The 72,089-nt window shown below is 39.5% G+C and overlaps 1 protein-coding gene across 1 annotated transcript; it reads left to right on the forward strand.

Annotated features, from left to right (window-relative positions):
- On the forward strand, window positions 29,101-46,530 carry LOC109845570. Its single transcript, XM_020414836.1, has 6 exons — window positions 29,101-29,278; window positions 31,446-31,565; window positions 37,118-37,226; window positions 45,610-45,674; window positions 45,764-45,850; window positions 45,950-46,530. Exons 2-6 carry the CDS (start codon window positions 31,455-31,457, stop codon window positions 46,196-46,198), a joined length of 621 nt encoding a protein of 206 aa, XP_020270425.1. The 5' UTR covers window positions 29,101-29,278; window positions 31,446-31,454; the 3' UTR covers window positions 46,199-46,530.

Below are 72,089 nucleotides of genomic sequence, written 5' to 3' on the forward strand. Positions count from 1 at the left end.
TTCGGATCCTCGCGCGACGGAAGATGACGACAGAGCGAAAACATCAGAAGCGTCTCAAGAGCTCGAGAGGCTGGATGAAAAGCGTTTGGAGCTCAACAACACATCGAGTTTACCAAGCCAGGATGTCCAGGCTAACAAAAGAGTCCGACAGAGAAGCTTCAAGAAGGAGATCTGTCCGTCGCGGCTGCTCGCCGACAATAATTCTCACCTCCAAGAAGAAGGATAAATTCGAACCCAAATGGGAAGGCCCGTTTGTGAAGATATAGTCTACTCAAACGGCGCAATCGCCTAATTACTCCAGAGGGCGCCAGGCAATTAATTGCAATAAATGGGAAGTTCCTGAAAAAAGTATTCCCTAGTACACTTCAGAGATAACTCGTTTACCGGAAGTTCTTGAAGAATATTACACTTAATATTCTAGAGGATAACCCAAATCATCTGTCAACCACCAATCCCTCACTGATCAATTTCAATGACAGGGAGTCAACTAAAAATGTTTTTCTGGTCCTCTTATTCTCTCCATGAGCAAGAGAGCGTCACTTCAGTTCGGTCCCTTTCGATAAACGAAAAAAACTCCTTCCATTTTTCTCTTTTGTAAACTTGTTTCATGGTGTATAACCGGAGTTAAATACCACTTCGATAAACGAAGCGACCCATTTTCAGTTTAGATAAACTCATCCTATAAAAGGCAAGTTTATTAAATTTTCCAGATTCTCGGAGTGGACACCCACTTCTAGTTTTTCTTCGCTGGAAATAGATATAAATTCTTCCTTTCCAGAATCAGGGAAGATAAATATAAATTCTTCCTTCCTTGTTTGTCGGTTCGCCTTCACCCTAAAGAGACCGGGAGATAGAATATAAAAATTCTTTTCTTTCCCGCACCAACCTTTTCCAAGAATTTGTCAATCTAGGATTCATCCAGAAGTTTATCCGATTTCCTAAGCAGGATAAGTCTGCGCCTAACACGCGCTGCCGGTTTAATCTTTTTCCATACAAAAAGACACCAGAGTCCGATTCTGGGTATTTATCCTGAAACCTAAGTAAGGATAAGTCTTGCGCTTAACTCGCGCTCGCGGTTAGTTCTTACCGTTTAAAAGAATAGCGCCGTCCACATATTCAACATTGTGGCAGGTTGTTATTAAATAACACCAAAAATCCATGCCTCACACGCATGGGAATTTCATCCTGAACCCTAAGAAAGGATATGTCGACACCTAACACGTGTCGCCGGTTTAGTCTTTACCGATTGAAAAGACACCACGAGTTCGATTCGGGGTATCTCATCCGAAGCCTAAGTAGGATAAGTCAACGTCTAATACACGTTGCCGGTACCGTATTCCCGTAACAATGCGAAGCTATGTATTCACATCATAGCACAAAGTCTAAGAGAATTCACTCTCTTAGTACAACGTTACATGCGGAACGGTTCGTCAACGCCATGCTAGCCGACTCAAACGGTAGTCGGTAAAAGGTAATCAAATCGTTAAAGGCTTGGGGTTAGCCAAAAATCTAAAGTCAACGCCTAACACGCGTCGCCGGGTAGTCTATTCCCGCTGAGAAAGACGAGTCTACGTATTCGAAGTCGTAGCATCAAGTCTAAGCGGAGTTCTTCCTTTAGCATAACGTACATGCGGAACGGACTTAAGACAATCCGCAATGAAAGCCCGATCAAAGGTAATCGCATAAAAGCATGTCAAATCCGTTGAAGGCTGAGGATTTGCCAAAATCCTAAGTCAACGTGCTGATACACATTGCTGTTTAGTCTTTTCACAGAGAAAGACGAATCTACGTATTCAATATCGTAGCACTAAAAGGTTAACTCTTTTAGCGTAACGTCACATGCGGAACGCGATTTAAACAATCCGCATGCTAGCCCGACTCAAACGGTATGTCCGGTAAAGGCGCATCAAACCCGTTGATGGCTGAGGATTTGCCAAAAATCCTATAAATCGAGAGTCACTGAGCATCAGCCTTCTTTAGTTGTCTCCTGACCTGAGAACAACGACAATGACATTCAAAACCCTAAGGTCTACGCCAGACAACGCGTAACCTTAGGTCAACGCCAGTCAACGCGTTGTAAGCAAAAAAGTCAACATACGACGGTCAAAACCCCAGGGTCAACACCGGTCAACGCATAACCCTAGGTCAACGCCAGTCAACGCGTTGCGAGCAAAAATTCAACGTACGACGTTTGAAACCCTAGGGTTAACGCCGGTCAACGCGTAACCCTGGGTCAACGCCAATCAATGCGTTGCAACGAAAGAATCGCCACACTCCGAAGTATACGAGTATAAACTGCTTCTTAACACTCCGAAAAGTATACGAGTATAAACTGCTTCTTAATACTCCAATAAGGTATACGAGTATAAACTATTCCCTAATTTTTGAGAAGTTCCTGGAGAATGTTTTCTATAAATATTCTTAAGGATAACTCAAACAATAAGACGCCGGACAACGCGTTGCAGATAAAGACTCGACGCCAACAATCGATGGTCAGCTAAATCAGGAACCGACTTCAAAGTTCAAAATTCCGACAACGGTCAGACAATAAATGCAGCACCGAAACTCTTTCAGACATTCGACAAAGCACCGAATAGCCTGGAGAATTGAAGGAATCAAGAACGGAAGTCATTCCAAGATCCCATTACACCGACTGAAGGTTGGGACAAGCATATCCAAAGTATTCCAGACTCTTCTATAAAAGAACGAGACTGAAATACTTTGGAGGGGGTATCTGTAGGCATATAAAATTGCTTATAGGTCCCTTAGCTCAGCTCGGCACAAACCGACAAACCAACGAGGCAACGAGATTGACTAATCGCACGCAAGCAACGGAATACGTCCATTCGCGTGCGGGATCAAGCCAAGTGTTCGAAGAGTCAACGAGTCATCCAACCAAGAGCATACTCGGACGAACCACGATCGAATCAAGATCGGTTTCGGACTCGAACTCAGAAGTGGATTTACTGCCAAATCAGGAATCCGACTTACTGCCAAATCAGGAATCAAATCAGAGTCTGGATCAACCGAATCACGGACAGAACCCAAAGGTGGAAAACAGCAGAAAACCAAACACCCGGAGGGGCTCGGAAACCAAGTCACCGGGCCAGAGGTGGCCGACAATTCCCTTTTTGCAGCCACTGTCCTGAGAGCCTATAAATAGGCCTAGAGATGTTCATTTTCAGAGGTCGAACTTTCAAGAGCCGAAACTCTGCCGGATTGAAGAGTGAACTCGGAGCTTGAAGACCAGAAGACTTGTGCATTCAGATCTGATCCTCGGCGACCATCCACGTCAGAAAAGGCAGGATCTCGAGAGGAAGAAAGAACAGATCTGAGATCTACACGAGGCTACACTCCAGATCTAAGCTTGGTCTTAGATCTCGAGATCCGAGCGATTATTCCCTTGGTGGATTAATCCCTCCCGGCTATTATTCCCTTCGTGGAATAATACCCGCATACTCGTGTAGATCCGACCGGATCTAGATCGCGCGGTGGTCAACGGATTAACCCCGGCGCAGGCAAAGAACCCACCAAAGCGAGCGACCGCAAAACAGGAGCTCGTGATTTGTTCACAGAGGAGAGTTGTAATTTTTCTTTATTTTCTTTGATTTAGTTGTAACCGGATCTATAAAAGACCGGATCTTTTGTAACTCAAAAAGTTGTAACTCAAGATGACAATTATCTCATTAATGAAGAAAGCTACAGTTTTCCACGCGAACAGTATTGTATAGCGAACTCGTATTCCTTAATAAACTCTACCCATCGCTACTACCTCTAGTTGAGTTTTTTTTTGTGAGAAGAGATATTTTAAGTTCTGGTGATCTGTGAATAATTCAAACTATACTCCATACAAATAATGCCTCCATGCCTTCAGTGCAAAAACTACTGCTACTAGATCCAAATCGTGTGTAGGATAATTCTGCTCATGAGTTCTCAGCTACCTCAAAATATAGGCCACAACTCTCTTGGTCTACATCACAACACTTTCTAGACCCGCTAACTATGCATCCGTGTAGACGATAAATATTTTATCACTGCTTGGAATAACCATTACCGATGCTATATCTAATTTCCCCTTTAGAGTCTCAAAGGCTTCCTGGCACTCTGTGCCCCCAATCAAACTATACACCCTTATGCGTAAGGCATGTAAGTGGTGTTGCAATCTTCGAGAAGTCTTGAATGAACTTCCTGTAATAGCCGACCAAACCTAAAAAGTTACGAATCTCTGTAACTGTCTTCGGTGGGTCCCAATTAGGTATTGTTTTCACTTTAGTTGGATCCACTACAATGCCCTCCTTGCTAATAATATGGCCAAAAACCTGACATCAGAACTGATGCTCCAGCAAAGTCTACAATGCCAAACTAAGATGCTGCTTGTGCTCTACCTCTAATTTCGAATAGATAAGGATATCGTCAATAAAATAACCACAAACTAGTCCAAACATGGATGGAAAACCCGGTTCACCAAACCCATGAATACCACAGGTGCATTGGTCAGCCCAAATAGCATGACAAGAAACTCGAAAGACCCATATCGAGTGAGAAAGTTGGTTTTAGGAATATCCATTCCCCGCACTCACAACTAAAAATAACCAAAATGAAGATAATCTTCGAGAAATGCTGCGTTCCCCGCAACTAGTCGAACAAGTCATAAATCCTCGATAGTAGATACCTGATCTGGGAAGTGACCTTGTTAAACTTACGATAATTTATACATAATTGTATGCTACCATCCTTCTTCTCCATGAAAAGGACTGGTGCTCCCATGAAAATGACTCCGACAAATAAAACTCTGAGTTAACAACTCATCTTACTGAGTCTGTAGCTCTCTCATCTCAGCGGGTGCCATACAAAAGGGTGCTCAAAATATCGGTACGGTGCCTGCTGCAACTCAATGTAGGAAAATAACCTTTCTCTGTAGGAAAATAACCTTTCTCACTAGAGGAAATCTCAGTATATCTTGAAAGACATCTTGATACTCTGAGACGACTCCAGTCACACTCAAATCTGCACCCCGATCCTATATCATCACCACCTCGACGTATGCTAGAAATGACTCTGTATTCTGGTTATCCTATGAGGTTGCTACTGTAAGACCCCGTAGATTTTGATAATTTACATATGTGATTATTAATGAAAAATAATATTTATTTATGAAAAATATCTTTAGGACATGGTTGTGCATGAAAACTAGCGTTTTTAGCTTATGAGAATGTATATATGCATCAGTTATGATGTTGAGTTTGCAATTTGCAAATCATGTGCAGCAGAGTCGTAGAACCCAGTTTTTAGCTCATGAGTCGACTCATGATATCAACTCCCATTGTCATAAGTCTTTGCTGAGTCAACTCATTATCTTATGAGTCGACCCATGTGTCATGAGTCGACCCATGAGTCATGAGTCGACCCATGAGTCATGAGTCGACTCATGACAGTCATAAGTCGACTCATCGAGGGTTTTCTGGTTTTTGTGAATCGGGTTTGTTTGGGTTTCGGGTCGGGTTTTAATTGTTCATATATATTCTCCTCCACCCGAAAACACCTATTTTCATCAGTTCTCCCCAGAGAAACCCTAGCCTCCTCTCCCATTCAAAACCCTAGTTCGTTTTTGGGCGTTTTTAGGAGATTTTCGGGGGATTTCAGCAGCTCCTTGTGGTTTGCAGCAAGGGGAATCGTTCTTTAACACATCTGAGGCGGGTAGCATCTCGCCTAATCTCTCTCCCATGTTTTTATCACTTTATAAACATTTTCATGAGTTTTATTGAGCCTAAGACTTATTTTCAAGTATAAATCAATGTTCTTATTAGTGTAAATGCTAGAAATCATGTGTTTCAGGTTTTAATACCCCCACCAAAGAGTTTTTGATGAAAACCCAGATCTGGGAATTTATTTAAAGAAATGAAAATATGAGTTTTATTTGTTTAAATGCCATCTTTCATGTTTAGGGGTTAAATGTTAGATCTAACATGTAAGTGTTCGTTTCTCATGCTAGATATGAATTCTTTTTCACTGTCTTATAGTTTAGAATTGATAATTTTGGAGGTGTAAATCAGTGTAGTGGAAGTATGGAATGAGATGACGAGTTGTAGTTGTGAAATATCCAGTTTTCAGCTCGTAGGTTGACTCATAACTCATCATGAGTCGACTCATCATGAGTCGACTCATCAGGTTAAGTTGACCCATGACTGTCATGAGTCGACTCACGAAGTTAATTCCTATTATTCATAAGCGTCTGCTGAGTCGACTCGTCAGTTTATGAGTCGACTCATGAGTCATGAGTCGACTCATAGCTGATTATGAGTCGACTCATCGGAGTTTTTCCTATTTCGTTTGTGTTTCTGCTTGATCACCTAATGTGCTTATACTTTCATACAGTGTTCATATATGATCGAGGGTTCTGTTTATCTTTTGTTGAACATGAGAAGTTGCCTTGTTTATCGGGTATTAAATTGTAGTATTTATGATTTCATCTACACATATAAGATGACTTTTCTGACACAAGCTTAGATCTGTACAGCGAGGCATGTACAAGAGTAGAATATGTATACCTTTACTATTAGTATTCCATGGTTCATATACACAGTCCTAGTGTTGGACTATAATCCATTAAAGTCCTCGTGTTGGATTATAATCCATTAAAGTCCTCGTGTTGGACTATAATCCATTACAGTCTTACGATGGATAATTGCTAAACCTTGAGTATGTTTCTTAACCGAGTTTGGAACATGACATATTATATGAGGCTGGGACAGAATAGCTACCTAGGCTGGACATGACATTTATTGTAGCTTTGACATGTTTAAATTGTATCGGTAGAGATGAGTTTGTTTTCTTTTCTTTATTGTTTCTTGTGTTAAACCTCGGGTTTAGTATTTAGGGATTTAAAATTTGAGATACACGGTATATACTTGAGGGTTTCCTTGTTTGGATTATTTCGCTCGACGTACCTATGCTCGTGTTGTAATTTCCTAAGTACTAAAACCTACTATTGTTAGTACAAATGATTTTATATTTTTATGTATTAACTGTATTTTTATATACAACGAGCCCTATCCCTTGGGGTTGGTTGTGATGTTGTTCGCTAGCGCTTTGACGCTCGTTGTCCCTCCCCCTTTCAGGTAATGAGCCCGGAGCCCAGAGAGTCGCAGGTTGAGGGCGATTTTTATTACAGCCGTTTATCCTCTTATTAGATGTATTTTATTTTGTACTCCATCTGCTCCAATGGTCCAATCGGCCTTAGGCTCTTTGGAAATCTCCTCCTTACGGATTTGAATCCAAGAATCTTCCAACTGAGCTCTGACAACTCTGCCACTCCAAGATGGATGCACCGACACAGCTCCCAAAAATGCACTGGTTCAACCAACCTCAGACCTAAAATCAAACTGCCTAAGGGTTAGAAGGTCTCGATGCAACGAGCACCTCACAATCGCAACCTGATGTCGACGCTTCCTACTCAAAGTATCCGCTACGACGTTCGCCTTCCCCGGATGATACTGAATCCCCAACTCATAGTCCTTGATAAACTCAATCTCCCCGGGTGGTACTGAATCGTGAACTCCTAGTCCTTGATAAACTCAATCCACCTCCGCTGCCTCTGGTTGAGTTCCTTCTGAGAGAACAGATATTTCAGACTCTGGTGGTCTGTGAACAACTCAAACTACACTCCATACAAATAGTGCCTCCATGACTTCAGTGCAAATACCACTGCTGCTAACTCCAAGTCATGAGTAGGATAGTTCTGCTCATGCACTCTCAGCTACCGTGAGATGTAAGCTACTACTCTCCGAGTCTGCATAAGAACGCCTCCCAATCCTGCCAAAGATGCATCTGTATAGATGACGAATGTCCTGTCACTGCTCGGAATAGTCAAAAATGGTGTTGTAGTCAACTTAGCCTTCAATGTTTCAAAGGCCTCCTGGCACTCTGTGCTCCAAATAAACTGTACACCTTTCTTCGTAAGGCCTGTAATTTGTGTCGAAATCTTTAAGAAGTCCTGGATGAACTTCCTGTAATAACCTGGTAAACCCAAAAAGCTACGAATCTCCGTCACCGTCTTCGACGGTTCCCAATCAAGCACTGCTGTAACCTTAGCTGGGTCTACTGATATGCCCTCTCTGCTGATGATGTGGCCGAGAAATCTGACCTCTGAATGGCAAAACTCGCACTTGCTGAACTTGGCGTATAACTGGTGCTCCCGTAGGGTCTGCAAAGCTAATCGGAGATGCTGCTCATGATCTGCCTCCGATCTCGAATAAATGAGGATGTTGTCGATGAAAACAATCACGAACTGATCTAAGAAGGGACGGAAAACCTGGTTCATCAAGTCCATGAATACAGCGGGTGCATTGGTCAATCCGAATGGCATGACCAAGAACTCAAAAGATCCATATCGCATGAGGAAAGTGGTCTTGGGGATATCCATCTCCCGAACCCGCAACTGATGATAACCAAAACGAAGATCAATCTTTGAGAAAAACTACGCTGCCTGCAACTGGTCGAACAAGTCATTAATCTTAGGTAGTGGATACCTATTCCGGATAGTGACCTTGTTCAACTCCCGATAATCTATACACAATCTCATACTGCCGTCCTTCTTCTTCACAAAGAGGACCGGCGCGCCCCACGGAGAATGACTCCGACGAATAAAACCCTGAGCTAACAACTCGTCCAACTGGGTCTGAAGCTCCATCATCTCAGCTGGTGCCATGCGATAGGGTGCGCGGGATATCGGGGTTGTGCCCGGCTGTAACTTAATACAAAACTCAACCTCTCTCACAGGAGGTAACCCAGGTATGTCCTGAAAGACATCCAGATAATCCGAGACAACTCTAGTCTCTAATAAATCAGAACTCTGATCTCGTCACATCACCTCATCGATGAACGCCAAAAACGACTCCGCAAAACGATTGCCCTGAGAAGTGGCCACAATCATCTCGGACCCATCGGACATTCGCAATCTGACTGTCTTCGCAAAACAGTCATTACTAATATGGTAGGACGATAACCAATCCATACCAAGGATGACATCAAACTCGGACATATGCAAAACTATCAGATCGACTATGAACTCGGACTCGTCTAAACTAATGATACACCTCCTACAAATGCTCTCCAGAAGCGATACCTCTCCTAGAGGGGTGGAAACTGATAAAGGGGTGTCTAACGAATGAGGTACGAGCTGGAGTCTAACCATGAAAGCATATGAAATGAAAGAATGCGAAGCTCCCGAATCGAAAAGAATACGGGCGGGAAAGGAATTCACGAGGAACGTATCCTCCACAACTGCACCACTGGCACCATGATCACGAGGAACCACTGCATATACTCTGCCTGGTGCTGAAGACTGCTCTACCGCTGATGCTGGAAAATACGGGACAATCTGCCTCTGGGGGGCCTCCTGGACTGCTTGAACCTACCCCTCTGGCCTCTGCGCTGCTGGCGGTGCCTCAAGCCTGACCTGCTGACCCTGACCTCGGCCCTGCTGTCGCGACTGTTGCTGGTTCGGACCCCTGCCCGGCTGAGCTCCTGGTGGTGCACTACGACACTCTGATGTCTTGTATCCTACCTTGCGACAATTAAAGCATACCCCCTAAAACTTGAGCTGATGATGTGCCCTCTGATCCTGCTAGGGTCCCCTCTTATGAGGGCCCTGTTGCTGCTGCTAATATCCTGACAAGGGCCTCTTGTTATTCCCCTTGTCTCCAATCTGTCCTGTCTTAGTCTTCCCCTCCTTGTCCTTCTGAAACATAGCAGTCTCATTCTCCTGTAAGGTGGCGGCCTCAGCTACCTCCCGGACTAAATAGAACTTCCTCGAGATGAGGTATCAGCGAAGATTAGGGCGAAGCCCTGCTAGGAATATCTGAGCCTGGCGCTCTCCTGTCTGCCACATCCCCGTGAAATGCAGCAACTCCATGAACTTGCTCTCAAACTCTGCAACTGACATGTCCCCCTGAGTCAAACGGGACAACTCAAATTCCTTCCCAGTCTGTGCTGCAGAAGAAACATACTGCGCATCAAAGAAGTAAACAAAATCCTCCCAAGTGAGGATCATCCGCTGCTCTAATAGAAACTGGAAACGGTACCATCTCCCGGCATCCCCCTTCAGACTATATGATGCCAGTCTTTGCTTCTGAACTGTGTCTACATTGAGTATGTCTAGGACATTACTCACTTCCTCCTTCCACTTGTGGGCTACAAGTGGGTCTGAAGAGCCTTGGAACTCTGGTGCTCTCATCTTCAGGTACCTCTCTACCAAGCGGAGCCAAGCCTCCTGCTTCGTGGCTCTATCCGGTACCGTTGGTGGAATAGCTGCAGGTGCTACCTCTGGGTCTCTCTCTGATTGGGACGGCTGGTATCCCATGTGGTGGAACTACTGGAGGTGGTGGTGGTGTCGGTGGCGCGATATGACTCGCCACAAGCTCCTTAATCGCTGCCATCCTAGCTACGATAGGAGCCATGAGATCAATGAGGTACTGGGGAGCCTGCTGCGGCTCAAGTGGTGCCTGCTCCTGCTTAGGTGGAGCCTGCTGTGGTTCTGCCTGAGTGGCTCTACGAGTGCGAGGTCTGCCACGTCCTGCCATTTCTCTCTGGTCATAAGAAAACAAAAGTTCATGAGTCAAAGTAGACATATATACATACGTAATATATCACAATACGATTTTTACATCATATAGTATTCACGCATATACTTTAAGCAAAAATAGTTGTCATAAAAAAAATTCTCAAAATTTTGAGATATACGCATATATCGTCCTCACTCATACTAGGAACTCCTTATCGGACTCTATACATGAATCCTAAGAAACTCTAACCTAACTCCACGAATCGACACAGGATGATCCTAAGGATACTAGAACTAGAGCTCTGATACCAACTGTGACGCCCCTGGGTTCACACAAGGCTACAGTCCGAGGTGAAACTAGGAATGTCAAACCTACCATGTACCACACCGTGCAATAACATATTTCACCACTATCTTTCTAGTGGAATCAACAACAGGTGTAGGTACAAAGCAAGTAAAAGATTTTACAATAAATACATGATGAAATGATAGATCTCGGATTAATACCTCTCATCAACCAAATAAGCTGGAATACATAGTCGATGTCTGAAATGAATAATAACAATCTGGAGATCTCAACATGTCTCAAAATACAAAACATCTGATACATGAAGTAAGGCACACAACCTTTACAACTCTAGAATATAAATCTCTCACATCTAAAAAAAATGTCTCGAGTGGAATTACTTGATCAGTATGGCCTTAGGCTCTTTGGACCATTGGACCATTGGTTATGCCAGCCAGTGCAGAGCTGAAGAGGGAATTACTTGATGAGGCGCACCGTACTCGGTACACAGTACATCCAGGGACTACCAAGATGTACAAGGATCTGAAGAGACATTTCTGGTGGAGTGGCATGCGAAGAGAGATTTCAGAGTATGTGGCCAAGTGTTTTACTTGTCAGCAGGTGAAGGCAGAGCATCAGAGACCGGCATGGACACTTCAACCGTTGCCTATTCCAGAATGGAAATGGACGGATATTTCTATGGACTTTATTGTAGGGTTGCCGAAGTCGAAGAAGGGGAATGATTCGATTTGGGTGATAGTGAACCGGTTGACAAAGTCAGCACATTTTATTCCAGTGAGGACTACTTATACTGCCGAGGCGTATGCAAGGATCTTCATGCAAGAGATAGTTCGACTTCACGGGGTTCCGGACACGATCGTGTCGGATCAAGGATCAGTATTCACTTCACATTTTTGGAGGAGTTTTCAGGACTCGTTTGGCAGCAGACTATCTTATAGCAGTGTATTCCACCCACAGACGGATGGTCAGACGGAGAGGGTGAACTAGGTGTTAGAGGACATGTTGCGGGCTTGTGTCATTAACTTTCAGGGCAGCTGGGAGGAGCATATTCCACTGATAGAGTTCGCTTATAACAATAGTTATCAAGCGACAATCGGTATGGCTCTGTATGAGGAGTTGTACGGCAGACCCTGTAGATCACCGATATGTTGGGCAGAGCCGGAGGATAGTTTGATGCTTAGACCGGAGCTTGTGAGGCAGACTTCTGAGAAGGTAGCATTGATCAAGGAGTGGATTCGTCGACAGAAGAGCTATGCAGATAAGAGGCGAAGACCCCTAGAGTTTCAGATTGGGGATTTGGTTATGCTGAAGGTATCACCTATGAAAGGCGTGCAGCGATTCGGGAGGCGAGGGAAGCTTGCACCGAGATATATTGGACCATTCCAGATTTTGGAGCGTATTGGAGCTGTGTCATACAGACTAGATCTTCCAGCTTCTATGTCTAGTATACACAATGCATTCCATATCTTTATGCTCAAGAAGCACTTGCATGATGAGAAGCAGCAGCGAGTGTTGGATGCACCGGAGATTGAGCTTCAGGATGATTTGACTACTATTGAGATCCCAATGTCTATACTTGCTAGAGAAGACAAGAGACTCAGGAACAATGTGATTCCATTGGTGAAAGTTCAATGGAACCGAAGTGGAGTTGAGGAAGATTCTTGGGAGCACGAGGAAGACATGCGACACGACTACTCACACTTGTTTGAGCAGGTAAATTAATTAAAGTATTTATGATGTGAATTCTTACTTGTATATTTATATATGTACCTTGATACTTATATTTAACACTAGAATGAGGGTATTTTCACTTAGTTCCTAATCTTTCGGAACACATGGTATATACATGGGGGGTTCCTTGTTTGGATTTTTCGCCCGATGTACTAGTTCCATTAGATTAGGGGTTGAGTAAGAATATTACCATTTTAGATCGTTAAGTATGAATATCACTATATGCTTATCTAGTGATTAATATTGCGAGATGTGTATGTGTGCGGGTTGGATTTGACCCTTATCGTGCTTTTCAAGTACCATTATGAGTTAGATATGATTTCTGAATTTCGAGGACGAAATTCTTTTAAGGGGGGAAGAATGTAAGACCCCCTAGATTTTGATAATTTATATATGTGATTATTAATGAAAAATAATATTTATTTATGAAAAATATCTTTAGGACATGATTGTGCATGAAAACTAGCGTTTTGAGCTTACGAGAATGTATATATGCATCAGTTATGATGTTGAGTTTGCAATTTGCAAATCATGTGCAGCAGAGTCGTAGAACCCAGTTTTTAGCTCATGAGTCGACCCATGACTGTCATGAGTCGACTCATGATATCAACTCCCATTATCAAAAGTCTCTGCTGAGTCGACTTATTATCTTATGAGTCGACCCAAGAGTCATGAGTCGACTCATGACAGTCATGAGTCGACTCATCGAGGGTTTTCTGGTTTTTGTGAATCGGGTTTGTTTGGGTTTCGGGTCGGATTTTAACTGTTCATATATATTCTCCTCCACCTGAAAACACCTCTTTTCATCAGTTCTCCCCTGAGAAACCCTAGCCTCCTCTCCCATTCAAAACCCCTAGTTTGTTTTTGGGCGTTTTTGGGAGATTTTCGGGGGATTTCAGCAGCTCCTTGTGGTTTGCAGCGAGGGGAATCGTTCTGCAACACATCTGAGGTGAGTAGCATCTCGTCTAATCTCTCTCCCATGTTTTTATCACTTTATAAATGTTTTTCATGAGTTTTATTGAGCCTAAGACTTATTTTCAAGTATAAATCAATGTTCTTATTAGTGTAAATGCTAGAAATCATGTGTTTCAGATTTTAAAACCCCCACCAACGAGTTTTTGATGAAAACCCAGATCTGGGAATTTATTTAAAAAATGAAAATATGAGTTTTATTTGTTTAAATGGCATCTTTCATGTTTAGGGGTTAAATGTTAGATCTAACATGTAAGTGTTCGTTTCTCATGCTAGATATGAATTCATTTTCACTGTCTTATAGTTTAGAATTGATAATTTTGAAGGTGTAAATCAGTGTAGTGGAAGTATGGAATGAGATGACGAGTTGCAGTTGTGAAATATCCAGTTTTTAGCTCGTGGGTCGACTCATGACTCATCATGAGTGAGTCGACTCAAGAAGTCAATTCATATTTTTCATAAGTGTCTGCTGAGTCGACTCGTCAGTTTATGAGTCGACCCATGAGTCATGAGTCGACTCATAGCTGATTATGAGTCGACTCATCGAAGGTTTTCCTATTTCGTTTGTGTTTCTGCTTGATCACCTACTGTGCTTATACTTTCATACAGTGTTCATATATGATCAATGGTTCTGTTTATCTTTTGTTGAAAATGAGAAGTTGCCTTGTTTATCGGGTATTAAATTGTAGTATTTATGATTTCATCTACACATATAAGATGACTTTTCTGACACAAGCTTAGATCTGTACAGCGAGGCATGTACAAGAGTAGAATATGTAAAGTCCTCGTGTTGGACTATAATCCATTAAAGTCCTCGTATTGGACTATAATCCATTAAAGTCCTCGTGTTGGACTATAATCCATTAAAGTCCTCGTGTTGGACTATAATCCATTACAGTCTTATGTTGGATAATTGCTAAACCTTGAGTATGTTTCTTAACCGAGTTTGGAACATGACATATTATATGAGGCTGGGACAGAATAGCTACCTAGGCTGGACATGGCATTTATTGTAGCTTTGACATGTTTAAATTGTATCGGTAGAGATGTGTTTGTTTTCTTTTCTTTATTGTTTCTTGTGTTAAACCTCAGGTTTAGTATTTAGGGATTTACAATTTGAGATACAAGGTATATACATGAGGGTTTCCTTGTTTGGATTATTTCGCTCGACGTACCTATGCTCGTGTTGTAATTTCCTAAGTACTAAAACCTACTATTGTTAGTACAAATGATTTTATATTTTTATGTATTAACTGTATTTTTATATACAACGAGCCCTATCCCTTGGGGTTGGTTGTGATGTTGCTCGCTAGCGCTTTGACGCTCGTTGTCCCTCCCCCTTTCAGGTAACGAGCCCGGAGCCCGGAGAGTCGTAGGTTGAGGGCGATTTTTATTAGCGCCGTTTATCCTCTTATTAGATGTATTTTATTTTGTACTCCACTCGAGACATTTTTTTTAGACGTGAGAGATTTATATTCTAGAGTTGTAAAGGCTGTGTGCCTTACTTCATGTATCAGATGTTTTGTATTTTGGGACATGTTGAGATCTCCAGACTGTTATTATTCATTTCAGACATTGACTATGTATTCCAGCTTATTTGGTTGATGAGAGGTATTAATCCGAGATCTATCATTTCATCATGTATTTATTGTAAAATCTTTTACTTGCTTTGTACCTACATCTGTTGTTGATTCCACTAGAGAGATAGTAATTGTGATGGTGAAATATGTTATTGCACGGTGTGGTGCATGGCAGGTTTGATATTCCTTGTTTCACCTCGGACTGCAGCCTTGTGTGAACCCAGGGGCGTCACAGCTACTATCTATACAAACCCATTGAATACTCACAAGCTGACTGTCTCTACAAAGGAGTCTATACTAACGTGGTAGGATGATAACCAATCTATACCAAAAATAACATCAAACATCGGGCATTCGCAGGAAGATTAAATCGACCAGGGACTCAAACTCATCTAAACTGACGACACATCTCCTATAGATACTCTCTAAGAGAGACACCTTTCTCAAAGGAGTAGAAACTGATAATAGAATGCCTAAAGGTTGCGCTACAAGCTGATGTCTAATCATGACATCATGATAGATAAAAGAATGTGAAGATTTTGAATCAACAAGATTCGAGCTGAGAAGGAAATCACTAAGAAAGCTCCGCTCGCACCATGATCACGCGGTACGACTGCATAAACCTTGTCGGTGGCTAGCGATTGCTAAGCTGATGGCGGTGGAACATATAGGACTGTCCATCCCTCAGGAATCTCCTGGATAGCATGAATTTGGCCTACTGACCCCTCAATCCTCGAGACGGTTGGAGGTACCTCAAATCCTATGCTACTTACCGTAACTGTGACCCTGAGACTGCTGATTTTGACCTCTGTCATGCTGGCCTCCTGCTGTTGTACTGTGATAATTATAACATGTACGCCGAATTCTGCGCTACTATGGTGCTCTCGAATCATGTTGTAGGTTGTGCTCTCTTCTTATGCTATCCTTGTTGCTAGCGGTAAAAATCTTTACCCCGCTGCTAGAGCTCTCTAGATTCCGCAACAGGTCTCTTGCCATTGTCACTATGCTGGTCATGATTTCATAATTAACTTTAGGTATATATCCCCGCTTTAATTGGACTAGATCTACTGCTTGTCAAAGAAGCAAACAAAATTTTCTCAAATAAGTGGTATTCGTTGCTCCGGCAAAAATCTGAAGTCGGTGCTATCCTCTGGTGCTATCATTTACGCTGAATACATCTAACTCCGCTTTAGTGTTGAGTCAACGTTAAGAAATTTTTACATATTTCTTCTATTTATAGGCTACACATGAGTCTGGTGTGCCCTGAAACTATGGTGCTCTCAGTGTCTGATGTTTTTCTTATTCTTACAGAGCCAAGCCTCCTGCTTTACGGTTCTATCAATAGCTGGTTGTGATAATGGTGAAATCTTTAGTATTGCCTCTTCAACATGCATGACTGGTACAACTGGTGGTGGAACTCTAAAAAATGTAATATGGCTTGTTTCTTGCTCCTCGAGTGTTGCTAGTCTTTTTTTTTTGCGATCGGCGTTATGAAGTCGATCAGATACTATGGAGCCTATTGCGGCTCAGGCTCTGCTTGCCCAGCTCTCCGGGTACGAGTTTTATCTTTGCCGCATCCTCATTCTGATATTTATAGTATCAAGAGGAGAGCTTAATAGACATAATAAGAGAGGTCGCAAATATATATACATAACATAACGTATCACATAGTATTCATATAAATACTTTTCATTCAAAGTAAGGTAGTCATAAAAAAAATTCGTAATTTTTGAGATATATGTATTACGTCCATACTCATTCTAGGAATTCCTAGCAGACTCTATACATGAATCCTAGGAAACTCTATCCTAGCTCCACAACTCGACACAAGATGATCCTAAGGATGCGGAACTAGAGCTCTGATACCAACTGTGACGTCCCAGGGTGCACACAAGGCTGCAGTCCAAGGTGAAACCCGGATTGTTAAACCTGTTATGCACCCACACAGTGCATTAACACGTTTCACCAATCATAGTAACATTCTCTAGTGAAATCAATAAAAAGTGAAGGCACAAAACAAGCAAAATGAGGAAGTAAAAACAATAAACATGATATAGAAGGAGAGATCTCATAAATAAAAGAATCATGTCTCAACTGAAGTACATCTGATATCTAAAATAGTAAAAATGTCTTAACATGAATCAACTAAATCTCATACTAAGGCACTCTGCATTTATAAAGTGAATACAACTCTAAAATCTGAAGAATGAACGTAACTATACAATAGAGTTTTAGCTACTAAGACTGTTCGACGGCGACTATGCTAGAACTCCTTCATCCAGCGGCTCTCGAAAACTCTGAGCTGTCTGAAAGAGACAATTTAAACAAAAAGAATAACAACAAGAGCATCAAAATACTACAACAAGATCACCTCCATCCGCCCTCAGGGGAAGGGCTGCTAGATGAAGTGGATGCTCTAGCTATTAAGCATAGTCTACCTAAAATCAATTTTCTCATATATCTAATAGAATTAATATTTAGACACCTACAAACGAGACATAGTACGTCAAGTGAAATAATCCAAACAAGGAAACCCTCATGTATATACCATATGTCTCAAGTTATAGATACCTAAACATTAACACCAAACTAAAGATAAACAATCTAAAAAACCAATAATTAGAAACCCACAACACGAGAATGGTACGTCGAGCGAAATAATCCAAACAAGAAAACCCTCATGTATATACCATATGTCTCAAGTTGTGAATCGCTAATCATGATCCTAACTAAGAAGTAAAAAAGAAGCAATACATGAAAGTAGACTACAACTCCAAACCTCAAACATGATGAGCAAATGTTACAATTTCAGACTACCCCCGGGTAGTGGCGCAGTCATAAGGAAAATATCATCCAAAATAAACATACCCATAGATTATGCCATGTATGCCAAAAGTATCTGAACTGTACCCTACTCTCGAGTAATCTAACATGGGAGAAAAACTACATCTGTGTTGTGTGTGTGTGTGTGTGTGTCTATATATATATATATATATATATATATATATATATGTCTACATGAAATAACGATACTCTTGTAAGGTATAGCTTACTATCGTGTGGAAATAACATTCTTACTCAATCGTTCTGCGACAATAGGTATATCTCCCTATTCCGGATGATGCATCTAGATGATCGAACAACGGAGCGTAGGCATATCAGCCTAATCCGAAAAACCCGATCATCTTCGAGTATTGGTACAACCGCGGTCTCATTGCGGGAAAACGCCTAATACTCCTGGTGTGGTACAGCCGCGGTCTCATTGCAGAAAAACGTCCATCACCGAGCATCCACAACTAATGAATTATGCATTATCATGTGCTATACCAACACTATCAACTCTAAACATGTGATACGACTTAAACAAAACATATATTCAACACCAGCGCACGTATCTCGACGTGCGGATCCACAACTCGTGTTCACAACTAGCTCGTGTGTAAAATAATCAACAAGCAGTATATTACAATGTATGTACATCTTTTATTTTAAGCTAATCATACAACACTTGTCATAATCCCCTTCGGGATACTCATATGTGTGCTACGACACTATACGTGTGTACTCAAGGCTGTACGTGTATCATCATGCGACTCACACCTCACGATCGCATCCAAAATGCAAGCAAACAACACTCAGGAAACTCAAAAGAGGCAGAGCGGTCGACCACCCCAAAGGCACCGGTCGACCGGACCAGGGACGTGCACAAACAGAAATTTGCCGGCCGATCGCCCCTAGGGCGTCGGTTGACCGACCAGAGAAAAATCTGCTTTCTCAAGCTTTCAGGTTTTGTTGATTTACGATATCATAACTTGTTCAAAAATAAAACTTTCTTATCAGAAAACATATAATAACACTTAAGCTTTGATATTACTTACAAAAATTATCTTGAACATGATTCAAACTCTTAGGTTAATCTAATTAGGGTTTAACAACCTAATTAACAAAATTCCTCGATTAAAACATGATTTCTTAACATCTTTAACATATGCTTGCTTGTAAAAACTCATAGATCAGATATAATTTGATTTAAATTCGCTCATATTTCTTATGTTTCACAAACCTAGGTTTTAAGCATCTCTAATCAACATGTAATCTCAATTAAACATCAAATTAGGGTTTAAACATGATTAGAACATGATTAACAAGTTAAAAATGAAATTTTAAACAACCCTAATAATCATGATCATGTTACTAACATAAACAACAAGAAAACAAAATAGATCTAACATTGTTTAAGATTTAACATCAAAAATCTCATCTTTTTCGTATTAGTTTAAGCTTAAACATGTAAAACATTGATTTAAACATCTTAAATCATTTATTAAATAAGGGTGCAAGTTTGGGTCATCTTGCCTTAAAATCATGTGTAAGCCTCTGAAACAAACAGCAAGCAATCCACAAGTGCAAACAACCCGTTCTCCCTTGCCACACATCGATGATCTCACCCTCGTGTCGGTATTGTGCTTCACAAAGCTCTCAAAATTCATAAAAAAAAAGATCTAGGGTTTTTACGAGGATAGGGTGGCTGCTAAGGTTCAGAGATATGATAAAAGAGAGGAATTTTCGTGAAAAACACATGTATTTATAGAGGCAAACCCGAAGCAAACCCGTTTGATCCGAACCAGGAAATCTAGTTTGACTGGGAAAATCATCTTCGGTATTTTTAGTGTAACTTTCTCATCCGACCTCAGAATGAGGTGTTTTAAGATTTGTTGGAAAGATGTTAAAGAGGCCTACAACTCTGTTCTTATGAATTTTTCCAGATTCCAAATGTATCATTGTGTAAAACATGTATACTCTTAACTGGTCGTTTTTCTAGATTTCTTTTAGTGCATGTTTTGTGCATTTGCACTCATATATTCACAAATATACGTTGAATTGATCTCAAATCAATTCCTATCATACTCAAACATCAAAATATATTATTTTTCACCATATAACATATTTATTTTTGTTTTTCACATAATATTCAAATTATCAGGGTTTTACATTATTACTCTATAGATACTTTATGATATTTCTCTAAGTACTTTATCTAGTTTTGATGGCCGTGTTTGAGCTAAGAGCATCTACAACAGCTTCCTCATTTCCCACTTTTGGAAAATTTAGTTAGGTTTTTGGTCCAACAGATTCCCCATCTCATTCCCTAAAATAGGCATGGAGAAGAAAAAATGGGGAAGCTTCCCCAAATCTACAGCATTCTTCAAATTTTTGGAGGAAAAAATAGATTCTTTAAAATGGGGAAGCTGTTGGAGTTGGTGTAAAAATAATTTGGAGAATATGACTTTGGCTTCCCCATTTTAGAGAAAACTTTGGAGATGCCCTAAGACTTGCATTTATCTTTAAATATTGAAGTTGTCTATCTAGTGGGCTTGATATTTAGGCAGTTTGATATACTTCTTTCTTGTTTCCGCTTGATATTGTTGTGATTTTGATGTTGTTTGTGATGAGAGTTGTACTTTCATGTATATCTATATTGTCAATAATTGAAGATATATAACAAGATAGGTGACACGATATTTATAGAATACAATATTCTTGATTCTATAAATATTCTGCTTACTAGGTCATAACTCATGATCGGGGCTGTTCGCGGGAAAATTCGTGTCTTTCTTTGTTATTGATTCCATTGTCATCTTGAGTTACAACTTTTTGAGTTACAAAAGATCCGGTCTTTTTATAAGATCCGGTTACAACGAAAATCAAATAAAAATAAACAAAGATTACAACTTTTCTCCTTTTGTGTCGAACGAATCGCGAGCTCCTGTTTTGCGGTCGCTCGCTTTGTGGGTTCTTTGCCTGCGCCGGGGTTGTTTGCCGTGGACCACCGCGCGATCTAGATCCGGTCGGATCTACGCAGTACAACGGGTATTATTTCACCAAGGAAATAATAGCCGGGGAGGATTGTTTCACCAAGGAAACAATCATCCAAGTCTCGGGATCTAAGACCAAGCTTAGATCCGGAGTACGTATGCGTAGATCTGAGATCCGGTCCTCTCGAACTCCTGCCTTATTTGGCGTTGATGATCGTCGAGCACCAGATCTGGATGTGCAAGTCCTCAAAGTCCCAAAGCTTGAATCTTGTTAAGTTCTGAGTCTTGAGTTCAGCGGCCACCTCTGGGTGGCCGCGAAATGACAACTGTCGGCCACCTCTGGGTGGCCGCGAAATGACAACTGTCGGCCACCTCTGGGTGGCCGCGAAATGACAACTGTCGGCCACCTCTGGGTGGCCGCGAAATGACAACTGTCGGCCACCTCTGGGTGGCCGCGAAATGACAACTGTCGGCCACCTCTGGGTGGCCGCGAAATGACAACTGTCGGCCACCTCTGGGTGGCCGCGAAATGACAACTGTCGGCCACCTCTGGGTGGCCGCGAAATGACAACTGTCGGCCACCTCTGGGTGGCCGCGAAATGACAACTGTCGGCCACCTCTGGGTGGCCGCGAAATGACAACTGTCGGCCACCTCTGGGTGGCCGCGAAATGACAACTGTCGGCCACCTCTGGGTGGCCGCGAAATGACAACTGTCGGCCACCTCTGGGTGGCCGCGAAATGACAACTGTCGGCCACCTCTGGGTGGCCGCGAAATGACAACTGTCGGCCACCTCTGGGTGGCCGCGAAATGACAACTGTCGGCCACCTCTGGGTGGCCGCGAAATGACAACTGTCGGCCACCTCTGGGTGGCCGCGAAATGACAACTGTCGGCCACCTCTGGGTGGCCGCGAAATGACAACTGTCGGCCACCTCTGGGTGGCCGCGAAATGACAACTGTCGGCCACCTCTGGGTGGCCGCGAAATGACAACTGTCGGCCACCTCTGGGTGGCCGCGAAATGACAACTGTCGGCCACCTCTGGGTGGCCGCGAAATGACAACTGTCGGCCACCTCTGGGTGGCCGCGAAATGACAACTGTCGGCCACCTCTGGGTGGCCGCGAAATGACAACTGTCGGCCACCTCTGGGTGGCCGCGAAATGACAACTGTCGGCCACCTCTGGGTGGCCGCGAAATGACAACTGTCGGCCACCTCTGGGTGGCCGCGAAATGACAACTGTCGGCCACCTCTGGGTGGCCGCGAAATGACAACTGTCGGCCACCTCTGGGTGGCCGCGAAATGACAACTGTCGGCCACCTCTGGGTGGCCGCGAAATGACAACTGTCGGCCACCTCTGGGTGGCCGCGAAATGACAACTGTCGGCCACCTCTGGGTGGCCGCGAAATGACAACTGTCGGCCACCTCTGGGTGGCCGCGAAATGACAACTGTCGGCCACCTCTGGGTGGCCGCGAAATGACAACTGTCGGCCACCTCTGGGTGGCCGCGAAATGACAACTGTCGGCCACCTCTGGGTGGCCGCGAAATGACAACTGTCGGCCACCTCTGGGTGGCCGCGAAATGACAACTGTCGGCCACCTCTGGGTGGCCGCGAAATGACAACTGTCGGCCACCTCTGGGTGGCCGCGAAATGACAACTGTCGGCCACCTCTGGGTGGCCGCGAAATGACAACTGTCGGCCACCTCTGGGTGGCCGCGAAATGACAACTGTCGGCCACCTCTGGGTGGCCGCGAAATGACAACTGTCGGCCACCTCTGGGTGGCCGCGAAATGACAACTGTCGGCCACCTCTGGGTGGCCGCGAAATGACAACTGTCGGCCACCTCTGGGTGGCCGCGAAATGACAACTGTCGGCCACCTCTGGGTGGCCGCGAAATGACAACTGTCGGCCACCTCTGGGTGGCCGCGAAATGACAACTGTCGGCCACCTCTGGGTGGCCGCGAAATGACAACTGTCGGCCACCTCTGGGTGGCCGCGAAATGACAACTGTCGGCCACCTCTGGGTGGCCGCGAAATGACAACTGTCGGCCACCTCTGGGTGGCCGCGAAATGACAACTGTCGGCCACCTCTGGGTGGCCGCGAAATGACAACTGTCGGCCACCTCTGGGTGGCCGCGAAATGACAACTGTCGGCCACCTCTGGGTGGCCGCGAAATGACAACTGTCGGCCACCTCTGGGTGGCCGCGAAATGACAACTGTCGGCCACCTCTGGGTGGCCGCGAAATGACAACTGTCGGCCACCTCTGGGTGGCCGCGAAATGACAACTGTCGGCCACCTCTGGGTGGCCGCGAAATGACAACTGTCGGCCACCTCTGGGTGGCCGCGAAATGACAACTGTCGGCCACCTCTGGGTGGCCGCGAAATGACAACTGTCGGCCACCTCTGGGTGGCCGCGAAATGACAACTGTCGGCCACCTCTGGGTGGCCGCGAAATGACAACTGTCGGCCACCTCTGGGTGGCCGCGAAATGACAACTGTCGGCCACCTCTGGGTGGCCGCGAAATGACAACTGTCGGCCACCTCTGGGTGGCCGCGAAATGACAACTGTCGGCCACCTCTGGGTGGCCGCGAAATGACAACTGTCGGCCACCTCTGGGTGGCCGCGAAATGACAACTGTCGGCCACCTCTGGGTGGCCGCGAAATGACAACTGTCGGCCACCTCTGGGTGGCCGCGAAATGACAACTGTCGGCCACCTCTGGGTGGCCGCGAAATGACAACTGTCGGCCACCTCTGGGTGGCCGCGAAATGACAACTGTCGGCCACCTCTGGGTGGCCGCGAAATGACAACTGTCGGCCACCTCTGGGTGGCCGCGAAATGACAACTGTCGGCCACCTCTGGGTGGCCGCGAAATGACAACTGTCGGCCACCTCTGGGTGGCCGCGAAATGACAACTGTCGGCCACCTCTGGGTGGCCGCGAAATGACAACTGTCGGCCACCTCTGGGTGGCCGCGAAATGACAACTGTCGGCCACCTCTGGGTGGCCGCGAAATGACAACTGTCGGCCACCTCTGGGTGGCCGCGAAATGACAACTGTCGGCCACCTCTGGGTGGCCGCGAAATGACAACTGTCGGCCACCTCTGGGTGGCCGCGAAATGACAACTGTCGGCCACCTCTGGGTGGCCGCGAAATGACAACTGTCGGCCACCTCTGGGTGGCCGCGAAATGACAACTGTCGGCCACCTCTGGGTGGCCGCGAAATGACAACTGTCGGCCACCTCTGGGTGGCCGCGAAATGACAACTGTCGGCCACCTCTGGGTGGCCGCGAAATGACAACTGTCGGCCACCTCTGGGTGGCCGCGAAATGACAACTGTCGGCCACCTCTGGGTGGCCGCGAAATGACAACTGTCGGCCACCTCTGGGTGGCCGCGAAATGACAACTGTCGGCCACCTCTGGGTGGCCGCGAAATGACAACTGTCGGCCACCTCTGGGTGGCCGCGAAATGACAACTGTCGGCCACCTCTGGGTGGCCGCGAAATGACAACTGTCGGCCACCTCTGGGTGGCCGCGAAATGACAACTGTCGGCCACCTCTGGGTGGCCGCGAAATGACAACTGTCGGCCACCTCTGGGTGGCCGCGAAATGACAACTGTCGGCCACCTCTGGGTGGCCGCGAAATGACAACTGTCGGCCACCTCTGGGTGGCCGCGAAATGACAACTGTCGGCCACCTCTGGGTGGCCGCGAAATGACAACTGTCGGCCACCTCTGGGTGGCCGCGAAATGACAACTGTCGGCCACCTCTGGGTGGCCGCGAAATGACAACTGTCGGCCACCTCTGGGTGGCCGCGAAATGACAACTGTCGGCCACCTCTGGGTGGCCGCGAAATGACAACTGTCGGCCACCTCTGGGTGGCCGCGAAATGACAACTGTCGGCCACCTCTGGGTGGCCGCGAAATGACAACTGTCGGCCACCTCTGGGTGGCCGCGAAATGACAACTGTCGGCCACCTCTGGGTGGCCGCGAAATGACAACTGTCGGCCACCTCTGGGTGGCCGCGAAATGACAACTGTCGGCCACCTCTGGGTGGCCGCGAAATGACAACTGTCGGCCACCTCTGGGTGGCCGCGAAATGACAACTGTCGGCCACCTCTGGGTGGCCGCGAAATGACAACTGTCGGCCACCTCTGGGTGGCCGCGAAATGACAACTGTCGGCCACCTCTGGGTGGCCGCGAAATGACAACTGTCGGCCACCTCTGGGTGGCCGCGAAATGACAACTGTCGGCCACCTCTGGGTGGCCGCGAAATGACAACTGTCGGCCACCTCTGGGTGGCCGCGAAATGACAACTGTCGGCCACCTCTGGGTGGCCGCGAAATGACAACTGTCGGCCACCTCTGGGTGGCCGCGAAATGACAACTGTCGGCCACCTCTGGGTGGCCGCGAAATGACAACTGTCGGCCACCTCTGGGTGGCCGCGAAATGACAACTGTCGGCCACCTCTGGGTGGCCGCGAAATGACAACTGTCGGCCACCTCTGGGTGGCCGCGAAATGACAACTGTCGGCCACCTCTGGGTGGCCGCGAAATGACAACTGTCGGCCACCTCTGGGTGGCCGCGAAATGACAACTGTCGGCCACCTCTGGGTGGCCGCGAAATGACAACTGTCGGCCACCTCTGGGTGGCCGCGAAATGACAACTGTCGGCCACCTCTGGGTGGCCGCGAAATGACAACTGTCGGCCACCTCTGGGTGGCCGCGAAATGACAACTGTCGGCCACCTCTGGGTGGCCGCGAAATGACAACTGTCGGCCACCTCTGGGTGGCCGCGAAATGACAACTGTCGGCCACCTCTGGGTGGCCGCGAAATGACAACTGTCGGCCACCTCTGGGTGGCCGCGAAATGACAACTGTCGGCCACCTCTGGGTGGCCGCGAAATGACAACTGTCGGCCACCTCTGGGTGGCCGCGAAATGACAACTGTCGGCCACCTCTGGGTGGCCGCGAAATGACAACTGTCGGCCACCTCTGGGTGGCCGCGAAATGACAACTGTCGGCCACCTCTGGGTGGCCGCGAAATGACAACTGTCGGCCACCTCTGGGTGGCCGCGAAATGACAACTGTCGGCCACCTCTGGGTGGCCGCGAAATGACAACTGTCGGCCACCTCTGGGTGGCCGCGAAATGACAACTGTCGGCCACCTCTGGGTGGCCGCGAAATGACAACTGTCGGCCACCTCTGGGTGGCCGCGAAATGACAACTGTCGGCCACCTCTGGGTGGCCGCGAAATGACAACTGTCGGCCACCTCTGGGTGGCCGCGAAATGACAACTGTCGGCCACCTCTGGGTGGCCGCGAAATGACAACTGTCGGCCACCTCTGGGTGGCCGCGAAATGACAACTGTCGGCCACCTCTGGGTGGCCGCGAAATGACAACTGTCGGCCACCTCTGGGTGGCCGCGAAATGACAACTGTCGGCCACCTCTGGGTGGCCGCGAAATGACAACTGTCGGCCACCTCTGGGTGGCCGCGAAATGACAACTGTCGGCCACCTCTGGGTGGCCGCGAAATGACAACTGTCGGCCACCTCTGGGTGGCCGCGAAATGACAACTGTCGGCCACCTCTGGGTGGCCGCGAAATGACAACTGTCGGCCACCTCTGGGTGGCCGCGAAATGACAACTGTCGGCCACCTCTGGGTGGCCGCGAAATGACAACTGTCGGCCACCTCTGGGTGGCCGCGAAATGACAACTGTCGGCCACCTCTGGGTGGCCGCGAAATGACAACTGTCGGCCACCTCTGGGTGGCCGCGAAATGACAACTGTCGGCCACCTCTGGGTGGCCGCGAAATGACAACTGTCGGCCACCTCTGGGTGGCCGCGAAATGACAACTGTCGGCCACCTCTGGGTGGCCGCGAAATGACAACTGTCGGCCACCTCTGGGTGGCCGCGAAATGACAACTGTCGGCCACCTCTGGGTGGCCGCGAAATGACAACTGTCGGCCACCTCTGGGTGGCCGCGAAATGACAACTGTCGGCCACCTCTGGGTGGCCGCGAAATGACAACTGTCGGCCACCTCTGGGTGGCCGCGAAATGACAACTGTCGGCCACCTCTGGGTGGCCGCGAAATGACAACTGTCGGCCACCTCTGGGTGGCCGCGAAATGACAACTGTCGGCCACCTCTGGGTGGCCGCGAAATGACAACTGTCGGCCACCTCTGGGTGGCCGCGAAATGACAACTGTCGGCCACCTCTGGGTGGCCGCGAAATGACAACTGTCGGCCACCTCTGGGTGGCCGCGAAATGACAACTGTCGGCCACCTCTGGGTGGCCGCGAAATGACAACTGTCGGCCACCTCTGGGTGGCCGCGAAATGACAACTGTCGGCCACCTCTGGGTGGCCGCGAAATGACAACTGTCGGCCACCTCTGGGTGGCCGCGAAATGACAACTGTCGGCCACCTCTGGGTGGCCGCGAAATGACAACTGTCGGCCACCTCTGGGTGGCCGCGAAATGACAACTGTCGGCCACCTCTGGGTGGCCGCGAAATGACAACTGTCGGCCACCTCTGGGTGGCCGCGAAATGACAACTGTCGGCCACCTCTGGGTGGCCGCGAAATGACAACTGTCGGCCACCTCTGGGTGGCCGCGAAATGACAACTGTCGGCCACCTCTGGGTGGCCGCGAAATGACAACTGTCGGCCACCTCTGGGTGGCCGCGAAATGACAACTGTCGGCCACCTCTGGGTGGCCGCGAAATGACAACTGTCGGCCACCTCTGGGTGGCCGCGAAATGACAACTGTCGGCCACCTCTGGGTGGCCGCGAAATGACAACTGTCGGCCACCTCTGGGTGGCCGCGAAATGACAACTGTCGGCCACCTCTGGGTGGCCGCGAAATGACAACTGTCGGCCACCTCTGGGTGGCCGCGAAATGACAACTGTCGGCCACCTCTGGGTGGCCGCGAAATGACAACTGTCGGCCACCTCTGGGTGGCCGCGAAATGACAACTGTCGGCCACCTCTGGGTGGCCGCGAAATGACAACTGTCGGCCACCTCTGGGTGGCCGCGAAATGACAACTGTCGGCCACCTCTGGGTGGCCGCGAAATGACAACTGTCGGCCACCTCTGGGTGGCCGCGAAATGACAACTGTCGGCCACCTCTGGGTGGCCGCGAAATGACAACTGTCGGCCACCTCTGGGTGGCCGCGAAATGACAACTGTCGGCCACCTCTGGGTGTTGTGGTTTTTGCCGTTTTTTCCGGTCTCGTGATTCGGTTGATTTAGATCCCGATTTGGCAGTAAATCTGATTCCTGATTTGGCAGTAAATCTGGATCCTGATTAGGCAGTAAATCTGATTCCTGATTTGGCAGTAAATCTGGATCCTGATTAGGCAGTAAATCTGATTCCTGATTTGGCAGTAAATCTGGATCCTGATTAGGCAGTAAATCTGATTCCTGATTTGGCAGTAAATCTGGATCCTGATTAGGCAGTAAATCCGATTCCTGATTTGGCAGTAAATCTGGATCCTGATTAGGCAGTAAATCCGCTTCTGAGTTCGAGTCCGAAACTGATCTTGATTCGATCGTGATTCGTCCGAGTTTGTCCTTGGTTGGATCACTCGTTGACTCTTTAACACTTGGCTTGATTCCAAATGCGAACGGATGTATTCCGTTGCTTGCGTGCGATTCGTCGATCTCGTCGCCTCGTTGGTTCGTCGGTTTGTGCCGAGCTGTGCTAAGGGACCTATAAGCAATTTTATATGCCTACAGGGGCGTGACAACATTAAAAATTCAGTGTTTAAAAAAACGGCTTAGGAGGACGGTCGCCTAGGCTACCGGGGCCTTCACGTGCCTATTTTGGCCTGAGCGGCCAATCTAGGAGTTTTGGTTAGCCTAGGCAGCGCATAGGCTATGCCTACGGCTGAGTGGCCAGCTTAGTCGAGCCGCCTAGCTTTTAGAGAGAGAGAGAAGCATTAGAGCCCAATTGACCCAAACCCGCAGCCCATATGCAAACGTAGGAGAAAAAAGGTGGGTTTTTCAACTAAACCCAACCCGACCCGCTACCCTAATTCCTAAACCCGCAGCTCAAACCCTCTTTCCTCTCGCCCACCTCTCTCCCCCCGAATCCCTCTCCTTATCTCCCTAAACCCGATCGCCGACCTATCTCCGCGCGCCGCCTGGCCAGCCGCTAAACTCACCTCGACGATCTCCTGCTCTATTCATCTTTCTCGCCGGCTCCTCGACTCCTCCAAGCACACTTCCTCCACCTCTGATTCCTAACCTTATCTCAGCTGCCCTCCGTACCTCCAAGCACACTTCCTCCACCTTCGACCAAGCCCAAGGTGACAAATTTCTCTCTTTTTTTATTCGTAATTTCTTCTCTAATTTCTACTATATTCCTGATTATTAGGTTGTTTATAGTTCGATGTTCTCTTATAATTGTTTAACAGTGAACTATTAGTTATAACTTTGCTTGAGTGTTATATTATTAATCTAATTGAGAACAAAAGCCATTGAAGTGTTATACTAAATAAAGTAACACTAACAATAAAGATAGTTATTAACATATTGTTATGAAATTAAATTGAGTTAAATTAGTTAATAACAATAGCTTATTAGCATTGATCTTGCTCGCTGTCACTGTTATTTATTTTTTATTTTTTTACTTTGTTGTTTAATAGTGACTAATGAAGTTTCATTGTTTGCTCATTAGAGTGAGTTTGTTAATAGTTTTACTTTGTTGATGTGCTCTTCATTGTTTGTGGTCTTTATGACACTATTTTGGCTATTTTTATTAATTATTATAATTAAATAATAAAAAAGGAAAAGGCCTGGGCTTAGGTCTAGGCTTCTTGGCGCCACCTAGGCTTACGGCTAGGCCCTAGCTAGGCCCTAGGTGCTAGGCCTGCGGTCAACGCTTGGTCCACCTACCGCTTTTTGTAACATTGGGAAGATTTCAGAAAACCCCCTCAAGTAATCCCCAAAGTCAAATAACCTCCCCAAACATTTTAACTTGTCAATTCACCTCCCTTTTTTCTTCTTTTTAGTAAGTTCGCGCTAACAAATTACTAACAGTTAATTGCAAACATTTAATGAGTATTTTGCCCCTTGATTAATTGCACCAGAATTACTGAATGCTGAGTTAATTGCAAACATTTTTTCTCTTCTAATAATCTCTGATAAACTCCAAAAGTATCAAAGCAGAGATTCTTATCCCCAGCGACTTCTTCGAACAGACTTAATTAAGTGCTCGTGTGTGAAAGACGCCTAAGCTTGATGGTGACTTATGCTAGGACACTTGCACAACGAACAAGTCCTTGATTCTTTAATTTGCACATGCGTATCTCATCTTTTTTCGAGTATTTTAAGCATCTTTGATGTTCAGGACTCACATAATTTCAAAAACCTAGATAATATATGTCCTCAGGACCAATGACTTGCACTAATGCACATTATTCTTGTGTCTAATCAGCTAAAGTGGGAAAAAAAATGTTCGCTAAAACCTCTGTGAACAATTATGCTCAATGGAGAAATGCCTATTTACTTGCATCCTCTTTGTTACAACGTCCCAACTAACTGCTATTTTATTCTTACATTTGTGATCACCATCTCCCCAGTTTTAGACCATCTTATCACTGGTCAGTTTAAAGTTTGCTCTTGTAAAGAGAAGAAAAGGGTACTTTTGTCAATGAAATATATTTTCTCTATCCGACATAAGGGAAGTATGGATCTGATTACAAGTTGAAATTGTAGAGAGGCGAATTGATGAGTTAGAAAATTTGGGGAGGTTAGTTGACTTTATTGATTAGTTGAGGAGGGTTTTCTGAAATTAACCCTCCTAAAAATAGCAAGCCCTAAGCCCAAGCCAACTTCTTCTTCTTCCCATGTCTCTTCTTGAGCCACCGCCTGCTCTCTCATAGTTGTTCCCCACAGCAAACCCACCGCCAGCCAGCCCTGCCCTCAATTTGCTATTTCTTGACACTTTTCTGTTCTTTAATTGAAATGTGGTATTTTTTATTGATGTATCAAGCAAGGGAAGGAAAAAAATCCTAACACTCTTTTAAGTTTTGGAGACGATATTGATCTGTTTCCTTCCCTCAGGTATAAAACTCATCAATCTCTCCATTCAATTCAATTGTTTATTTCTTCAAGTTATCTATGCATCTTGTATGTTCATCTCCTGCGTATTGGTTTTATTTGTTGTTCGCCATTTCCCTTTCTATATCAACTAAAACCCTGGTTTAGCTAAAACCCTAAACCATAATTTCGTCCCTCAATGTGCTTATTACTTCATTTCCCTTTTCTCGAACTAGGCTTCAGCAGATATCGCATTTAGAACTAAAATTACGAAATAAAACCTAATCATGTGGCGTTTTATCGTGGTTTTCATTATTTCTTCTTAGATTATTTGTTAATCGTATGCAACTAGCAGCTTAACATTTTCTTTATCAAACTGAGCTGAAGTATATTTGAGAAATTGTCTTCCCTGATGTGATTTCTCTTGGTCAGGGAATAAATATGAAGAAAATCACAATGCCAGATTCCGCACCTGAAGTTATACACGATCCTTCTAATTTTTGCCATAGCTCTCGCCCTGGAGCATCAGCTATTGGAAGGAGTAATTTCAAGGTATCATGATGTGGCTTGAATTCCTTTCTTTATATAGCTAAAGGTCAATACAGTTCCTTCCCTTGCATCTGATGTTAGCAATAGAGCAAATCTGTCTAGCCTGTGACCTCTTGATACTCTAAAAATATTGTTAGTATGTTTGGGACTTAACATGCTCATTTCCTAGTAGCTTATATTTGTTTATAGTTTCAATGGAATAGCTCTGCTAGAAGATCTTAAATTTCAGCTGAACACAAGAAGTAGATATTATGCAGTCACCATGTCATTGGAGGACCTAGATATTTAAGGGATCCTCAATGTTAGAAACTTAGAAATAATTAGCTTCAGGTTAGTTTGAACTTTGAACATCTATCAGCTGAATAGCATCATGATTTGAACCAACAACATTCACCACTTAGATTATTTTTTAATTAAAAATAAAAATTGAATAACCACGTATCAGTTTTTCGTACTAATCTTTAATCTATAATCAATTCTAGGCTTGATTTTGTGGCTTAGTTTAACTTTCTTGTTCTTATTCCAGATCTTGGAAGCTGATTAGTTGGTTGGTTGTTCTATCTTCACCACTTCTCCCTACCTGTTCATTGTACATATCCCTCCATCAGATTTTTTTTTTGATTCATTGAGATTAATGGACGATGAGATTAATGGGATGTGATAAAGGCTGGGTTTAGATTGGTTGCATGAAGATAATAAAGCGTGACCTATGAAACCCCTATATGTATCTTTTTGGCTAGTCTCTCTAAATCTGGTAGCAATTACGGTGATTATTGTTGGCTTTAATGTTACATTACACGCTGGGCGTTTTTAGGCGTCAGACTTGGCGCCCAGCGCTTAGTCGCCTATGCGGACGCGTAAGCGGTTTCTGAGCGTTTTTTTTTCTTTCTTCATTTAAGTCGTGGTCGATGAGGTTTTGCTGAAGGTCGGAGGAGGTAGTGGAGGTGTTCATATTTGGAGGTTAATGGAGTTTGGAGCACGTGTAGGCTACCATACATAAAATCACAATCAAGGCCTACAGGGTGTAATCCACGTGAGCAGACAATGCTCCCCTAAACGCTCGTAAAATCTAGGTGGACAGCCTAAATACCGCCTAGACGCTAGGCGCTAGTTAGGCGGCCTAGGTACCGCCTAGGCCTAGGTGTACGCCTAAGCAGACTAGGCGTAGGTTTTTTAAAACAGTGGTTGGCTTTCATAGTTAGAATGTAATTAGATTGTCAACTATAACATTCTTTCCAGTAGACTTCAATTTTGAATTAGAATGGACATGCTATTTTATCCAGAGCATATCACCATTTCTATGTAATACGTCTGTGTAGGTTCTGTATAATCTTCAATCGTGCACATTGTTTTGATACCAAGGTATGCAAAGGTTGCCCATAGTTTTCTGACACAAAAGCATTGGTCACAGTCAGTGTTATCGAGGCGCAAAGCGCAATGCCGGGCGCAAAGGTCCCTTACGCGCACCATGCGCAAAGCGCACAACGAGGCGCGCGCCTCACTAATTGAGGCGCATAACTCAAACTAATATTTGCCAACATCATAAGACAAAAACATATAAGCAACATATTAGTTACCTACATCCAAAATTATGAGAATATCAACTTAAATCATCAAATTATGCTAACTGAATTTTTAAAGTAATAAAAAAGATACAAGAAACATGTATTTAAATCATCAAATTAAGTGATTAACAATTATGAGCATATGTTTATAAATTGTCACATAAAAGACTAAGAAATATAATGCATATGTTTATAAATTGTCACATAAAAGACTAAGAAATATAATTAACAAACATGACTGTTCATAATTTTCTAATTAGTATTCTTAATTGATATTTGCTACTTAGCATGAAAAGATAAAGAATGAATTTTTAAAGTAATAAAAAAAGATACAAGAAACATGTATTTAAATCATCAAATTAAGTGATTAACAATTATGAGCATATGTTTATAAATTGTCACATAAAAGACTAAGAAATATAATTAACAAACATGACTGTTCATAATTTTCTAGTTAGTATTCTTAATTGATATTTGCTACTTAGCATGAAAAGATAAAGAATGAATGTAACAATTACATATTTACATGTTTATAATTTGCTAGTTAGCATGCTAATTAGAGAATGAAGTTACAATTAGCAAACAAGTATACTAAATTACTAATTATTGTTTTCTTTTTATAGGTTAAACATGAAAAGATGAAAATAGATTAGCAACTAGTAAGAAAGAGTATATTACATGATATAAATATGTAATTATGTAAATTATTAAAAAAATTAGAAGAAAGAGTATGTTACATAACGCAGGTGTGAGGCGCACGTGAGGCGCGCGCGAGGCGCGAGCGAGGCGCAAGTGAGGCGCACGCGAGGCGCGCGCCTCGCTGCGTGCAGCGCCCCGCCTCGCGTGCGGGGCGCATTTCTCCCAGGCCGAAGCGCCCCGTGCCCGGGGCGCGCCCGAGGCGCGCGCCTCAATAAGCCTGGTCACAGTAACCTAATATATGCATTTAACCATTTTTTTATTTCTTGTTTCAAGAAAATGAATTTTGATTTGCACTAACAAAGAGCATGAGAAAAAGATATGTTCCCGACCTTGTGGATTTGTTTGCACCAGTTACTTTTTGTTACTGCCTGTTTTACGGTTTTGTAACCAAAAGCGCTGCTTAAGCGACCACTTACGCTTTTTGTGCCCTTAGCCACTTCCCCTTAGAAAAACCCCATCTAAAAGCAGATGCGACACAGAAAGCAGCTCAAACCTAGGGAGCACGGACACGCATAACATGAAGCCGTGTCGTGTCGTGTCCGTGTCGGATACACGTGTCGAACACACATATCCTATGTATTTTTTAGGATTTTCCTCGTGTCGGCGTGTCGGATGGCCGTGTCGGATCCGTGTCCGTGCTACATAGGCTCAAACAAGTCCACTAAGGGGTTGTTTGGTTTGCTGTAAAAATAACTTGCAACAAATGTTGCAAGTTGCAGCAACAAATGTTGCATGCAACATTTTCTGCAAGAAATCAACTTCAAATTCACCGTTTGGATGTTTGCAATTATATTCTAGGAAATGTATCTTTGATGCATATTTAGTGTTTTGGTTGAAAATAATTAGTGGAAAGGGGAAGCCCACTCATCCATCAGCTCCTCTCGTAGATGCGGTGCGGTTTTACAAAGCATCTAAGCATAGTTCACTCGCGTTGATCAATTAAGAGTTTTGTCGCAACTCCTTAAGTTTACATGTGTTGGTATCAATAATGGATTTTTTTTTTCTAGATAATCACTAATAGCTATATTTATCAATCCATAGAATGATTCGGGTTTCAATGTATTAAAATTATACGAATTTTTTTGTCCCCCACTTGTAATGTTGATCCATAAATATATGAGTAGAAATATTTGGAAGAAAAAGGGATATTTAGCTGCAATAAAAGCTTTTTCTTTACCAAAGTCGGTTTCCACCAGATATTCAAAAAGTTTTTTTGTGCGACAAACAAATAAGAAAATCTAGGAATAATAGGAATATCTGTAGATAGAAGAACTTATTGTCATTCTTGTTGATTTGTGTGATTCATTCGAATATAATAATTGAATCTAACATATTTTTGTTGTGTGATATCTGTAGTCTGATAAAACTTGAATAATTGGCATCAATATAAGCTTCTTTTTTATTCTGATAATGATGTTCACTTTTTCTACTATTTTTATTATTAAAAGGGCCTTAGTGGTGATCAAGCCATAGATTTCTAGCAGTATTGCCTCCATTATTAATTTTCTCTCTTTTTGCTCTGTGTGTGTGCAAATCCATGTTAGTTGCGAGTATTATCACGTTTGTGTTATTTGTATGTCTGTTAATGCTAAGTAAAACTCTCGTAATTGGCCGGTTCCTATAATAATTCCTAAATCACAAATTTCCACAAGAACCACTCGTATCTCAACCATTTATTTCTTCTTTTGTTCTTGAAGAAATTTATTTTTTGATTCATAGTGATTGAGGCTTGCTTATTTTTATAATACAAAAATATAAACCTCAAGTCTCACCATAACTTCAGAGTTTTGTTGTAGTGGTTAAGAGGTATTTAATTTAAGATGGTATCAGAGCAACCCAGGTTGAAATCCTACCGGCCGCAAATTTAAAATAAATTTTCTAAAAATTGACACTCCTGCGGAAGTCCAAGTTCCAGCCCATAGAAAGGGTGCTCAACATGCGGGGGGCATTTTAGAATACAAAAATATAATCCTCAACTCTCACCATAACTCCGGAGTTTTGGTCTAATGGTTAGAGGGACTAAATTTAAGACTCATATTATCTGGTGTTGAGTCTATGAGTTTGTTGAATATTGGGAATGAAGTCAAAGTCTAGTAAGTTTGAGCTTCTCAATAATTTAAACCTGCATCCTGACCAAAGCATTTACAGATGCATGTTTTTATATCATTGTTGAACGGAGCATTAAATTGATTTTTGTCCGTCATTATCCAATAAATGAAGTACCCATGCTTCATCACTGGGTTTAAAAGTTTTGTATTGTTATCATTGATTATTTAATGTTTTGCACTGTTATCAATGATTAGAAAATAGATGGATATTTTTTCAAAGGTTTATATATAATTTATTTAATATTTATTTGCATGTAGGAGAGATTTTGAGGGTGGTGTATGGCTTGAGTTTAATGTTGAGAACATTGCTTGAACACGAAAAGATAATTAAGAGGGATGTCATCTATTAATATGAGCTTTTCTAAAGTAACAACATTTGAAGTTAAAGGATCCTGCTCCATTAGTTATGGATGGGTGGGCGTAATGAGTTTTGAGAATATCCACAAAGTCATGAGGACGTGAATAGAACATCCAATTGGAATATGGGTGGGTGTAATGAGTTTTGAGAATATCCACAAAGTCATGAGGACGTGAAGAGAACATCCAATGGAATCCTCCAAGAGTTCAACATTATTGTAGTATATGCAATTTGTTCAAGATGACAACAGAAGAGGCTCCTAGTTATCATGTTGCTTACCTTTTATTAATCGATTGAAAATTGGAATACAAATTTCTGTACAGCTAGCAGAGGTACTCTTCCCGTTCTAATAGTTCCATGTGCAACAAATTCGATGATGAACTAGGACATACAATGTTTGCTATATTAGTAGATCGATGCAGTTCTATTGTATTTTGACAAACAATTAACCTATCTCCTAAATGCACCTTGTGGACATTAGTTTGAGCTGCTACCATATGGACTTGTAGTGTGTGCGCGCATTTGGATGTGTATGTATCCATGTGTGTCTATACGTATGTACTTGTGTGTACTATGTATGTATGTGTGCATGCATTCATGCATGCATGCATGTGTGTATGTATGTATGTATATATGTGTACTTGATAAGGTGGGTTTTCACCATTCCTAATATGGAAGATGTCCTTCTCAATATTGGTTGTTGCATGCTTCATAACCCTCTATCTTTCTCATAGATATATGTTCATCTCCCACACTTTTTAATTCAAGTGGGTTAGTTTGGGGTACAAAATTAATATGTATCTAATGATTTCTTTTTTCTTGCAGTCTACAGATTTATCTGGCAAAACATTATCTAGAGAATTTGCAAATCAACAGGACAATGAGAATGAAGAACAAGATATAAACAAGTTATTGAAGGATATTCAGTACTTAGGTAATATGTTCTATAAATGACCTTTTTAAGTCTCGAGCATGCGTTTTATTACCTGTTGTATTATAACATTTGTAGAACTTTTTTGCTATCGTTCCAGATATATAATCTAACTTCACAGAGAAATCATTGTCCTCTCTTGTTGATTCTTAGCTAGTGAAATTAGCTAGATAGTCATAAATATGTTCACAAAAATGTAAATCATCTACTTCATCAACAATAAGCCTGTTATATAGGAAACAACTTGAATTATAATTAACAGATTTCTCAATAAATGTGAGTCTTCACTATGCTTTCTACTATGTGAACTTGCAGTACTTCCTATTTGTGAACTTTTTTAGCACAAAAAAATTACTCGCAATACAAATGCAATTTTAAGATTTTGATTGAATACAGTTATAATTGGTTCATATATGCGCCTGTCCCAAACAATGAAGGAAAAAAAACTCTAACTAAATCTATCCTCTAATCAAATCTGATCATAATTACTTATGCAAATTAGTAGCAGTTAAAAAAAAAGATATACACAGAACACACTTGCAATTTTAAGATTTTTATTGAGTACATTTATAATTGCTTTATACATGTTCCTGTCCAAACAACAAATAAAAAAACCCTAACTAAATTTATCCTCTAATCAAATATGATCTTAATCACTTATGCAAAATAGTAGAAGTCAATAAAAAGTTATATAGCTTTAACCGTGAGCTTGTTTGACAACTTGGTCAAACCGGATCATAATCCATTTTTGCTTGTTTCGTAACCACTTTTGAGTAGATTATTTTGGATTATACTACAATTTTTTTGCACTTCACCAAAAAATAAACTTGGATGCCTAGGTTATTTAATAAGCCACATTTTTGATCGAGTAAATGATCAAAAGGCCCATTGCTTTTCCAAATTCTTTTTCTTTCTTCTCTCTCCTCCCACTTTTAAGGATATTTTGGTCATTTTAACAAAAAGTTTATGTATTTTAGACCACTCCTTAAAAATTACACTTTTATTAAAAAGACAAAAGAGCTAATCTTTTTTGGGTGTAGGGGTTAGTTTCATATTTTTCCTTGTGCTTGCTAGGTGACACGTTAGAGCATGAATGTGCAAATTTGGAGGATCCAATGAAGTTTTTCATGTGGGATTTAGTGGAATAATAAAGTTTAGGGGGTTGTGTGCAACACCCCGAATGTTTAGAGGGTTTAGAGGAATAAAAAAAGTTCAGGTTAGAGTTTAGTGCTACCTTTAGAGGGTCGCATGAGTTGGTTCTCAAATGGTTAATAGAACAATGATACAATAAACAATTAAACACTAAAGTTGTCTTTTCAACTTAGCTACAGACAACATGACACACCATATGGTTAAACTACACGCATTCATCAAGAATAAATTAATGCAATATATTACTAACTTGTACAATCTAGAATTAAAAACTTAGGTTAGACTTTAGTGAAACACTCCCCAAAGTTTAGAGAGATTCAACATTAGATTTACTGGCTTTAGTAGATAGTTAAATGTGTTTGCCTCTATTTGAATGTGGTATCTTAAATGAATTTCTAACCATAAAGGCTTGACACTATTTGACTCAAGGTTTTAAATATCGGCCGACATGTCCGACATGTCGGTTTGAGGGCTTGAGCGACACGACATGAGCGTTTTCAACTCGTATATCGGTTTTCAGGGTCAAATCGGAAATATCGGGGCCATATCGACCGATTTTTCAGCTTTAAAAAATCAGCTGATATGACCCTTTTTTTTAGATCTATTTTTCGTTATCGGATTTGGATTTAGTAATAAAAATTCAAACCCGTTTGACCTGTTCTTATGTTTAAGGGTTTTTTATAAACCCGATAGAAAGAAAAGAAAAAAAATTAGGGCTGTAGTGGACTTGGGAACCCATCACTCCTTTTGTGAACGATGACGTCCTTTCCCCACCTCAATCTCAGCCCCCCATCGTCCATCTCCTGTTACGCCCAAAATCCGAACCTCAATCGAACCCAAGGGTGACAGGGTATTCCGTCATCGGGATAAAGGGAAGAGGGTGGTCGGTGACTCATCCGAAGGATCCCGAGCAGACGAAGAAGAAGAGCCCCGACACTGCCTCCCTGCAACGTTGGAATCCACCCATCGTCGGTGTCGCCTCTAGAATTTATAAAGTATGCTTATATTGAATTTAGAAATGCTTAGATTATATTTAGGATATGATATTATACATATAAGCACCACCCGATATGGCAATCCGATATTTAGTCCATGTCCCCCGATTTTCGCTATCCGATATGGATTTCAGTCGTCCGACATGAACCCGACATCCGACATTTAAAACCTTGATTTGACTTTAATGTTTAAACTTTGAGGTTTTTGTCGATTATTGGTTGGTTGTTGTTAGGTTAACCACATATTTGAACTTTTCTTAAATTTTCTTTTTTATGCTAACCATACTAGAAGCATTTGGATGAAGAAAGCATTGATTATAATAACATCAATCAATTTGTAACTTATAGTAGAAGCGTGTTTCTAAAAGTTCCCTAGGTACCCACTTTGGTACCCATGGCGCCTTAATCTCATGTAGGTTGTTGCTTCTAAACAGTTAAAACACTTATGCGAGTTTGCTTAAGCGACCCACTCTAGTTAAAAAAAAAGAAGTTTTATGCGCTTTAGTAAAAGCCCAAACTCATTAGCTATAAACCCAAACTCAAGAATCCATTTTGCATAAAACACTCAGTTTGATTTCCTCCCTCTATACTGCCATAAATTGAAGAAGCAAATCCAACTTAGTAATTGTCAATGCCTTGGATTTTATGTCTGGTCTCGCTTTGCTGAGCTTTCTTCATGCAAACTCCCTATCCGGGCTGTTTTCTCATAGCACACTCCGGTCTATCTGAGTTCGAGTTCTAGCCTATCAAAACACGGTTTTGTTATGCGTGTAGTCTAGGACCCCTTAACAATTAATCAAATTAAGTGTTGATTAATCGGATTATGCGGAATAATGTGTTTTTGAATTTTTTTAATACATACTAGCATTACTACAAGTGCAAATGCACGTGCAATGGACACCAAACTTATTTATCCTAAGCTCTATTTAAAAGATTTAATTGCGTTAAAGTGCCATAAATTTTCGTTGTGTTTTTAAGTTCTTAATTAATATGAAGTTTAGATTTCCTCAAAAATGCTCAAAAGTTTTCAAGATGTAGTTTTAAAAATATAATAATAATAGTGTTATTATAAATCTGAGACTTAGGAGTGAAGTGTATGAGAATATTACTGTCCACTTATTTCGAGTGTTTCTATTTAAAATAAAAAAATATGCTTCAAATTTGTCATAGTCATTTTTTAATTGTTATGCTTAGCACTTGCATATATAATACTTCCCGTTTTTAGAAAAGAAGCGTTTATTTATATTTATGTCTCTTATTACTATTTTATATTTAGATCACTTACACGATATAATATCGTGAATAATTAATTATCCTCATATCATGATTTAGAAGGTTCTAGAGATAGCATTGAAAAGAGGGAAAGGAGGAAAATCTCTCTTGTAAAATTACAAATTTACCCGTCCAACTATACAACAGAAAATTGTATATGTCCTCCATTTCTCTAAACTTTTCACTACCCTCACATTATATACTAGTGTAGAGTTATTACTTATCTGTTAAAATATGTACAATTCATGAGATAGAAAGTATCTTAAGAAAATACCAACAAACATGCTATTGAACATTCAATACCTAGTTAACTACTTAATTTCTAATCCGTACATCAAACTAACTAGATACTCAAATAGTAGTCATTAAATTAAACATATTTAAAAATTTTAATCCGTAAACTAACTAGATACTCAAATAGTTGTTAAATTAAACATATTTAAACTAAAACTTAAAGTTCATAAACTAAAACTAAATCATCTAGTTATCTTCATCATCCTCATAATGAGTGAGAGGAGATAGAGATGGAGAGGGTAGTATTTGGGAAAAGATAAAGGTTTTCTTTTTTTACGTTTTAGTTATTTGGATCAGGTTTGGGTGGTAAACAACAACCCGCAACCAAAGTTAAAACAAATCGCCAACATAAACAAATTATGCAGGCGCTAACTTAAATATCGACCGATTAAGCGGATGTCTATATAAGCAAGCACATAACTAATATCCTGCACGTTTTTATCCTGCTTTCGCTTAAGCATTAAGTGGTCGCTTAAACCTTTTCAGCAGAAAACTAGCCTTTGTCAAAGCCTTAGATTTCTCAAAATATAGCTTTCGTCAAAGCAGCTTAAACACGCTGTTGTAGTTGAAAAAATAAAGAAGTTATTTTGTGTTATGAGGAAACCCAAACTAGATATCCCTTTTTGAATAAAACACCAAAATTGGTTTCCTTCCATTTTTGGCAATCAAAAAAGAAAAAGTGTCAACCCAAACATCGTCAAAGCCCAAGAAATCTTGAAGTTTAATATCTCGTCATTGAGCATCCTCCACTACAAGCTCAAACCAGCCATATCATCACGAAGTAGAGCAGCCTCCACAGCCCTCCAAACCCTAGCCTTAATTGAAGCCCTAGATTTCTTGAAGCCTTAGCCTTCTAGAAGCCTTTGCCTTCATCAAAGTTAGTAACTGCCACGCTATAGGGTTTTGTTGAACCTTGGCCAATGCAGTTGCCTTTCAAATCTTTTTGCTGCAATCAAGTAGGGTTGATTTGATTTTTCCCCTCTCATTTTCTCTTTGTCCCCCCTCTTTGTTTGCGGGAACTTTATGTTTCACCTCCATCTCTTCTTTTTTTCTTATTTTTGGCTAAGTTATACAAATTAATTCAACGAGAATAAAAAATTAGACATTGTTTGATGGTCGATCTAGGGTTTGGTATTTCTTGAAAAAAAGTTGCATACATGGCTAGGTGTTATGCGCCATCTAGTGTTAAGAAGTGTCAATCATCTTTTGTAACATTAAGTGCAAGTACCTATATTATTTAGATTTAGTTGCGCGAATGAATATTTTTATTTTCATTGAAGTATTTATAGACCCTTTAAATTTTGGTGTCCAGCTAATTTTGTTTGGTTGAATATATCTGGATTAAAGACAACTTGTAAACACAATACAAATGTACTAACAAAATCTAAATTCCTTAAATATGAGAAAATCATGTATTTAGTATCTATCTTCATTATCTTCTCCTCTCAAGATCCAATAAATCCATTTTTCCACACACTGCCTAAGTTTGTCTAACATTAAATCTCTTTGACGACTTGTCCCTATTGCTTTCTCCTTCGATCTATCATCCTCTGCGATGAGCTCAAACCTAATCATGAATAACAACCACCGATCCACCAAGGATACATCCTTTGACTTTGCCATAAGTCCATCAACTTTTCCGCTGTCTTTCATCACTATCAATTGCATCTTAGACATCGTTGATCCTCATTTATGCAGATAAGATCTTAATCAATGACTTGAAGACAATCAAATCTATTTTTAAAACTTTACCGGCAAAATTGTTCAGCCCGTGTTCTTTTTTTTTCTCTTCAGTATTCTTTTCTTTTTGAACTTTTTGCTAGAGTAGTATATGTACTGTAAAGAGGGAAACTTGTATTTTATCTTTCTGCGACGTCTAAACCCTATAATTTTACAATTGGTGACAAAGTTATCTTAAAGGACAAAAGATTCACAATAATTTGAGCGTTTTCAGTAAATCAAAATGATTACAAATATTCTTCAAAATACTACATACAACTTAGAAAATTTATACTACTAAAATTACAACTCAAACCCTTTGAGGTTGCAATTTTCAATTAAGTTACGTCTCATATCATGCTGAAAAAATATGTTAATGTTCTATCAAATAACTACATTAGTAAATTTCTACTTTTAAGTATGACGATTTGGACAATGAAGTACATATTAGTCTATTTTTTTACATAGTGTGAGTTGCTTATGAGATATTGACCTCAATAGTACATCTATAGCATATTGGAGGATTTTTGCTGAAGATCAGACCATTGAAAGAAAGAAAATCTACATTAAAGAAGTTAATATTTGTGCGCTAGTCTAACTCATGGCAATGACATGTGGGTTTTTTTAAACGGGACTTGGTGTTTTAAAGGCGATGCACCTTAAGAGCTTAAGCGCTCAAGCGAGACAATCTTCTTTCTAACTTAGCGCTTTGCGTTTTGCTAAGCGATGAAGCTTACTGAGGTGAACGCCTTTTGTTGCCCTTAGGAGCTGTCCTTAGCACCTCATGACCTTGCCTTGGCCTCTTAGGCGTGGCATTTGCCTAAGGCATGTGATGCAAAACACATGATATTTGTCTCTGTTTTAAAATTTTGAGGGTGTAGAAGGTGTTCAATAAAGTAAAGTTTTTGTTATTGAATTTATATTTTTTTTCTTAGTTGATTTTTTTGCCTTTTTGTTGTAATGTACTTTATTACCTATATCATTTGGTCGACATGCTACAAAGTTGAACCCTAAAGTTTGAAGTTTGCTGCTTAATAATCTATTTTAGCAATATTGGTTAATATTACTATTTAGTATTTGTTGCTTATTACTTTATTTATAGATTGTTTATAAATTATTAGATCCGTGAACTTTGAAAATTTGGCATTGATTAATTTGTGGTGTTGCTATTTATTGATATTTGCATATCATTTATAATGTTTATGAATGTTTTGAATATTTATCGTCTTGGTTCACTCAGGCAATCACCTTTTTTATGGCCTTTCACCTCAGGCAACAATGGACCTCATTGTCTTAACCTTGCATTTTGCTTTTAAAACACCATAGGACGGCCTGATTGTTGAGTTGGGCTATCATGAATAATAAAAATAAAATGGGCTGGGTTGAATTATTTTCAAACCTATAGTTGGGCTGAACTGGAATTTTCTGAGAAAAAATTGTAACTATTACGTAAGGTGGGCCGGTTCAAGAATGGGTCGGGCCTAGTTCTTTATCCATAGGTTAGAGCAAAACCTAGCCCGCCCCACGGTGCGGGTATATCATGGGCTGGGTTAGGCTCGACCCACTGTGGGTTGGGTCAGGTCTCGAGCCAAGGCAGGCGAGGCTGGTTTGACTTGCTATTTGAATCGGCCCACGCACACCCATATTGAAAATGTCAACGTCAAATATCGGAAAAGAAAAATTGGGACGGGAATTATACATCTTTATTTTCTTCTCCTCTTGTCCTCAACCGAACCTAATAATCCATCTTTACACACCTTCTTTGATTGCTCGACATCCTTATCGAAAATGTCAATGTAAAATATCGCAAAAAAAGGGGAGAGAATTATCCGTCTTTGTTTTCTTCTCTTGTCCTCAACCGAACCTGATAATCCATCTTCACACACCTTTGATTGCTCGACATCAGATCTCTTTGGTGATGGGACCGTGCTTCTGCCATTTGCTTCCTGTCTTCTTGTCCTCTAGCTGAAGAGCTCTGATAAGGGTCTCCAACTATGCTCTATGACGAGTTTGGCCATCGTACAAGTCTGAAGACTTACCAATTAAAAGCAATGTTATAGAAAGCGCTAGGTGCGTAGTCTCTACCAAGGAGGATCTTTTTTTAATTTTAAATTATGATAATTTATGATAAATGCTCTAAACTCATGAAAGAATGCAGAAAAATCTATAGATTTATAATACTCAATAAGCTAGCATAATACTACACACCGGCACACATAAAGTATCTGGAATATAGAAGTCTCAAGTTCCAAAATATCAACAAAGGAACAATTCCTGCTTTGCAAATACCATCAACCAACTACAAATTATAGTTTATTAGTTTAACTCACTACTTAAATAAATAAGTGACTAATTTCTAAAGTCAGTTTACTTAGGTGGTTTAACTCCATTTTTTCCTCCTAGGCTTCACCACCTGTGCCTACTAAATGAACCCTTTCCTAGTATGCACCCCCAACTCATCAAAGACCTTAGCTTGTTACTCCATGTCAAGATATAATACCATATCTAGAAAACCATCCTCGCCTTTCTAAAGTTTTTCACCACATTATTGCTGTGGAATTAGTAAGGATTGCGGAGCTAAGAGACCATATGGAAGGGTAAAACAGTCAATTCTTAGACTCAGCTTTTGTAATATCAATCACTGGATTGAAGTACTTCCTCTTCTTCAAAGCAACTTTGTTCTCCTTCATGGGTCTATACTTACTCTCAACCACCCTCAACAATTTTAAATGGATCGCAAAACCACTGATCAATATAAAGTCACCAACTGATATGGTATGTTGGTTACTTTATCCTTGTGTCAAATATTCTTCTAATTGATTGGCAATAAAGATGTTTTAGCAGAAAGAGTTAATCAATATGTTGTGTAGCTAGATGTAGGAATATTTTGACTCTAATTGATGGTTATTTACTTCAAATTGTTTTATCTAATAATTTCATTGTTTCACATATAGGCTGCTCGACTTGGAAAGAGCGGAAGAAGCTGGAAAACGAGAGAGTGGTAGCCTTGGGCGGGAAGGTAATTTCTGCTGAGACCATTGCTTTACACACTATTTATCAACCAAACTGCAAATATTTCTACACTTATTGAAGATTTTCCATTAACAGGCACCTAAAATGCATCGGGTGCCTCTAAGTGTAGGAAAGGTGCAGTTTAAAAACCAAAAGAAAAGAAAGGAGAAAAGAATTGAAGAGGTGAGAATAATTTTCATGGACTTCTGTGCATTCTGTGCATGCCTTCACTATGCTTTAAAAAATGCCAGATTTTGTAATTTTTTTCAAACCTTTCCTCAGGAGCAAATTCTCGGAATATTTATGAAACAATCTAGTAGTCATAAAGTAGAGAAGCGCAAAGCAGAGGACAGAGTTCTGAAGGCAAGCGAGGGGCACTTCAGCAGAGGTGTACTGAATGTTAAACATCTTTTAGAACGCAAAAAGCCAGGAAGCAATGATCCTTCACCTCGAATGCATGGAAAGGTGAAGAAGAAGGGCAAAGGTAAAGCAAAAGGTAAAGGGAAGGGCAGGCGGAAGAGGAACAAATAACTCATTCTGGCACATTTAATTTTGCAGTCAAACTTTGCTTCATTGCATCAGATGTAAGTTTGAGTTTTATGACTTTATTAAGAACATCCTCTCACATTGAAGGATGCTTTTATCATTAAATTAGAAAGGAGCAATGCCGATTCACTGTATGAGAATTGAACTTTTGAAGTGAATTAGGCAAAAATATGTGTTTTATGATATTCTTTTTTTTAATTAGAAAGTCTAACCTTGTTATGTAATTGAGTTTTAACTCGTATATGTAATATTCCTTGTCTTATTCAAGTAGCGAATCAGATCAGACAACCAATTCAGGTACAGGCACAATTTTTGAATTCGTAAATCTGCATCATTGTGGTTATCTATAGATTTTTCGATCTTCCATAATTGATGAATGCTTGAAGGATTAAGGGAAAGAAAAGTTGGACGATGGTTATGTTTTTGATGTTTAAATTGGTTATTAAACATGAAATAGAACCATCATATGTTTATGAGCTTGGGAGTTCTCTGCTTGTTTCATCTCGTCAGAATTAACTATTGTCTTTTTATAGCTTAAGCATGTATGATAGTTCATCTTGTTCGTGCATTGGTGAAGTTAGAAGCGTTGTGATGTTGTTGTTATGTTCTCCCTATTATTGAGAAAAGAAAATATTTTATTGACTTTTGTAAAAGAGGTTTCTCTCTAGAGTTAGAGAGTGCGCTATCATCTCAAGATGTTGAGAATGATAAAAGGTTGAAGTCCAGTGCACGCAGTTGGGTGATTGACGAGGTTCTAGTCTGTTTGGCTTCTGGCGGTAGTTCATAATAGTGGATTTGAAATATCTTAGCTTCGGTGCTAGGTAGGTGGATGTACCCTGGTTCATAGGTAAGCCATCTCTCTGTGGTTTGATTATTGTCCATCTATTTTACTTTACTATGTGTTGCTTTGGTTGTTCTATCTATTTTACTTTACTATGTGCTGCTTTGGTAGTTCTATTGAACCTTTTTAAGATAGCTCGGTAGGATGTCCTTATCTCGTTTCTGAGTACTTGTGATTTTGCATTGCTCTGGTAGTTCTGTTGGACCTTTTTAAGATAGTTCTTTATGATGACCTTATCTCGTTTCTGAGTGCTTGTGATTTTGCATTGTTTCGTATGCTTCTGTTTATCTATGTGCTGAGCATTCCATTGGAAGTTTCATTGAATTTTCAATCTTTATTTCTATGCATCTGTACTTGTATTTTACATAAACTTTGCATTTAGTTTTTATTTGCACCATTCATCCTCTAGGGTCATACCTTTTAAAATAAAATTAATATTTAAATTAAGTTGAAAGGAAATGAAGGTCTAAAAAGAAAAATACTAGGGGAAAAAGAGAAAATAGAAAAAAAAATGACAAAATAAGTCGCAAAGAGAATAACTAAGGAATAGTCAACCCTCCTTTATATATTATGAGCAAGGTTATGAATATAGGATATCAAGGAAATATCGGGTGCTCAAAATTCATATTGGATTGCGGATATCGCGGAAATATCGAGAATATGTTGTAAATATCAGAATTATAAAACAGATGTTTACATATATAGTATAATATATTAAAATATAATCTTAATATACTTAATGAAATCTAAGTACAAAATGTAAATAATATATGTTTAGGATCACTAATCAACGTTATAAAATAAATAAAAGTACACATCGACATTGCTACATGTCATCAATTTTTTTAGGTCAAAATATCATTTGATATAATGGGGAAACATGATATCTTGCCCAGAAATTGCCAAACATAGTATATTGTTTTGTGACAAATCATATAAAAGGATATATTAGCCAATATATGGGCTAATATATCGGCTACATTGGGAATATAACGTCCAAAATAGGCAAAATACGATAAATGATATTTAGAGACCATATTAGTTACGTCAAGTCCTGTAAAAGAATATATCGAGGTATATATCGGGCCATGTCGGGGATATTTAAAACAATGATTATGAGAAATTGGTGGTACTCCTAAAAGACACAAAACAACGAGACATAAGTGCATAAAATAATGCCATGTGTCATATGTTATTTTAATAATAAATTAGAATTATGATATGATTTGACTTTATATTCTATCCATGATTAGAATCTTCATCAAATTAAATCTTTCTACAATTAGAAAGTTCTAATTATAGTCAGATATTTGGTAGTCCTAAGCAAACCATACTTATCCATAATTAAGAAAAAAAATCTAATAATCGCATTTTTAATTCTCATCTCTTTTATATATAAATGAGGGATTGGTTTATAATTAGCTTTATATCTCAAATAATTGGCACATGACTCTCCTTAATTTTTAAAAGATAAATTTCACTGAACTCCCAATAAGTTTAATTGTTTGACACTAAGACAACAAATTTTTTTAAAGCAAAGATAAGTTTAGGAATTTTAGAAGACCACCAAAATATTTTGAATTTTTGCACTTAATCTCATAAAGGCATTACCATATAATTTTACACTGACAAGTATTATCCCCCACGACAATTATATATCCTTCAAATTATTCCTATTTGCAGTTTAATGTATAAAATTATAAAAAACTTTAAAAAAATACAAAAATTATAAATAGCACTCTTAAAAATATGAAACTACAAATAACCCATTGAGCCATGTCGGGAATATTTAAAACAATGATTATGAGAAATTGGTGGTACTCCTAAAAGACACAAAACAACGAGACCTAAGTGCATAAAATAATGCCATGTGTAATATGTTATTTTAATATTAAATTAGAATTATTATATGATTGACTTTATATTCTATCCATGATTAGAATCTTCATCAAATTAAATCTTTCTACAATTAGAAAGTTCTAATTATAGTCAGATATTTGGTAGTCCTAAGCAAACCATACTTATCCATAATTAAGAAAAAAATCTAATAATCGCATTTTTAATTCTCATCTCTTTTATATATAAATGAGGGATTGGTTTATAATTAGCTTTATATCTCAAATAATTGGCACATGACTCTCCTTAATTTTTAAAAGATAAATTTCACTGAACTCCCAATAAGTTTAATTGTTTGACACTAAGACAACAAATTTTTTTAAAGCAAAGATAAGTTTAGGAATTTTAGAAGACCACCAAAATATTTTGAATTTTTGCACTTAATCTCATAAAGGCATTACCATATAATTTTACACTGACAAGTATTATCCCCCACGACAATTATATATCCTTCAAATTATTCCTATTTGCAGTTTAATGTATAAAATTATAAAAAACTTTAAAAAAAAATACAAAAATTATAAATAGCACTCTTAAAAATATGAAACTACAAATAACCCATTGAGCCATGTCGGGAATATTTAAAACAATGATTATGAGAAATTGGTGGTACTCCTAAAAGACACAAAACAACGAGACCTAAGTGCATAAAATAATGCCATGTGTAATATGTTATTTTAATATTAAATTAGAATTATTATATGATTGACTTTATATTCTATCCATGATTAGAATCTTCATCAAATTAAATCTTTCTACAATTAGAAAGTTCTAATTATAGTCAGATATTTGGTAGTCCTAAGCAAACCATACTTATCCATAATTAAGAAAAAAATCTAATAATCGCATTTTTAATTCTCATCTCTTTTATATATAAATGAGGGATTGGTTTATAATTAGCTTTATATCTCAAATAATTGGCACATGACTCTCCTTAATTTTTAAAAGATAAATTTCACTGAACTCCCAATAAGTTTAATTGTTTGACACTAAGACAACAAATTTTTTTAAAGCAAAGATAAGTTTAGGAATTTTAGAAGACCACCAAAATATTTTGAATTTTTGCACTTAATCTCATAAAGGCATTACCATATAATTTTACACTGACAAGTATTATCCCCCACGACAATTATATATCCTTCAAATTATTCCTATTTGCAGTTTAATGTATAAAATTATAAAAAACTTTAAAAAAAAATACAAAAATTATAAATAGCACTCTTAAAAATATGAAACTACAAATAACCCATTGAGCCATGTCGGGAATATTTAAAACAATGATTATGAGAAATTGGTGGTACTCCTAAAAGACACAAAACAACGAGACCTAAGTGCATAAAATAATGCCATGTGTAATATGTTATTTTAATATTAAATTAGAATTATTATATGATTGACTTTATATTCTATCCATGATTAGAATCTTCATCAAATTAAATCTTTCTACAATTAGAAAGTTCTAATTATAGTCAGATATTTGGTAGTCCTAAGCAAACCATACTTATCCATAATTAAGAAAAAAATCTAATAATCGCATTTTTAATTCTCATCTCTTTTATATATAAATGAGGGATTGGTTTATAATTAGCTTTATATCTCAAATAATTGGCACATGACTCTCCTTAATTTTTAAAAGATAAATTTCACTGAACTCCCAATAAGTTTAATTGTTTGACACTAAGACAACAAATTTTTTTAAAGCAAAGATAAGTTTAGGAATTTTAGAAGACCACCAAAATATTTTGAATTTTTGCACTTAATCTCATAAAGGCATTACCATATAATTTTACACTGACAAGTATTATCCCCCACGACAATTATATATCCTTCAAATTATTCCTATTTGCAGTTTAATGTATAAAATTATAAAAAACTTTAAAAAAAAATACAAAAATTATAAATAGCACTCTTAAAAATATGAAACTACAAATAACCCATTGAGCCATGTCGGGAATATTTAAAACAATGATTATGAGAAATTGGTGGTACTCCTAAAAGACACAAAACAACGAGACCTAAGTGCATAAAATAATGCCATGTGTAATATGTTATTTTAATATTAAATTAGAATTATTATATGATTGACTTTATATTCTATCCATGATTAGAATCTTCATCAAATTAAATCTTTCTACAATTAGAAAGTTCTAATTATAGTCAGATATTTGGTAGTCCTAAGCAAACCATACTTATCCATAATTAAGAAAAAAATCTAATAATCGCATTTTTAATTCTCATCTCTTTTATATATAAATGAGGGATTGGTTTATAATTAGCTTTATATCTCAAATAATTGGCACATGACTCTCCTTAATTTTTAAAAGATAAATTTCACTGAACTCCCAATAAGTTTAATTGTTTGACACTAAGACAACAAATTTTTTTAAAGCAAAGATAAGTTTAGGAATTTTAGAAGACCACCAAAATATTTTGAATTTTTGCACTTAATCTCATAAAGGCATTACCATATAATTTTACACTGACAAGTATTATCCCCCACGACAATTATATATCCTTCAAATTATTCCTATTTGCAGTTTAATGTATAAAATTATAAAAAACTTTAAAAAAAAATACAAAAATTATAAATAGCACTCTTAAAAATATGAAACTACAAATAACCCATTGAGCCATGTCGGGAATATTTAAAACAATGATTATGAGAAATTGGTGGTACTCCTAAAAGACACAAAACAACGAGACCTAAGTGCATAAAATAATGCCATGTGTAATATGTTATTTTAATATTAAATTAGAATTATTATATGATTGACTTTATATTCTATCCATGATTAGAATCTTCATTAAATTAAATCTTTCTACAATTAGAAAGTTCTAATTATAGTCAGATATTTGGTAGTCCTAAGCAAACCATACTTATCCATAATTAAGAAAAAATCTAATAATCGCATTTTTAATTCTCATCTCTTTTATATATAAATGAAGGATTGGTTTATAATTAGCTTTATATCTCAAATAATTGGCACATGACTCTCCTTAATTTTTAAAAGATAAAGTTCAAAGAACTCCCAATAAGTTTAATTGTTTGACACTAAGACAACAAATTTTTTTAAAGCACAGATAAGTTTAGGAATTTTAGAAGACCACCAAAATATTTTGAATTTTTTCACTTAATCTCATAAAGGCATTACCATATAATTTTACACTGACAAGTATTATCCCCCACGACAATTATATATCCTTCAAATTATTCCTATTTGCAGTTTAATGTATAAAATTATAAAAAACTTTAAAAAAAATACAAAAATTATAAATAGCACTCTTAAAAATATGAAACTACAAATAACCCGTTGAAAAATCTAAACAGAACAAATGAGCCCTTTACACTTTAAAAATTCAAATGAACCCTTGATAAATTTAAAATTAGAAACAATCCCCTTAAAAGGAAAAATTGCTTCAAGGCCCCAAATTCATATTTTCAATGTGCCCTAGCCCCCCCAACTTTCAAACATGTGCTGCAGCCCTCTCTTTTTAAAAAAAATTATTAAAAGCCACTCTCCCTAAGTTCTCATGCAAGCCTCCCTCCCCCTACAGCTCCCTCCTCCTCCTCACCGCCTCCCTACCCCGCTGCACCTCCCCCGCCTCCCTCCCCCCGTCTCTCTCCCCCGCTGCACCTCCCTCCTCCTCCTTCGGTCCCCCTTTGCCCCCTTCCCCGCTCCGTCGCCGGCGTCGTCCCGAAGAACTTCGTGTGGGCACATTAATGTTAACTATTTTCTGTAACATGTTAACTCTTTTCTATAAAATGTTAAACTCTTTTCTGTAACATGTTAACTCTTACAGCTAACATGTTAGCTGTAAGAGTTAACATGTTAGCTGTTAGAGTTAACATGTTAGCTGTAAGAGTTAACATGTTAGCTGTAAAAGTTAACATGTTACAGAAAAAGTTAATATTTTACAGAAAAGAGTTAACATGTTACTAAAAAGAGTTAACACGTTACAGAAAAGAGTTAACATGTTACCGAAAAGAGTTAACATGTTATAGAAAAGAGTTAACATGTTACAGAAAAGAGTTAACATCCACTGACATGAGAAAGATGCGGGTAAATTCGGGATTTAAGTCAGCTGATATGTCTAATCATGAGCTGGCATGTCTAATCAACTGCTGAAATGAGCTGGAATCATGATGGAGGAGTGATGGAGGGGCTTGGACACATTTTTTTCAAAAAGGAGGGGCTAAAGAACATTAAAAAAAATAGGAGGGGCTCGGACACATTGAAAATATAAATTTGGGGCCTAGAAGCAATTTTTCCCCTTAAAATTCTAAAATTATCGATAATCTCGTGAAAACTGCAAAAAGTACAAACTGATCCCATAAAAATATAAAAATTACAAACAACCACAAAAATTAAAAAATTACAACGAGGCCTTCAAAAAATCTAAAAATTGCAAGAAGACCCTAAAAATTTAAAAATACAAAGAACTATAAAAAACTTTAATATTACGAATAGTTCCTACAAAAATGAAAAAAATATGGACAACCTTTTTTAAAAATCCAAAAATTATAAACAACCTCATGAAAATTTTGAAAATTACATACATAACCCTAAAAGTAATAGACAACTAAAAAATTATTAGGATTAGATGACTAAACTAAAAACTTATTGGATGTTTTCTTCCAAATTTTATTGGAGGTATTTTGATCATGTGGTCACATATTAACTAACAATGTTAATTTGGAAACATTCTGCCAAAAGTTTTTAGGGGTTTTGTGAGAGTTTCAAAGATATTGGGAGTTTAGCGTTAAATTTCTAAACTTATTACAAGTTTAATAAAATTTAATCATATTTCATTATTTTATAGATATGATGGATATTAGTGGTGTTATGGTGTTTTCAATCACTAAAGTGCAACCCTTTGCCAAGTAACAGATATGTGTACTTCTGCATGTAAGACCCCAAACAAATTGGCAACCAAAAACCAACAAGGATTCTAACATAGCTGACTCGTCGAGTCAACATTCCTTCATGTTGACTCAAATGGTGGTACTTGTCAGCCCTCTTGTCGAAGACGACTCGTCATGAGCCCAATCGACCATTTACTCGATGCCTTGCGAAGACGACTCGAAAAGCGTTTCTTCGCAACCAAGTTAAAGGACTTCGACCTTGAGTTTCCCCCACTGACAACGTCGACATTACAATTAATGCTTGGCAGGCGCCATATGCCTCTTTCCCCGATAGTCTTCATGACTCATCGGACAACGTCAGCACCGTCATGCTTCCGATCACTTCTCATTTAATGCAAAAATGATCTCTCCCCAGTCACCAGCCGACACATGTAAAGCAGGAGCTAACTCAGCTGCCAGCCCATGCTTCTTCATCGTCGTCCTGTGCTCGGCCACAATAACAATTCCACCCTTTCAAGAAAATCATCATTTTGCAAATACAGTCAAAAATATGAAATTACTAAACACTTAATTTTGATGAAATTCTTTCAAACAAGTTTTGAGATATTTTTTAATAGATTTATAGACTTTGGAAAAGATGTAAAACTGTATCATAAAGTCAAAAAACAAAAAAAGGCATATAATGTGATAAATCAAAAAGTGTGTGTGTATAATTTGAGATTTAAGTATTAAACACATAAAGTATAAAACTTAAAACACTATACTAAAGAAAATGATCTTCATGAAGCTCGATTTTGGATGATCCTCAGCTTGGTAGTATGGATGAAGCACAATATTGAATCTTTAACTTGAATGCGCAAAGCTTCATTCCGATTTCCACCAACCTCCAAGATATCATCGTTAAGACGCAAATCCAACCTGGGCGCATGTTAGAGGAAAACACAAATACTAGAAAACAAGATTAAAAATTATTTGTTAATCATCAAAACAAGATTAGACAATAGGCTCATAAATATGAGACCTAATAATTTTTCCTTCAAGTCATTATGTGAGTCAGGAAGGTCGGTGACAAGCCTGAACTTCCCCACCATTTGGAAGTAGAAGTGGGGTTCAGTTTGGTTCACCTTCACAGTCACCAATCGACCCAAGACCCGCAAGGACAACTTTATATCCAGCTAGTGGCAAATCACCACAAACGCCATCAAAATGGCAATGGCATCCGGCTTCATCTGAGCCGGCGGTATCCCTAGCGTCGTGAAAACTTGCTGGAGGAAAGGGTGCAGGGGTAGCCAGGCCGCACTCCAGATACCTCAAGTAGAGCGAATCCCGCTCCGGCCCATGATTATAAATGGCTTCTAACCTCGTCGGGGCCATTATATCGTACTCCTGAGGTATATTGAATCTCTTATGAAGCACCTTCATCTGTGCCTGGGTCACTTTGGAGTGGAACCCCTCCAGAAGAGCTTGTCAATCAACAAGGTTGGATGCCATTGAAGATTGCAGATATAATCGCCGGAGGAGATGAGCAAAAAACCTTCTGAGTTCTCTAAAGGGAATTTCAAAAAGTAATAATCGCTACCCTTATGGCCCTGGTTTTATATATAGGTAGCTGATTTTACAACTGCCAGAATCTGGACTTCCGGATCAAATTCTAGCCAACAGCCAAGATGAATTATTAGAATATAAAGCATCATTTCAGAGATCGAGGTGCATCCCACTCACCTCGATTATCCCATAATCTGCCAAGAAAAGTGGACCTGTGGCAGTCAAAATGAATGTACAGTGACATCAACCACGCCAATCTGAAGGGACTTTTCAGTTCCCCTATTTAATGCACCCACGTCCATCCAAAGCGACTTTCATTTCACTCAGACCCGGCTCAAGCCAACTCCAAGCAAAAGGGGCCAACTGTTATGGTGTTTTCAATCGCCAAAGTGCGACCCTTTGCTAAGTTACGGATATGTGTACTTCTGCATGCAAGACCTCAATCAAATTGGTGGCCAAAAACTAACAAGGATTCAAAACCATTAAGAACACGACTACGCCTGAATCGCATTCCTTCATGTCACCTCGCAAATAGCGGAGACTGTCGGCCACTATTATCGAAGACGACACGTCACGAGCCCACTCAATAATTTACTCAATGCCTTGCGAAGACAACTCAAAAGGTGTTACTTCTCATCCAAGTTAAAGGACTGTAGGCCTCAAAAATTACCTATAAGTTCCCACAAATAGCTTGAAGCTGAGAGAAGACGATGAACATTACTATCCAAGTCACAGAAGCTTAATTGATGACAAGCGTATAAAGTAAAGTCGGCGAACCGTCGGAAGCAACAGAATTACAGAATAACGAAGATATGAGCTGATTGGGAGCTATGCGTTGCTTTAAAAGACGAAGCGCCCCTCGTGTCCTATCTCACCCCTATGCAATTCAACCATGGGAGCTTGTAGATATCCTCTCCGACTTTCCTCCGCACTTTGGATTATGTAATTCTGAGTTCGGATGACGAAGATACGGCAGAAACAGACAAAACACGCGGAACAATGCTCCAGGCCTTAGCGAGACACCCATAGGTGTCTCAGCCAATGTTTAACCGAGACACCCATAGGTGTCTCGGCCAAAGCTTGGCCGAGACACCAAGAGGTGTCTTGGGCAAGGCTTGGCCGAGACACCCATAGGTGTCTTGGCCAAACCTTGGCTAAGACACCCAGGGTGTCTGCAGCCCTGAAAACCGATTTTTAGCAGTTTTAAATTGTTTTTCGATTGTTAACCACCTAGATTTGTTTCAACTGATAAAATATCATCCAAGAATATGGTTAAGTGGTTACAACTGAAAATAAGAGTGAATCGATCGTTCTTATTCAAAAACAGAGGTCTCAAAGCCTATAAATACAGCCCCAGGGCCTTCATTTTTTTTAGATCTAGAATTCTCGAGCGTTAGCGAAGCCCTGCTGGATTAAAGACTAAAGGAGCACAAATTTTAGAAGAGAGGAGGAGATCGGATCAAGTTCGTTAGCATAAAAAAGAGGAGCTCGCCAGATCTATAGTTCCCGGTTCCTTCCCTTGAGATTGCCCCATTACGGTGATCTCGAGAAGAGTGATTATCTCGCTGTTGCCGAGATAATTACTTCGGTTTCTTGATTCCTTCATAAATCAACAAAGCTCCAGATCTGATCCGATCGTTTGGTAGTCCATGGATATCAACATCCCCGTCATAGGCTAAGATCCCACGCAAGCAGCGGAGGATAAACGTCCGTTGCGTTTGTTTAAAAGGAAAGTTGTAATCTTTATTAAAAGTCTTATAAAAAGACTATTTCTTTGAGTTTGTTGTAAACATTTAAAGTTGTAATGAACTCATCAATAAAAAAATTAATTTTCTCCCAAAACAAGCTGGCGACCACAGTGGGAGCCAACAGCCTAACTGCTAAGGGTGTCGTGCCGCAGCCAACGATCAAGATCCTGGTGAACGAAGAGGTTGAATACGAATTCGACCAGCAGAAGTTCAAGGAGTATGTCTCCTCCTCCTCCTCCATATCCACCTCTCCTCGCAAGCGCATGAAGGCCTCCTCCTCCTGGAAAATCCGCTGGTCTTCAGATCTGAAGACCTAAGAAGACGATCTCTCTGCCACCGCTACTGCAGTTGCACCTCGCGATGACCCGACGGCGTTCGATGAAGCCAAAGCCACAGATCTGGACACCGCCTCTATTAAGGAGTTGACTGTTGAAGGCGTGCCAAATTTGTCGAAGAAGGCTCGTCAAAGGCGTCGTCAACATTTTGCTCGTCAGTTTGCCAAGGCTTTGAAGCAAATGGACGGACTCCACTACCAAGCGGATCTAGAGTTCAGAAAGCGCCAAGTGACTAAGCCGTCATCATAACAAGCATCAGGGTCCTCCTCCCAACCGTTAACTAACAAATGGGTTCGTGACAAACGAACCCATTCTACCCTCGAGGAGCGTATCCAGAAACACCGTGCACTACTTGCGCACGCACGGATTCTCGCACAAGAAGCACAGAAATTACAGCAGAAAGAGGTGGTCAAGAAACCACCAAGATTTAAGTAGGTTTGGGTGCTGAAGGCTAAAACAGCACCTCTACCCGACAAGAGACACCAGTCATGTCTCTCACTCGATTCCAAATCCGAGGCTGTTCCTAAGCCTTCGTCAACTTCAGATCCCGCTCCTATTGCTCCCGCACCTCCGGTGAAACCCTACGACAGTGTGGATCTTTTCAAATCTAGAATTCCATTGAAGGATCACCTGGGTCCTCTACATGAAGATCGAAATAGATTTATGGTCAAAGAATGCTTGGGCATGGTGAATGAACCCTGAGCAACTCATCGAGCTGGGGTTCGTACTCGCCCTTGCAACAAGTCTGAGCCTTATCGTAAGGAGAAAACTCCTATAACTGACCGTCTTGGACTGCGTGTCAAAGTCTAAGAGCCCGTTGAAGTCCCACGCTCATGAAGGCATAGCTCAAAACGTACGACTCTTGAGAGTGCCAACAAGGCGACGAATCCTCAGAAGGAAACGTGTTCGTCAGACAACGACGTTATACCTGAGAAGTCGTGCCAACACACGATATATTGCTCCGATCATCATGCCGATGAGTTGTACTATTAGGCTGGGGGTACAAACAGATCTCGAAAGAGAGAGACTTGGGAGACAGACTTTCATTGTCCGTGTGTCAAACTCATCAGGGCAGTATTATCAACGTGTAGCTGTCCCAAGACTGCTCCACAGAGGGTCTCGGTATTCCAAAGGCTTTTCTCTGAAGCCTTAAAAACTAAGCCAAGATGTTTTTGTAGAAAAAGATCAGCTGCACAAGATGACGAACTCTCAGAAGTCACTATCAATATAGTCGATAAAGGAAAGTTAACACGAAGTTTTAGTCCCCGTCATTTTTCGGACGTATCCCAACGTATAACTCGGTTATGCATGGGAACTACTAGACATAGGGACTATCAGAGATGAATAGAGGATTATCCTCGGAGGATGAAACATCAGATGCCAACTCTGTAGTCACTTCTGACAAAACGGTATCCAGTCCAGGATAATCCCGCGAAGTGTTTATGGTTAACACCGAGGAAGTAGCCAAAATGGTTGAGGATGCTCTAGCCAAACATAAAGAAGCATTCAAAATTGAAATGGAAATGGCTATGCAGGAGATGAGACAAATGCACGACCAACAAATCCGAGCTTTGTCGAATCAGTTAGGTGAATCCAGTCGTCGTAACAATGCTAGCCAAGCAGCTAGTGATTCAGACATAGATGAATACATCAATGCTGATGACCCTTCCATTGACCAAAATGCTAGGGGTGACCCCACTGAGAATAATAACGCCGGGGGTAGTCCCACCAATGATGACAACACTGGGGTGACCCTATTATTCCTCCTCAAAATCGTCCAAAGCATAATACAGATGAGGACGAAAAGATGAAAGACCTCAAGAGCAAAATCAACGCTTTGATGTCTACTCGAGAGGTGAAGAAGACCGGTATTCTGTGTCCTTAACCAAGAGAGTGGGGGTCGATCTCGTATCTGGCGAAGTTCAACCTGATTAACTTCACGCTGTTTGACGGGAAGGGTTCGCCCACTCATCACTTAATCTACTTTAAGTCCCACTTAGGCATAATCTCCGTTGATGAAGCATTGATGGTTCGGTTATTTATTGGCACCCTTCGTGGGCCCGCCTTCGATTGGTACCGCTGTCTCAAGTCTGGAAGCATCAACAGCTAGGACGACCTGGAGAGCCTGTTCCTTTCTCACTTCTTTGATGATGACGCCGATGTGTCAATCAGGACACTCTTCGACGAGAAACAGGAAGACGATGAGACGATCGACAACTTCGTCAAGCGCATCCGGAATAAGGTGATGAACTGCCGAGATCCGATCACAGAGGACTTCATCCTCCAAACATACCACAACAATCTCTCTTTGGACGTGTTGGAAGTTATGAGAGTAGAACCGTCCAACACCTGGAAAGAGTTAAAAGTGTGCGGAGAGCAGGCCGAGCGCTTCCTTAGAAGGAAGAAAAATGAGAGAAGCCAACCGATGGCTAACCCTCCAAATTCAAGATTCGTCTCCCATGGTAAAGGAAAGGCCCCAGTAGCTGCCGTTGATGCTAATCAAACGTCACAACAGCAATCCTGGAGACAACAAAAGACTTTAGGTCCGAGACTCCAAAAAGAGTACTCTTTCAAGGACGAAGATTTTCCAGCTATTTTCGAATCCCTCCTTAAGAACAATAAGATCAAGCTACCACCTATCGCAAATCAGGAGGAAGCTGATAATATTGCGGATCCAAAGTACTGTGCGTACCACAGGAGGATCATTCATCCTACCAAGGCTTGCTTCGCTCTCAAGGATAGCATCCAAACCCTGGTTGAAGCTGGCGTCATAATGCTAAATTAAGCCAAATGAAGATTCTGACAAGTATAAGAGTATAAACTGCTCCTTCCGACACTCTGAAGAGTATACGAGTTTAAACTGCTTCTCAATACTCTAACAAGTATACGAGTCTAAACTATTTCCTAATTTTAATGGGAAGTTCTTGGAAGAATATCGTATGTGATATTTTTAAGGATAACCAATCATTTAGCTGAGTACAATGTTAGACCCAGTTTCACAACGAAAGCTGGGGGTGGATGTAACAGGAAGTTCCTGTAAGAATGCTATATGTTGTGTTCTTAGGGATAACCCGGTCGCTACAAAAATATGATGAATAAGAAACTCCCACTTGGACTCTAAATGCTGGGAGCAATTCCACCAGCTTCCAAGCACTCTTTTGCTGAGATGAGAGTTGATCACTTCGTTGGATCAATCTTCCCTCATAAAAAAAACTCCCACTGGTGTTGACGATTCATAGTTCTCTACCACAAAGTCCCTCACTGATCAAATTAATTGACGGTGGGTCCACTAAAATTCTTTCTGGTTTAATCCATTCAAACTCACACTGTGTCTGTACACTCAACACTCTAATTGTCAGAGTCCGGACATAATGCTTGAAATTTTAATCTGCCAATCCTCGACAATTGTCAAACCCCTTCGTGTTAAGTCTTTATCACTCAACACCAAGAACACTCACTAAGTGATCGGTACAAGTCAACACTCCCGATGTGATTTGTACTCTCACTCCCACTGTATACTTGGTCAAACCTTCTTACAGTTAGGACCACAACTAAAATCTCCTCTCGATTCCTTCCATGAACGAGAGATCCATAAATCGAACGATCAAACCTTTAAACAGTTAGAATCACTCAAACCCCCCCATTTGGTCAAACCTTCTTACAGTTAGGGCCAAAGCCAAAATCTCCTCTCGATTCCTTCCATGAATGAGAGGTTCACTTTCAAATCGTATGATCAAACCTTCCTACAGTTAGGGTCACCTCAAACTCTTGCTTGATCAAACCTTCCTACAGTTAGGGTCATCTCGAACTCCTGCTTAGTCAAACCTTCCTACAGTTAGGGCCAAAACCGTAATTCACTCTCGATAAATGAGAAATTCACCTTTAGTTCGGTAATCAAACATTCTGACAATTAGGATTATCCGAATCTTTTCGATTCTCGGAGTGGAGATCCCACTCTTAGTTTCACTCTTTAGATTCTCAAAGTGGAGATCCCACTTTGAGTTTTCTTTGCAACTAGAGATAGAATATAAAATTCTTCCTCTCCAGCATCGGTTTCGTCTTTACCCCAAGAGAAGACACTACTTTGTAACTCTCAAAATCTATGCCTAACACGCGTTGTCGGTTTAGTCTTTCACCAATTAAAGAAGACACCAGAATCCAAGTCTGGGGACTTTTATTCCGAAGCCTAAGTAGGAATAAGTCAGCGCCTAACACGCGTTGTCGGTTAGTCTTTGACCGTAAAAAAGGCAAAAGCTCACATATTCAACATTATGGCAGAGCGTTATTAATAACACCAAAATCCACGCCTTACACGTGCGGGGAACTTTATCTCGACTCCTAAATAGAGACAGGTCTACACCTAACACGTTTTGCCGGTTTAGTCTTTCACCGATTGAAGAAGACACCAGAATCCAAGTCTGGGGACTTTTATCCTGAAGCCTAAGTTGGGATAAGTCAGCGCCTAACACGCGTTGCCGGGTAGTCTATTCCCATGACAAAGACAAAGTCTATATATTCAAAATCATAGCACAAAGTCTAAGAGAAATAGCTCTCTTAGCACAACGTCACATGTGAAACGGATTTTAATAATTCACATGCTAGCCCGACTCAAACGGTAGTCGGTAAAGGTACGTCAAATCTGTTGATGGCTGATAATCACATTTTATTATAATTTTATACCCTTATTATCTATTTTATATGAATAAATATGTCGCTAATAATTGTTTTTTATCTTTAAATGCAGGTTAATGAAGAATAAATTCCAAAAAATCTCATCTCTCATCAAAAAGCCCTTGATTTAATGAAGAAATGAAGCAAAAGAGAAATCAAGAAGCCCATTAGAAAATTAAATTGCCAATTTATCCAAAAGCCCAAAGCAAAAGAATCAAGCAATGAATTAATGAAGCCCAAAATGCCAAAACCCATGAAGCGAAACCTTACCTCTTGTACGCATTGTGAACAATCCAAAAATTAAGCCAGAAGCCCATGAAGCAAAAGCCTAGAACCAAAACAATGAAGCATGAAAATCATGAAGAAATGAAGCAAAACTCAAAGGAAAATCAAGAAGCCCAATGGAAAATCAACAAGCAAAATGCCCAAGAATCCAAGCTCAAAAGCTTAAAGACTAAAAATGATTCCTTAGGGCTTAAGTCTTCATCCAAGGACTCTCATTCATTATTGTTTACTATAAATAGGGGTAGAAAATGAGGGGTTAAGAGTGTAAAAAATTTTGTAACTCTATTTGGAGAGGAGGACCACTCTTAATTGAGAAGGCCTTCCAAATTTGTAACTTTTGTTATAATTAATAAAATAAATTTTTTACCATTTTAAATATTTCTTCTCTTTATTGGATGATGAAGATGGTGATAAAGAATTATTTGGAGGTTTGCATTTCTTTTATTTTCTCTTTTATTTCTTTTTAGTAATTTCTTTATTATTGGTTATTAGTTAGATTTACATTCATACTTGTAGTGTAGATTTATTTTCTTATCTTTTTATTTCCTTTTTGTACTTTAATTTGTAGAGTAGATTTCTTTTCTTGTTCATAGTTTAGATTTTTCTTTTCTTTTTGTAATTAGTTCTTTTTCTTCTTGTTTTTATTTCTTAAGACGTGAAATTAATTCTTGTAGGAATCTTAGAATTGTATGAAACTAGTCTAATTTCTTTTATGTTATGCAAATTATTCTATTACACTTAAAATGATCATGTATAGGATAATTAACTAGAGAACTAATTGATAGAAAAAGAATTTGATAATCTATGCTTATCTTGAGTGATTTGATAGGTTATACTTATGAATTCTAGGATTACTATCTTGTTGTTGTTCTTATCATAATTTTTATTTTGACTTAGATGATAATTTGATAGGTTATACTTTTCTTAAATGGTTTGATAGTCTATACTTAATAAATCTAAATTGAAATATGACAAAAAGAGAATAGTTTGTATCTAATAATTGAGATTAGCTAGTGGATTCAATTCTAGATTTCTCATATCTTTAATTGAACCCTCCATCTTTTGTTTTCTTGATTTTTCTCTTTCTTTCTTTTTATTTTATTCTTTGATTCTTTCTTCTCTCCTCTAAAATTCAATTTATTATCACTTGCATATATTCACAATAATTATTCCTCATATCTCTCCACAACCATAATTTTTATCATTCCTAATTATCACACACACAACATAAGAACCGATTTATATTTTCGCCTACAATACACCTACCTCATGGGATCGATAACTGTTTATACTATAACTTGACACGGTTGTGCACTTACAATATTTTTGGTACATGTTTATGCCTCATCGAGTTTTTGGTGTTGTTGCCGGGGAAGGTGCTTAAGTAGGATTTATTATTATTATTTTGGTTCTTTAACTTGTGTGTTTCTTGTGAAAGAACTACTTGGAGATTAAAGATTAAGAATTGGAGATTGAGGAATTGGAGATTCGCTTGTGGTAGTCTTCTTCCTAATATTTTTAATTCCACACCTTTAGTTAGTTTCTCACAATTAGTGACAATTAGGATCTTTAAAAAAAAGATTTTATTTTCATGACCATAATAAAATTCACCCTCCACTTTGATATTTACTAACAAGATAATAAATTCAAACAAATTCCCCCCTTCTCATTTGTTTGATTGTCAACCCTAATTAAAAAAAGATTTTATTTTTACCATCCTTTTTAGTCGCTTTTAATTCCTAGAGTTGCATTTCATATAGTTTGTAGGAATTCACCAAAGTGATTTGAGCATCTTGATTTGACACACACTTGAAAATATTCTTAAGGGTATAACCCCTAATCAAGATAAGGTGAGGGATTTCATCATCCTTTCCTTAGCCCAAAAATCACTAATTCTTCACTACATAACCCAAGCCTAATAAAACTCAGTAGACGTTGGCCCTCAGGAATCGAGCTTAATAAGGAACAAAGAATCTTTAGGTGAACCGGTTTATGTTTTCTTGGATTAGTTGGTGTCTAAGGCAATGTTTAAGGGTTGCGTAAGGCGTTCTGCAAGGAATGAGGTACTTAATCGATCTCTGATCAATCTCTGTTTCTATCCTTACCTGGAAAACCAACCGAGTAAAACTTTTATCTTTTCACTTAAGGAATTTTTGGTTAGGAGCTGGTCTAGCTGAGTTAAGCTTAACCCTAGAGTTAAAGTGATTGCAAAGTGATTATTTTTTATTTGTTTTAGTTAGGTTTTTCATTTTTCTTCTCATAAAAAAAAACTAACTTTTGTTTTATCTTAAAAAAGGGTATAAAAAGAAATTGTTTTGGGTGCATGCAAAACGTGGATTAGGGACAATACACATCGACAAATTCATTTTGAACAAATTAAAAAAATGGCTAATCCACATGTTCTCTAAGATTTATGTTATCCCAAGAGGATTGAAATCCCCAATGAAGCTCAGGAGTTTGTAGAGAGCCCATCTTAGTATTTGGTGAATGATCTATTTTTTCCAACCTACAACCTAGGTTGGGCAAATTACCCAAACATGACATGAAATCAATGAAACCACTCCAAAACTCAAAACTTCACTCCCTCTTCGACCCAACATTTTCCTATGGGAAACATTGTTCCTTTCAATTCCCATCCATAATTTCAACAACCCAATCTGTCACATCAAAATCAGTCTCCTCATCATTAAGTTGTAACTCACACTCCTCTTGATACAAATCATGATGAATGTCTTAATATTTTGGAAAAAAGGTTTTAAAATCATAATTAAAGCCTCCACATTAGCCACAGATATGTTAACTCAAACATCCTACACGATGAACTCCTTTATGCAATCAACCGAACTCATACTTAACTCTAACACTCAAGCCATAGCTAGATTAGAAACCCACATTGATCAACTAGCTAGTGCCATAAGTGAAGGAGAGGAAGGAGAAATTCTGAGTCAACCCGTGGTCAATCCTAAGGACACTCAAATGAATGCACTACAGTCAGGAAAACAGGTTGATAATCAGGAAAGAACACCCTTAAACCAAATTCTTGTTCCAATTCATTCTCCTTCTGATAACTCAATTCAGGAAAGACCAGAGGAGGAAGAAGAAGAGTCAGATCCAAGTTTTGAGGAAATTTTCTATGAGGAGCTGAAAATATTAGGAGAAACAATTCAGGTTTGTCAAAATAAAAAAACTGTGTTAAACAATTGCTGCTTTGAACTGAATTCTGAAAAACTCTTTCTTGATGAACTAAGATTTTTAGAAAATAAACAACAATCAAATTTTTACACCTCAGCCCTGAATCTTAGGGTTGAGGAAAGTGTTAAAGAAAAATTGGTTGTTAGAAAACAAACATTCATAAATCAAGAATCGAAGTTTAAAATACATGACACCAATAATACCTACCTTCCATTACCATAAGAATTATTGAACACCCTGATATGCTTGGAATTTCAGCACAGTGTTGATTATATCATTTTGAATTTGTTTAAAATTCGGGGAAGAATTTTCAACAATAAGATAGGATTCAATGTAGAATACGAGCTCTTCATGTTGAATATTTCATTCTACATTGTTTATGTTGTTTATTTCAACATAATAAAATCTTCTTTCATTTTAGAGTTTCTTGTTCAGTTTTGTAAAAAATATAAAAAAAAAGAAAGAAAAAAAAATTGAAAAAAAGAAAGAAAAAGAAAAAGATTTTTCATTAGCCGACCAATTGTAAGTACTTCATTTCTTATCTGCTTTACTTTGTGCATCATAGAGTTTGTATTGAGGATAATGCAAAATTTAGGTGTGAGGGTGGGAATTAGTTATTTTTTCCTCTTTATTTTACCTTTTTAGTTGCATTTTTGATTCTTTTCTTTCTACAAAAAATTATAAAAATATTATCACTTACCAAATTGATAGAGTTAAGTAATAATTGATTTATTTGATAAATTTGAAATTTTTTAATCCCTAGTTGGTTACTTACTTAAGTTCACCTTTTATGATAACTCTAAATAAATTTCTTAAGAAATAATTTTCAAAGTAGTATACTTTACTTAAGCCTTAACTTGGACTTTTATTTAAAATAATGAAATTTAAAATAATAAAATTTTTGTATACTTAACTTAGAGTTCAAAATAATTTTTCAAAGTGTCTCGATTTACATATTTTTCAGAATATATATACATATATAATAATAATAATAATAATAATAATAATAATAATAAATAGCATTACAAAAGAAGAGTGCGGAAAATAGGCACAAAAAAAACTCTTGAATTCAAGGTGATTCTATCTTATAAAACCTAAGCTGACCGAGTAATTAAGCCCAATAAGTATTTCCATACTTAATGACCTAAGTCCAATTGGGTTGAGATCCATTGGCCCAAAACTCGTTAAATGGTCACTTAGAAAGCCAGTTAAAGTAGAAAAAAAAATCACCAAGGAAGAAAGAGTTAAAAAAATAAAAAATAAAGAAATATAAAATAAAAATACTAATAAATGTTTTATATATATAGTTATATTTGTATATATAGTCTTGGAATATATTTTAGATCAAGTAACTTGAAAATTATTGAAAACAAAGAGTTAGTATGTTCATTTCAAAACATTTAAATTAAATTTTTAAGTTTGGCTTAGTTTTGTATTGCTACAATGAGAAGATTTTCTAGGAAATTTACCTTAGAGTTATTTATAAAAATGTTTTTTGAGTATTAACTAGCTTCAATTAGATTGTCTAAAATTATCAAGTAAATTGAGTTATTCACTGACCTCTTTAAATTGGCAAGTTGACCGAATTTTGTGGGTATATTCACTACAAACGCTCATGAGACTACAACTCGTCCACTAGGGTAACCTAGGGGTTTAAAGGCTTGTTGTATGCGCTAAATACAATCGCGATTCCTGTGAAAGTGAGTTAGGAATTTTTTTTCTTTGCTAGAAGACTAGCAAAAGTTTAGGTGTGGGGGTATTAGATAATCACATTTTATTATAATTTTATACTCTTATTATCTATTTTATATGAATAAATATATCGCTAATAATTGTTTTTATCTTTAAATGCAGGTTAATGAAGAATAAATTCCAAAAAATCTCATCTCTCATCAAAATCCCTTGATTTAATGAAGAAATAAAACAAAAGAGAAATCAAGAAGCCCATTGGAAAATCAAATTGCCAATTTATCCAAAAGCCCAAAGCAAAAGAATCAAGCCATGAATTAATAAAACCTAAAACGCCAAAGCCCATGAAGCAAAGCCTTACGTTTTGTACGCATTATGAACAATCCAAAAATCAAGCCAGAAGCCCATAAAGCAAAAGACCAGAACCAAAACAATGAAGCATGAATCATGAAGAAATGAAGCAAAGCTCAAAGGAAAATCAAGAAGCCCAATGGAAAATCAACAAGCAAAAGGCCCAAGAATCCAAGCCCAAAAGCTCAAAGGCTAAAAATGATTTCTTAGGACTTAAGTCTTCATCCAAGGGCTCTTATTCATTATTGTTTACTATAAATAGGAGTAGAAAGTAAGAGGTTAAGGGTGTAAAAAATTTTGTAACTCCATTTGGAGAGGAGGGCCACTCTTAATTGAGAAGGCCTTCTAAATTTGTAACTTTTATTACAATTAATAAAATATTTTTTTCACCATTTTAAATATTTTTTCTCATTGTTGGATGATGAAGATGGAGATGAAGAATTATTTGGAGATTTGTATTTCTTTTATTTTTCTCTTTTATTTCTTTTTTATTGCTTATTAGTTTAGATTTTTTTCTATGCTTGTAGTTAGATTTTATTTTCTTGTTAAATAGCCAAGAGGCTAGAACCGTCTTGGCCTTAGATTTATTTCATGCTAATAGGTTAGATTTATTTTCTTGCATTTAATTCTTATAATTTATTTTTGTAAAACCCCGTATTTTTATTAGAAGTATATGTGAATTATTGATGTTGAATAATTCTATTGTGGTAAATGGCTTGAGGTTATGGATATATTTGATATCAAGTTATTAGATATGTATAAGTGTATTTCTATAGAGTTTTGTGCATTGGTTTTGACAAATTAGCAAAACATGCATGAATCTGAAAAAATGTCTGCTCAATCGACTTATGAGTCGACCAATGAGTCGACTTATGAGTCGACCAATGAGTCGACTGTCAGGCTGATTTCGGGTTTTTTTTTAGTTTGCGGGTCTGTTCATTTTTGTTTTAGGTTTGACCGCTTATATATTATCTCTCCTACCCAAGAACACCTTCAGAACCCAAAAACCCTAGCCCCTCTCTCCCCTCAAACCCTAGCTTAGTGTTTGATGATTTTGGGGGAAATTTTCGGAGGATTTCAGTAGGATTTTTGAAGTGCTGTTGAAGGAGGATCGTTTTCCAGAGGGTTCAGGAGTTTTTCATCATATCAGAGGCGAGTAACATCTCGCCCAGCCCAACCCTTACACACTGTTTGTATAATTTTCTTTAAGTTTTATTTCGGATTTTTGAGCCTAAAACGTATTTTTGTGCATAAAGATAGATGCTTTATATTATGAGTTGTAAGATCTACATTTTTAGTTTATAAAAATCTCACCAACGTTTTTGTAATGTAGATCCAGATCTGGAATTAGAATTAAACATTGGTTTCCTTGCGATTTATTGATTTTAAATCCGTTTTAAACATGTATAAATATGTTTAGGGTTTTTGTGTAAGAAATCACATGCAATTATTCGTTCCAGTTTGTACACTTATGTTAGAATCAAATATATGCTGTTGAAAATGATAAAAGGAATCATGTTAGTTTGAAAATTTTACAAAATACACATCATATGCAAAACTGGGAATTTTCTGCTTAGTCGACCAATAAGTCGACTTATCAGCCGACTCATGAGTCGACTGATGAGTCGACCAATGAGTCGACTGAAAGAAAATTTCCAGCCTTCTTTCTTTTCTTCTGTTCTGTCTGGTCGACCAATGAGTCGACCAATGATCCCAGTCGACGCATGAGTCGACTGATGAGGAAAATTCCAGTTTTTCCTCGTTTTGGATCTGTTTGAGTTGTTTCGCTTTAACCGAAACTGTTTGAGCATGTTGACAGTTATTGTGTGCTTCTATGTGAGCGAGGAGTCACCTCGAATATCTAATATTAGAAAATTTTGTTTATTTTATATTTCTACCTGTGAGATAACTTATGGACACGAGTTTAGATTTGCATACCGAGACACGTGTGAAATTAGTGTATATGCATCTTTTCATAAACTTCTATGTGTAGTCCATGTGTTGGGCATTTATCACATTCAGTCCATGTGTTGGACATTCATTTTTCAGTCCATGTGTTGGACAATTTTTAGATGCAGTCCATGTGTTGGACATTCACTACATATAGTTTAGTCCATGTGTTGGACACCCGTTTAGACATTGAGTATGACACTTAAACTTGCATAGGCTGGATATGACACTTATGTGGGTTGTGAGATGACACCGTATTTTAAGTTCTGAGATGAGTTTGTCTTCTTTTATTATTATTCTTGTATTAGATTTTGGGTTTGGTATTTTGGGATTTACAATTTGAGATACAAGGTATATACATGAGGGTTTCCTTGTTTGGATTATTTCGCTCGACGTACCTATGCTCGTGTTGTAATTTCCTAAATACTAAAATCCTCTTATACATATGGATTTACAATTTGAGCTACATGGTATATACATGAGGGTTTTCTTGTTTGGATTATTTTGCTCGACGTACTTACGCTCATGTTATAATTACCTAAATAGGATCAATGATTTTATCTATATATGTATTAACTGTATTTTCTGTATACAACGAGCCCTTTCCTTTGGGATTGGTTGTGATGTTTCTCGCTAGCGCTTTGACTTTCGTTGTCCCTCCCCCTTTCAGGTAACAAGACAGGTGCCCGGAGAGTCGCAGGTTGATGGCGATGCCCTTTAGCTTCAGCTGTCTATTTTAGTTATATTTTCTTTTGAGCTCCACTGTAGACTTTTGTGTAGACATTTGAGGGTTTTATTCTAGAAGTTGTAAAGGCTGTGTGCCTTATTTCCTCTTATTCAGACATTTTGTATTTGAGACTTGTTGAGAACTCCAGTTTATTCATTTTAGACATTGACTTGTATTTCAGTATGTTAGATGATGAAATATTAATTTGATCTCTATTATTTCCTCAATTGACTCTTGTATTATCTTTTACTTGTATTTGTACCTACACCTGTTATTGACTCTACTCGAGAGGTAGTCATTGTGATGGTGAAACATGTTATTGCACGGTGTGGTGCATGGAAGGTTTGACATTCTTGGTTTCATCCTGGACTGCAACCTTGTGTGAACCCAGGGGCGTCACAGTTGGTATCAGAGCTCTAGTTTCAGTATCCTTAGGATCATCCTGTATCGAGTCGTGGAGCTAGGATAGAGTTTCTTATGATTCATGTATAGATTCCGTAAGGATTTCCTAGTATGAGTGAGGACGATATATGCGTATATCTCAAAATTTGAGAATTTTTTTTATTATGACAACTATTTTGTTTAAACTTAAAGTATTTGTGTGAATACTAAATTGTTGTGAAAATCGTATTATGATACATTATATATGTATATATGTCTATTTTGACTCATGTACTCTTATTTCTTATGATCAGAGAGATGGCAGGACAGGTAGACCTCGTACTCGGAGAGCTGGACAGGCAGAGTCGCAGTAGGCTCCACCTGAACCACAACAAGCTCAACCCGAGCCACAGCAGGCACCACCTGAGTTGCAGCAGGCTCCCCAGTATCTTATAGATCTTATGGCTCCTATAGTCGCTAGGATTGCAGCAATTGAGGAGCTTTTGGCGAATCATGTCACGCCACCTCTACCACCACCAGTAGATCAGCCACAGGGATACCAGCCATTCCTATCAGCGAGAGACCCCCAGAGACCACACTTGCAGCAACTCCACCAGTAGTCTCGGATAGAGCCACAAAACAGGAGGCCTGGCACCGTATGTGTAAGGACCATGAATTTTTGATACTAGTTAAAATAATTTTTTAGTATTTTTAAATATTTAATTACTATTTTTAAAAGAGTATTTATATTTTTCTCGATTTTCTAGATTTTTCTATGATTTAAAGTCTAAGTTTTATATTTATTTAAATGATATTAATAATTATAAATTAATCTTATGTGGTGAAAATTTTTGGAATTAATCTATTATATTATTGATACTATTACATATTATTTTTGAATAATACGTTGTATTTTTTTTATTATTACATATTATTTCATATAATACGCTGTGTTATTAATTACGTATTATTTGTATAATTTATTGTATTATTTCTATTGTCACATATTATCAGTTGTATTAGTACAACTGATACGTTTTATTGTATACATAATTCTTCAATAATTATTTGATTTAAAAACAAGTAATTATATTTTCTATTAATTATTCTTGTTTAATTGTGCAATTTCTTGCATTCTTTCTACTGTTACGTATTATCGGTTGTAATACTACAACTGGTATGTTTTGATGTGTAGATAATTTTCACGTAATTAGTTTAATTTTTAAATACCTATAACTATTTATTTTAATTATTTTTTGTTTAATTCCCTAACCCTAATATAATATTATATATATATATATATATATATATATATATATATATATAACGTTATAATCTATTAGTTCTATGTAACATTATAATTATAATATGTTAATCATATATACTGTTACAAATATATTA

Source organism: Asparagus officinalis, chromosome 6, assembly GCF_001876935.1.
Source record: "Asparagus officinalis chromosome 6, Aspof.V1, whole genome shotgun sequence".
Taxonomy (NCBI): domain Eukaryota; kingdom Viridiplantae; phylum Streptophyta; class Magnoliopsida; order Asparagales; family Asparagaceae; genus Asparagus; species Asparagus officinalis.

What these genes read in the sequence shown, in the direction of transcription:
- LOC109845570 (XM_020414836.1), top strand. Translation starts at nt 31,455, where the DNA reads ATGAAGAAAATCACAATGCCAGATTCCGCACCTGAAGTTATACACGAT. An exon ending in TTGGAAGGAGTAATTTCAAG is followed by an intron (nt 31,566 to 37,117) that starts GTATCATGATGT and finishes TTTTTCTTGCAG; the next exon opens with TCTACAGATTTATCTGGCAA. An exon ending in AGGAGAAAAGAATTGAAGAG is followed by an intron (nt 45,851 to 45,949) that starts GTGAGAATAATT and finishes ACCTTTCCTCAG; the next exon opens with GAGCAAATTCTCGGAATATT.